This window comes from Solanum lycopersicum, chromosome 10, assembly GCF_036512215.1.
Source record: "Solanum lycopersicum chromosome 10, SLM_r2.1".
Taxonomy (NCBI): Eukaryota; Viridiplantae; Streptophyta; class Magnoliopsida; order Solanales; family Solanaceae; genus Solanum; species Solanum lycopersicum.
In genome coordinates this window covers 46647390-46701836 of record NC_090809.1, presented here as the reverse complement: position 1 = coordinate 46701836, position 54447 = coordinate 46647390, and the positions used below count along the sequence as shown (strand labels likewise).

The following is a 54447-nucleotide window of genomic DNA, read 5'->3' as shown; positions in this document are numbered from 1 at the left end:
AATACAACAAATGGATGTATTCAATGCTTTTCTTCAAGGTGACTTATATGAAGAAGTGTACATGACTTTGCCTCTAGGATTTGTCCATAAAGCTGAGCACGGGATGCGTAAACTCATCAAGTCCCTTTATGGACTCAAACAAGCTAATAGGCAGTGGAACATCAAATTGACTACAGCTCTAATTAATTCTGATTTTCAACAGAGTCATTATGACTACTTCCTATTCACAAAGCACCAGGGAAAGAGCTTAGTGATAGTACTGATCTATGTTGATGATCTATTAATTACAGGGAATGATCACACCTTAATATTGCAGACAAAGGGAATTCTTAAGGACAATTTTAAGATCAAAGAGTTAGGTGATTTAAGGTACTTCCTAGGGATTGAATTTGCAAGGAATGACACTGGAATCCTTATGCATCAAAGGAAGTATTGTTTTGAACTGATCTCAGACATGGGGTTATCTAGCTCAAGGCCTGTTGGAGCTTCTTTTGAGATAAATCACAAACTCACAACTGCAGAGTTTGATCTACAATTTCCCTCTAAAAAAAATGGAAATGACAAGCTGCTAGATGATCCCGGAGTGTATCAAAAACTAGTAGGAAGATTGTTTTACTTAACAATGACACGACCAGACATTGCTTTTGCAGTCCTGTTGCTAAGTCAATTTATGCACAGTCCAAAAACATCTCACATGGAAGCAGCAATGAGAGTTGTTAGATATGTAAAACATTCACTAGGTCTAGGTATACTCATGTCATCAAATGCTACTAATCAGTTGACTTCATATTGTGATGCAAACTGGGCTGCATGCCCAAACAATCGCAGATCTATCACATGATACACGGTTACTTATGGGGATTCTTTGATCTCATGGAAGTCGAAAAAATATAACACCATTTCACGAAGTTCAGCTGAGTCTAAATATAGAAGTATGGCCTCAACAGTTGTAGAAATTGTATGGCTGGTTGAACTTTTTGAGGAATTGGGCATATCACTGAAGCAGCTTGTGTCAATTTATTGTGACAGCGAATCTGTTGTACAGATTGCTGCAAATCTAGTCTTTCACGAGTGTACTAAGCATATAGAATTTGATTGCCACTTCATTAGAGAAAAAATTCAACTAGGCATGGTTCAACCTGTATACTTGCAAACAAGTGAACAACCTGCAGAGTTGTTCACCAAAGGACTTACTCATGTGCAGCATGGATACCTGCTTACCAAGCTAGGAATGAAGAATGTATCTTACACTCCTAGCTTGAGGGAGGATGTTAAACAGATAGTTGAATGTATTGCTGTTAGTTAACAGAAGATAGTTAGTTAAAGTTAACATATTATGAGTTAGTTAGAGGCGTCGGTAATTCAGTTAGATAATTCATTATATAGAGAGGATAAAGTAGCAATTGTAAACACACTTTTAACACCTGTAAATTTCTTCAAGCAATCAATATACAATTCTTTCATATGCACTGATCTTAACACTATTATTATGAACATGTGAACTAATTACACTTCTATTAACAATAGTATATGTACGAGAAACATTTTTCCTACTTCATACTACCATTATTATGAACATGTGAACTAATAACACTACCATCACATTAATTGTGCATATGCACGATAAATTTTCAAATATCAATGATATGATCATTAAATGATAAAAAATATCAATAAACCACTCAAAAACAATTAAAGTTGGATAAAAAAGTAATTAATATTCTTAACAAAATTTCAGAACTTTGCCAGAAAACAAAAAAAAAATTGAAATAATAATACATCGATGTTAATTTTGATAAACAAAATTGAGGTAATACAATATATCAACTGAGGTTGGTGTAGAATACCAACATTTTAGCTAATTCATACCACTATTATTGTGAGCATGTGAACCTGTTACACTAGTATTACACCAATTATGTATATGTGTTTATCACACCACTATCAAGTAATTACGATTTCTATTTTCAAATGAATGAAGATTACATCACAATATTGTATTTCATCGTTTGTCAAATTTTTCTTTTTAAGTTCTTTTACGTAATCATATATATTAGTCTTTATAGTTCAATTTTATCTACATATATATGTGAATATAAAGGTTAGCATGTATGACAAACATTCAAATACCAGTAATATGACAGTTGATTGATCAATAATATCAAAGAATCAATCAACAATAATCAAAGTTGTATAAGTGCAACTAACATTCTTAAAAAGATTTTTAAAAGTCTGTCATAAAACAACATAAAAATAATTGAAAATAATACATCATTATTAATTCTGATAAGCAAGATTGAGGCAAGTCTTTTTATTGTATCATGAGGTACCACAATTACTACAAGTGACTCCACTTGTCTTGAATTTTTCTTCGTTGAATTCCTTCTAACGGTCGTTACTTGGTAGTCTGCCTGGTTTTTTTCTTGAAATTGGTGGTATTATTATCACTTTCAAAATATGTGTTGGAATATTCCCAATGTATTCACAAGGCAATGATTCTATTGAAATTGCATAAGTATCTTGGAAATTCTTATTACTAACAATAATCTTCGCGGTCTTGTTTCTGTATCTAAAAGCTGCAACTGTATGACTACACAACATCTCATCATGTTGAAATCTTTCACAAGTACGCATGATAGTATTTAGACATAATGTAAATCTGTTGGCATCATCTGTAATTGTATGAAGATATTTTGTCGATACACGTACCTTTATTGAAAACAAATCAAATTAACAATAAAAATTGATATATTATAAAATGAATTTCTGATACTTACAAACATACGATGCGACAAATTTTGTTGTCCTTGTTATTTGCAGTTTTGATGATTTGACAAACTTAGGGACCTTGTAAAGGTACCAGGTTTCTTACTTGAGTGTTGAAGATGAAGCAAACTCAGGGACCTTGTAAAGGTACCAGGCTCTCAATGTGACGAGCCGGTTGACTGCCAGCTGGAGAAGGTACAGAAAGTAGGTGCACTCTTCCCAACGGCGTCAGAAAGTCAGACTTCTCCAACCAATGGCAAAGAGTTTAAGGAAAGAGACTTGTCCATATAAAAGTCAATTTCCTAAACATCATTAGCAGTTTTTGCAACTTGACAAAGAATATTCAAGAACACTTGCAAAGGCTATCAGAAAATAAACGGTACTGTTCAAGCAACAACAAAAATCTTTGGAGCATCTAGTGTAGTTGTTTAAGAATATATTCTCTTGGTCTTACATTGTAAACTATTCCTGAAACTATAAAGGAATCAGTGGGTAGTATTGAAATTCTAAGTTGTCTAAGTGGGATAGCTTAGTGGGTAGATTTATTTCTACTTAGGCTTGTTGAGCAATAGAGATTATTGCTTAGACGTGAGATTAAAAACTTCTTCTCACATTTGTTGTAATCGTGTTTCACTTTTGCTTGTGAAGATTAGTGAAAACGATTAAAAATCCTGTGAGACAAGTCGTGGTTTTACTCCCTTAAGCAAGGAGGTTTCCACATAAGATTGTTGTATTGTTTAAACTGCATTTACTTTCTGTTTATACTTATTAGTGTGAAAAGGGACCTGGTCCATTGACTGATAAGTGAAGGCACATATTCTATCAAGTGGTATCAGAGCAGACACTCTCTTTTTGGTTAACCCCAAGGAAGTGATATCTGTTCTAGAATGGTTGCTCCACTTAATCTAGAAGAAGGTCAGTCTTCAACAAGACCTCTTCGTTTCAATGGACATTTCTACAGTTGGTGGAAAGTTAGAATGCATGATTTCCTCATGGCTGAAGATAGTGAGCTATGAGATATCGTACTAGATGGACCATTTATTCTGATGATAGAAGAAAAGGATGGAGAGAAAATCAGGCTTGTTCCAAAGCCTAGACAAAAATATGATGAAGCTGATAGAAAGAAGATAGAAAAAGGATATAAGGAAAAAACTCTTCTTGTCTGTGGGATAGGACCTGATGAGTTCAATCGCGTCTCAGCTTGTGAGTCTGCTAAAGAAATCTGGGATTGTTTAAAAACAGCTCATGAAGGAACTGAACAAGTCAAAGAATCAAAGATTGATATGCTCACCTCTTTGTATGAAAACTTCAAGATGAAGGAAGGAGAAACCATTCACGAGATGTTCACAAAATTGTCCTCTATTACCAATGAGCTGTGAAGTCTTGGGGAACCTATCAGTATGAGCAAGCAAGTCAGGAAAGTGCTTCGAATTCTTCCAAAGTCTTGGGAAAGCAAGGTTGATGTCATTTCTGAAGCTAAAGATCTAAAGGTGCTGACAATGAATGCTCTCATTGGAAATCTGAAAACTCATGAGATGAATCGAAATCATGATTTGTCAAAGAAGGAAGTCAAAAAGGATAAGTCCTTGATGCTGAAATACAAATCTAATGAAGACTCCACTGATGATGATATGACTTATCTCATCAATAGATTTCAAAAAATTATGAAAAAGAACAAAGGTTTTAGAAGAGGAACGAATGGTCCTCGAAATGCTACTCAAAATGATACCTGCTACAAGTGTGGAAAAGCTGGGCACTTTATTAGAGAGTGTCCTCTACTCAAAACTGAAAAATAAGGAATATCAAAAACTAAGAAGTGACAAAGAGAAGAGAAGGGACCTGGTACTCGGTAAAAATGATCGCAAAGTTGCTGCTGACTATGTGGTCAAAAAGGCTCTTTCTGCATGGGGAGACTCTTCAAGTGACTCAGAAGATCCTGATGAACCAAATGATGTGTCTATGGTGGCGGTTCATGAAGAGGAAACCATATTCAATGAAATGTTTGCTTTCATGGCTCATACAGTAAATGAAGAAGAGGATGACAAGGTAACTCTTCTCGATATGAATCATGATCTGAATAATTATTCTCTTAAAAAATTGAGAACATTAGCAAACGTTATGATTGATTCAGTAATTGAGTTAACCTGTGAAAGAGACATTATGAATGTTGAACTTGACAGTTTGACTGAAAACAAGGTTAAACTGGAGGAGAAAATGTCAAAAATGGGGTCTCTAGAGTCTGATAATACTGAACTTAAAAACAGTTGAATCATATAACTGAAGAAGCTGAAAAGCTAAATGGAAGGTCAAATGGTTTACAAGTTGAAACTGAAGAAAAACTGAAAACCACTGAGAAAAATCAGGGATTGTCTTTGGAGAAGAGCAACAAATTAGAAAAGAATATTGTCAAACTTAAGGAAGAACTTGAAAAATCTCTTAAGTGGACAAAATCCTCTAAGTTGTTGTCAAATGCAACAAATCAGAGTAATTTCAATAAGAAAGACCTAGGAAGTTTGAATATCACTCCTCCTTTTAACCCTCACAGCAAATATGTATTTGTGTCTGACAATCTGCTTTGTCTTCATTGTGGCAAAAATGGGCATTTAAAGGGAGAGTGTGCTGGCTGGAGATATTCTCATAAAAGACTCTCTAATTATGCTGAAAGACAAAAAATATCAAAAGAGAGACCTGGTCCTCCAAAACCTGTTTCAACTAATAGATTTTCAAAAAAAAATCTGTCACTGCTCCAATATCCTTTATTAGAAAGTTTCAAAAACTGCCCTATTGGACTAGATACAATCTGATCACTCCTATGTCTGCCTTCTGGGAACTCAAATTGAAATGGGTCCCCAAGCTAAAGAAGTGATTCTTGGTGCAGGTGAGTGAGAGGAGCAACAGTCAATGTTGGTATATGGACAGTGGATGCTCTAAACATATGACTGGTGACATCAAAAATTTCCTCTCACTCAAGACACTTCAGGGATGAGGTGTCTCTTTTGGTGATGGAAAGAAGGGTTACATTTTGGGAGTTGGTAAAGTGGGAAAGTCTCTTCAAGATTCAATTGACAATGTGTATCATGTTGATGGGTTGAAGTAAAGTCTTTTGAGTGTGTCTCAAATTTGTGACAAGGGAAATAAAGTTAAGTTTACTTCTGAGAAGTGCATTGTGGTTAGTCTAACTACAAAGAAAGTGATTCTCACTGCTTTCAGAAGTAAAAACATGTATGTGCCCAACTTAGAAACGTCTCATGGAGATGATATGACATGTCTTAGTGCTCAAAATGAAAATGCTGATCTTTGGTATTGTAGGCTAGGGCATGTGAGCTAATCTTTATTGTAAACTGATTTCTAAGGACCTGGTCCGAGGTCTGCCAAAGTTGAAGTTTGCTAAAAATAAAATATGTGAAGCTTGTGTCAAAGGAAAACAAATCAGATCATCATTTAAGCCAAAGAAGTAAGTAACCTCATCAAGAACACTGGAGCTGTTACACATGGACTTATGTGGACCTTTGAAGGTTCAAAGCAGAAATGACAAGAAATACATTCTGGTGATAGTTGATGATTACTCAAAATATACATGGACAAGATTCCTAAAATCAAAAGCAGAAACACCTGAAGAATTGGTGGTGTTCTTCAACATGATTCAAACTAAATTGAATCAAGTGATTTGTGGCATTCGATTTGATCATGGAATTGAGTTTGAGAACTCAAAACTGGATCGATTTTGCATGGAGAATGGTACGAGTCATAACTTTTCTGCTCCAAGAACTCCTCAACAAAATGGAGTGGTGGAAAGAAAAAACAGTACCTTGGTGAACATTGCCAGAACCATGATTATTGAGTCAAATCTTCCTCAAAAGTTTCTGGGCAGAAGCTGTCAACACAACTTGTCATGTTACCACAGGTGTCTGATAAGAGTTGTTTTGAATAAGACCCCCTATGAGCTGCTCAACAACAGAAAGCCTATGCTGAGATATTTTAGGGCATTTGGGTGTAAATGTTTTGTGCTGAACAATGGAAAGGATGATCTGGGAAAGTTTGATCCTAGGAGTGATGAAGGAGTGTTTGTTGGATATTCCTCATCGAGTAAAGCATACAAAATATTCAACAAAAGAACTCATTGCAATGAAGAAATCATTCATGTTGTATTTGATGAAGATGGAAACCTGAAGAGCAATGGATCAAATGATGAAGATGAAGTGTTCAAGCTGTTCAATTCACAAAAAATTGAAGGCAGTGAAGCTGATGCAGAACAACAGTTGAAAAATGACTATGATAATCATAATCATAGTCTACCTGAAGAGGCTGATGAAGTGGAAAAGTGTGATGATGTACCTGGTACTATTCTGAATTCCAGTCAGAGTACATCAAATTCCCCAGAAAATGATGACACCCTTGATGAAAAAGAACATGCTGATCAGCTCAACCATTCTGCTTTAAGACCAGGATGGAAATATAGTTCATCACATCCTCTTGATAATCTTATCTCTCATTTGAACTCTGGAATTCACACTAGATCAAAAACAAGAAATCTAGTTGCATTTTCAGCATTCATATCATCTATTAATCCCAAGAATGTGAAAGAGGCATTAAGTGATGCAGATTGGATCAACTCAATGCAAAAAGAACTTCATCAGTTTGAAAGAAGAAAGGTATGGTACCTGGTTCCTCGACCTGCAGGCAGAACAATAATAGGAACCAGATGGGTTTTCAGAAAAAAGCTCGATGAAAATGAAGTGATTGCTAGAAACAAATCCAGGTTGGTGGTTCAAGGATACAATCAATAAGAAAGAAAAGACTATTATGAGACTTTTGCACATGTTGCCAGGATGGAGGCCATTAGAATTTTAATAGCTTTTGCTGCATTCATGGGGTTCAAGCTGTATCAAATGGATGTCAAAAGTGAATTTCTGAATGGAGATCTAAAAGAGGAGGTATTTGTCAAACAACCTCCTGGGTTTCAAGATGCTGAGCTACCAGATCATGTGTTCAGATTGAATAAGACTCTGTATGGTCTGAAGCAAGCTCCTAGAGCATGTTATGAAAGGATGTCAAAGTTTCTGCTGAAGAAAAGTTTCAAAAGAGGAAAGATAGACAATACTATGTTCTTATTAAAAAGAGAACAAGAATTGCTTATTATTCAAGTTTATGTGGATGATATAATTTTTGGAACTACTTCAGAACATCTGTGTGAAGAATTCTCATCATTAATGGGAAAGGAATTTGATGTGAGCATGATGGGTGAACTGACATTCTTTCTTGGCCTACAATTCAATCAATCATCAAATGGGATTTCAATCTGTCAGGAGAAGTACATTAAGGAGCTGCAGAAGAAATTCAATATGTTTGACTCCAAACCTATTGATACTCCTATAGGAACAAATTCCAAGCTTAAAGTAGAGGAATCTGATCCTCTTGTGAATCAAACCATGTATAGGGGAATCATTGGATCCTTGCTATATCTGACTGCTAGCAGACCTCATATTGTCTATAGTGTTGGCATGTGTGCCAGATTTCAAGCATGTCCTCGTGACTCACACTTGAAGGCTGCAAAACGTATTTTAAGATACTTGAAGAAAACAGGGGACCTGGTTCTCTTCTATCCAACAGGTGACACTTTTGATCTAGTTGGCTTTGCAGATGCTGATTTTGCTGGTTATCAAGTTGATAGGAAGAGTACTTCTGGAGTGGCTCATTTCCTTGGATATTCACTCATTTCTTGGGGAACCAAGAAACAGAATTCAGTGGCTCTTTCAACTGCTGAAGTTGAGTATGTAGCAGCAGCCTGCTGTTCACAGTTGTTATGGATCAAGCAACACTTGGAAGATTTTGGTATAAACATCAAAGTTATTCCTCTTATGTGCGACAATACTAGTGCTGTTAGTATGGGAAAAAATTCAGTTCACCATAAGAGAACAAAGCATATTGATGTTAGACATCACTTTCTGAGAGACAATGTTGAAAAGGGGAATATTGTGCTTACATATTGTCCAACGGAGGAGCACATTGCATACATCTTTACCAAGGCTCTCAGTAAAGATCAATTTGAGAGAAATAGGTTGAAGTTGGGTATGATGATCTCTAAGTGATGTCCGTAGCTTCCAACAGTTGAATTCCCTTGATGGCTAAATTTGCAGTACAGGTATCCTTTGTGTGAATAATTTAATATCTGGATTAGATCATTTTTGTACCATTGTAGGTATAATTTCAGGAAGGACTAGCTTAGCAAAGACATGGCTAGAACAACTTGGGAATGAGGATAAAACTGTGTTATGGTACCTAGTGTCTGTCTAGGTTACATTTGTACATTAATTTTAAACTGAAAATTATGACCCCTGATAATGCCACTTGTCAGTCATCGGACATTCTGACCGTTAGTCCCGTCGCTTATCCCCCAAGCGACACATCAAATCACGGACCTGCCACCTTTTCAAGTCTTTTTAAACCCTCTTTATTTATTTTTTTGAATTTCTCATCCGTCCCTTAACATTCCTTCCTTTTTAAAAAAAGGGAATCAAGGAAAAGTTAAAAGACAAAATCTGTTCTTCCTTCTTCCTTTTTCTCTTTGAAAAGCCAATTTTTGTTCTTATTCAAGTCAAATATGTCTGATCCTTCTTCCACCTCCAAACAAATGCTCACTGCTCTCAGTGAAATAGAACCCATCACTTTCTACTCTCTTTCGGCAGTGGAGTCCAGATTCAGTGCCCCTTCAAGTTCTCAGAAAGATACACTTGACAATCCCTTCTATTCCATAGATATGAACAACACTAGCATACTTACAGGACCTGGTCCTTGCCATGAAATGTTGCCTGATAATCTTTTTGAAGGAGACCTTCCAAGAAATAAATCGTCTAAGTCTAACATCTTGGCAGCAAGTGAAGAACTAGTTATTGGAAGTCTTGCAATGATGAGGGAAGAGGCTAGGGCTGAGCAAACTGAGGATTTACAGAGGGAAGAGTAAGAGACACTCAACCCATTTTTTATAAAACTCCAGATTTTGGAAGGTATCCTTCTTCCAACTCCTAAGGCTCTGAAAGTGAGGAGGAACCCATAAAGTGGAAGGTTGAGAGAAGAGAGGGTGAAGTGTCTAGGAAGGGAAAAGAGAAGGTTGTGGAAGAGGCCCCTAGAAGAAGACCTACTACTAGGTCTGATGCTCGAAAATTGATGGCCGATGCCTTAAAGGCCAGTGCATGATCTACGACTACAATTCGGAGTGCCAGAACATTTAAGGTATCAAACTTTAAAATGCCTGAGTCTGATGTTGTTGAGTTGTCTTCTGAGGAAGTTGAAAAGAAAAGCAAGAAGAAAAGGTCAGGAAACACAAAGTCAAAGAATTTGAAAAAGGTTGAGAAAACAAAATCCAAAAAGAAAAGTTCTGCATGAAAAAGGAAAAGATCACAGGGACCTGGTGCCTAAAACAGGAGTGACGAGAATGTCAACATGCAGGAAGTTGTTGACAACTTGAGAAAGCAAGCCGTATTGGCTAGGTGAGTCTTTGATATGGGAATAATCAATTTTCCCGTCATGGACTCTCTTCATGATATGGTAGAAATTCAATCATGGTTGCATCTGTTCAATAGGAAATCTCCTATTCTCTATGACGAAGAAGTGCGCGAATTCTATTATAACATTCAATTCAAAGAAGATGGGAGTATCCTTACAAGGGTAAATGACATTGTTGTGCATCTGGATGAGTGTCTGCTGGGTAAAATTCTCAGGGTACCTAGAGAGCGACCGGGTCTGTGACTGGAAAAACATGCTCGATTGAGTTTGTGTCCTTGGTTTCTAATATTCCCACAACAAAGGTTGCTGGGATTTTTAAGAAGGTCATGAAGAGCGAGTACCAGTTGGTGTTCGAATTTGTTAACAAAGTTCTCCTTCCTCGGACTGAAAAGAGGACTTCAGCAACTTTTGCTGACTTGTTTGTGATGGAGATGTTGTGCAGATTCGAAGCTCTGAATCTCCCAGCTCTTATGTTTGAGCACATCTACAAAACTTTCATCGAGAGGAAAGGGATTCATGGAATGGGATATGGATACTTTCTCACAGAAGTATTCAAGCATTTTAAAATTTCTCTCAATGTTGGCAGGGTTGGGATGGTGAAGCAAACTGTTTCAGAGAGTACCCTGGTCGAATGTGAGTGTATTGAAGGGAGAGACAATCCCAAGATCAAGATGGCTCAACTCATAGAAGATCGGAATCAACTCAAGCATGAAGTTGAGGAGCTCATTGTGCGTTTGAGTGGTAAAGATGCATAAATTGCTATACTCAAAACTGAACTACTTACTGCACAGACTGATGGACCTGATACTTCCGTGGTTCAAGCCCTGGAGAGAGAAAATGCAGAGTTGAAGGCCAAGATTGCTGCCTTACAAGAGAAGGCAATTAAAGATAATGATGCTGCCAATGCACGACTCACGCTCATTATTCAGTCCGTGTTTCATCAACCTCCTCCTTCCTAGCCTGTTAAAAACCTTCCCTGTGTCTTTTTTGTGTGGCTTATCTTTGTGTTATTGGATTATCAGTTTGATTTTAATGTACTAAATGTTATTGTGGAATGCTACTTTACTTATTCCTCTGGTGTTCTAGTTATAATCTACTGTGAATGCTTTTCCTTTTCTGTTTGATTGTTATTTAGCTTTGATCTTATCTGGTATTACTGTTGACATTATTAGTTTACTGTATATCTTTTTTATGATGCCAAAAGGGGGAAGTAAAACAACTAGTAAGTAGCTAAATGGCTGAGTTATATGTGTGAGGGGGAATACAGTGAGGGGGAACAAAGTGAGGGGGAATACAGTGAGGGGGAATAAAAGTTGGAGTGGTGCCTGAGAGTATTGTTTGTCATCATCAAAAAGGGGGAACATGTTATTTGCAGTTTTGATGATTTGACAAACTTAGGGACCTTGTAAAGGAACCAGGTTTCTTACTTGAGTGTTGAAGATGAAACAAACTCAGGGACCTTGTAAAGGTACCAGACTCTCAATGTGACGAGCCGGTTGACTGCCAGCTGGAGAAGGTACAGAAAGTAGGTGCACTCTTCCCAACGGTGTCAGAAAGTCAGACTTCTCCAACCAATGGCAAAGAGTTTAAGGAAAGTGACTTGTCCATATAAAAGTCAATTTCCTAAACATCATTAGCAGTTTTTGCAACTTGACAAAGAATTATTCAAGAACACTTGCAAAGGCTATCAGAAAACAAACGGTAGAATTATTCAAACAACAGCAGAAATCTTTGGAGCATCTAGTGTAGTTGTTTAAGAATATATTCTCTTGGTCTTACATTGTAAACTATTCCAGAAACTATAAAGGAATCAGTGGATAGTATTGAAATTCTAAGTTGTCTAGGTGGGATAGCTTAGTGGGTAGATTTATTTCTACTTAGGCTTGTTGAGCAATAGAGATTATTGCTTGAACGTGAGATTAAAAACTTCTTCTCACATTTGTTGTAATCGTGTTTCACTTTTGCTTGTGAAGATTAGTGAAAACGATTGAAAATCCTGTGAGACAGGTCGTGATTTTACTCCCTTAAGCAAGGAGGTTTCCACGTAAAATCGTTGTGTTGTTTAAACTGCATTTACTTTCTGTTTATACTTATTAGTGTGTCAAGGGACATGGTCCATTGACTGATAAGTGAAGGCACATATTTTATCAGTCCTCCAACATTTCATTATACTTATTGGTTAAGGTTGTTGTACTTTTTTCAACCTTCATTGTGTTTCTCGTTCGAAGCTTCAATTGTTGTTCACACAAATTCCAATAAAAACACCACTTGCAACCTTCCTTCAACTAGAGTAACATTATTTATTGACTATGCAGTATTCCTTATTAAATTTCAACTCCTCTTTATTGTTGAATGTGAATAGGACTACTTTCATAATTTGCTTTCTCTAGATATGCACTATATCTTGAATTAATTTCATTCATTCTTCCCATCAATTCGTCAAATTCTTGCACCGTGTATGCTTTTGCTAAACTGAAAAATAATTTCTCACTTCTTCAGCATCTCAGTGTGTTTTCTTTAGTAAATTTGTCAACAGACGATAAATACACGTATAATGTCGAAATTCAGAATAAATTATGGCGGTATCATTCAATGTACTCTCATTTCTATCAGATCACATCTCAATTCTATAACCAAATGCATTTTTGAAACTTTCAAAGAACTATAATTATGTATTGTCATTTTCTGAATCAGCAATGCCATCTGCAAGTTGCAAAATATGTCCTATAAACAAAAAATATTATACACCATAAGATATAGTGTCATTGTGTTTTTTTTTGAAAAAAAATATAATACCTCCTGGATCCAACATGCTAGCTATCAACATTGTTCCTTCATAAGTTGATTCCAAATGTATATTGTCTACTACTATTATTGATCGACAATACTCCCATCCTCCAATTCTGACATCAAGCGTTGTAAATGAACATAAAAATATTTCTCATCGATTTTCTTATAATTCAAAATATCTCTCGATATGTTGTTTCTAATATATATAAATACATTGATATTTTTTCATACGATTTCGCAGCATCACCGCTCAATGTCTTGAAAGCTTTTTCCTTTCCTCTCCATACTTGCATTTATGTTAATGAAATTTCTTGTATTCTTAGCATGTCTACTCCTATATGAGTTAGAGTGTAAATTGTTTTTGTATGAACAAATTTTTTAATAAACATTGAACAAAGCACACCACTAGTAGACTGACGCTTTGTGTGAATCATGTCCTTCAATGGACACATATGTGCATCGCAGAATTTTTTCAGTTTGAACAAATCAAACTTATTTAAACTCGATTTTTTAAAATATTCATGAACAATTAGCGGTAGAAAATTTCAGATAATAAGTACTCTGAAAACATAATCACAATAGGAATGGTAAGATGTTGAAATACAACGTTGAATAATTAATAAACAATTTTTTTTACCAAGTAGTACTCGACATTTTAGCAATGAAACAAGACTCCCTTAAAATGCATATCTTTTCACAACTTCTAATATATTTTGTTTGTTGAAAATAAACTTGATCTTCTACCACAAATCGCATTTAGGATTTGAAATTATTTAGTTTTCTTCATTCCCTTCAATAGATTAATCCAAATTTGGATCTACGCCAGTCAAACATAGTATATTTGATCTCATAATTTCTTTGGACATCAATTTGATATATAATTATTGGCTTCCATAGCTTTATCCACACATGTTAGAAGTTTCCTTTCTAACAATGTGGAAAAACTAGGACGAATACCTAAAGATAAGGGAAAAATATAAATGAAGTATGAAAAACACTGAAATTGAAAAAAAAAAGAATAAAGAGTGAAAATACTTGAATTTTTTTATCAAACTAAACCATTATATAAAGCAACTTACCAAAATAGTACATTTTTATACAATTTTACAAAACTAGTATAAAATGTATTTGACAGTAACGTTTTAGAGTATATTTTATTTTTAAAAAATTAACAGCGTTAGGTTAATATACGTTACTGTAAGTAACATTTTACTCCTAAAACGTTATTTTGAGTAATATTTTACTCTTAAAACGTTACTGTGACTAACGTTTTAGGAGTAAAACATTATTGTGAGTAACTTATATCAATCTAACGCCGTCAACTTTTAAAAAATAAAATATACCCTAAAACGTTACTGTGAAATACGTTTATACTAGTTTCGTATTATTATTTTGGTGAATTGCTTTATATAATGACTTTGTTTGATCAAAATAGGAAGAGAAGTCACCATTTTACCAAATATTTTCTGTCCATCCCTTAGCCGTTATTACGACACATAAAGTCCTTTTGCGGTCGTATATTTCTTATGTTTTTGTTAATGGAGTATACTAAGGGAAAGCTTGTGATATCTTGTATGCATGTAAAGGATATTTTGTGAGAGTTCATGATCCAAAAACAGACGCGATGACACTTGTCTATTGTCATCAAGACAAGTCAACATCAATCCAAAGAAAAAAAAGAATGTGTAAAATAGTAAAGCAAGAACAAGACGAAGGCAAAAAACTTGTTTGTTCTAACAACACCCCAAAACTTGATTGTCATGTCTACAAGACACTACTGAAAATACAAAATTCAAAGATGATACAAGTCTTAGTTTTTGTTTCGCAAGTAGAGCAAAGCTTAAAGAAATTAAAAAAAAGAGTGTTTGTCAGGATGAAAAACAACTACCTTTCAAATATTTCACGAGCCTCGACTGTTAGGAGAAACAGAAGAAGAAGATCACATGGGTCTGGAATCGAAACCTACACAAGTGCATAAGTAAAGGATGAGTACTAACAATAAGGTACCCAATAGGCAACCTACTAAACGAAATTACTAGCTAGAAAATGAATACTCCTTACAATCCAACCAAACCTCCTTAAACTACAACCTACACAGAAATCAACCCAACCTAGCAATTCAACAATACACAACTCATGGGCTCAATATCCACAGTTTAATCTTCACAATTCAACAATCAAACAAATCTAATAAGTCATCATAAATGACAAGTAGTTTAGTCACACATAACAAGTACATAAATCACAATCCACAAATTATTCGCGCATAAGCATCAAGTAACAATGACAATGTCTTGCAGGAACCATTTCCCATCAGTACAACATCACTAGTCGGAATCATTTCCCATCGACTTTATATCACATCACTAGCTGGGACCATTTCTTATCGGTTTTTTAACACTCGCTGGAAAAGAGCTAGATATGACAACACTCACCGATAATGACCTCGACATAATAACACTCGCTGGTAAAGACTTCGGCATAATAACACTCGCCAGTCACCGGCAAAGACCTCAGCATAATAACATCACATGTCTCATCACAACATTCACAATCAATGGATATAAGCAATATCACACCACATGGAAGAGACACCAAGTCATACAATTCAAGTCCAGAATCATACTTTCAAACATTTCATCAATCAATCATCAAGGGTCACAATAAGACAATTCACATTATCATATTCATCATATAGCCTTTTTCATTTCAACCCTTTTTTATTTAGTTAGATTTAACAAGTGAATAATTTAAATCTTTGGCCTTATTCTTATTACACATAATCAACAAGGAAAGCATACGAATTCAACAAGAATACTAGGTTTAGAAAGTCACTTGCCTTAAATCAAGTAATAATCACTCCAATAGTTGAGTATTTCCCTTCCGAATGACTTTCAAAGAGACACAATCTATAAACAAGCAAGTATTCACAATCAATTTCCGGAAACAATAACACCCACAATAATTTCCTTGAAAGGTGGGTCAATCAACACAACACCCAATTCCAAAAATATGGTTTGAATCCGAAATTTAATAGTTGACAACATTACTCAAGGCTTTAGGAACTTATTAGGAAAAAATCATTTTGAAAAAAGACTTAAAATTAGTTCATAAGCTCAGTATTACTTCAAACTCAAGTTCATGAAGAGCCCCCAATTTATCAACCTAAAATCTTGATTTAAACTCATGAATTCAATAATAATAATAATAATGAGTTATCAAACATTTAAAGTTAAGAAATGTTATCCACAATTTATCTTGAAAACCCCACTCAAAATCTCCTCTACCGAGTTCTCCAAGCTCCAAAAATGAAAATGGGGATGAAACCACAAAATTGGGTTTAAACACTGCCAAGGATCCTTCGCGAACACTCCCTGCCCGCCAGTGCACGTTTTAATAAGCTAGACCTCCGCGAATGCAGCAGATCTTCCACGAGCGCGGAGGTCAACGAATTGACCTCCATGAACATGGGGTTATCAGCCCTCCTCTCCACGAACATAGGCTGCACCAAAACACAGAAAATCAGCCAACAAAAAATCATCGAAGGTACCCTCAGGATTCCTTCAGAACCCCGTGCACACAAACCACATATGAAAATTAATTATACTCGATGTTATACTCAATGGAATTGTCGAAACATGAATATGAGGTCTCCTCGATCTGAAATCAGTGAAAATCACAAGAAACTAACTCAGGCCTAAAAAGGCTAAAACAAGCTTGGGATCTCTCAAAATTCAACCAAGACCTCACCTAGATCTAAATCATCCTCAAATGTTGACCAAAGTAAACTCAAAGACTAAAATTTCACAATTTCATAATTTAGGACCTCAAATTCTCAAAAAGACTCAGAAACTGAAATCGAAAATTCTCACAACTCAAATTTCACTTTGCGAGACTGATGGAATCGTACAATTCCATCTAACACTCGAAACTCCAAAAGTCACTTTGTTAACAATTTAGCTTTAATCACAAACTTACCAAATTCTCAACTTTTAACTCATAGTCCAAAATCAACTTTTCAAACTCAATCATAAACCACTCGGGGTCGAAAACGGGAGGGAAATACAATAAATTCACGAAACTTTTCAAAAATGATAGACGGGATCATTACAGTGAGTGAGATTGTTTCGTTCACATGGTCCGAAAACTGAGATAAATATTAATGTGTTCGAAGCATCTCTCTTGAAAAGCGAGAGCACATAAGTGATGTAAACTTGGTGATCTATTAGGTTTTATTGCTTGATAATATAATTGGATTTTTCATGAATGTGATGTTATTGAGTCCTTTAAATTGCTAATATGCGTAGAAGATTAGAGGCTCGAATGACCATAATCATATTATCAACTTTGTGACTCAACAATCCGTTACATATTTTAATCTGGCTTAGCAATAGTAAATAGATATGATAGAATTACGCAAGCACCATATCCGTAGACTCTAATAACTATGTGAACAACTCTTCTATTATATGTATTCACCTACTTTACTCACTTTAATTATAATTAGTAGTATATTAAACAACCAAATTGAGTTGACAACACTAGTTCTCATAATTATGATACTAATAAAATTACTTGATTGTCAATCACTTTATTATTTGCAACCACATAAAAAAAAGGATTATTTACGCCTTTGCATAAATGTGTTTATATTTCCCTTCTGGTAGATTATTTTTTGTGATGTACACAGAGTCATCTACACTAATTGCACGGGATAAGGCATAATTATCCCCTAAACTATGACCGAAACTAACTCACACCTAAAAACACAAACAAGCTCGAGATCTCTCAAAAATAAACCAAGACCTCACCTGACCTAAGTATTCAAGCCAAGCATTTGAACCCAAATCCCGATCCAAGCATTCGAACCCAAAGGCTAAAATTTCAGAATTTCACAACTTAGGACTTCAAATCCTAAAAAGACTCAGAAACTGAAACCAACAACTCTCACTACCCGAATTTCACATTTCGAGACTAATGGAATGGACAGAATTCTATTCCGTAACTCGAAACTCTAAAAGACCACAAAAACCACTTTCTTAATAACTTAGCCTTCAAAACTCACAAACTTACCAAATTCTCAACTTTTAACTTATAGTTCATAATCAACTTTTCAAATTCAATTATAAGCGACTCGAGGTCAATAATGGGAGGGGAAAACGGTAAATTTATGAAAATATCTAACTATTGCTTTGGCCCGAGATGGGTTGTTGTTTTCAGAGATGCAGGTCTACAAAGGGAAAAGGAAAAAGCAAGCATTGGAATGGCGAGTATAGATAGTTGTGGTAATTTTCTTCATGCCTTTGGTACCCCTATCCAATTTGTAGGGAAGGCCATAACTGCTGAAGCACTAGCAATTCAGGAAGCTATGGAAAGAGCACTACAAAAGGGTTGGTCGAAGATTCACATATTATCAGATGCAATGTCATACAAATGATGCACAAGAATTCAATACCATCTTCGAAAATAGAGACCATTTACAAGGATGTCTGGCGATTGATGAAGTCTTTTGAAGAAATCGAGATTATATATTATCCTCAAATATGGAATGTATTAGCTCATAATCTTGTTAAAATTTCTATTTCGTGTATAAATAGGATTTCTTGGGTCTACCTTCCCAAATTGTGTTGTAAATGATGCAATGGTGTCTTATGGATACCTGAAACATATCTTAAAGTAATACAATGAAGTATTTTTCTAGAAAAAAAATAAATGAGTTTATGTATTCCTTCTGGTAGAATATTTTTTTTGCGTGTTGTACACAATCATCTACACTAATTGTGCGGGATAAGGACAAGTACCCCCTAGACTATACCGAAATTTCAGAGACACATTTTTACTAAACTAAGGTCCTATTACCACCCCCGAACTCTTTTTTTTTTTTGTAATTTTGTACACCTTTTGACTTATGTAGCATCCGAACATCTCCCACACGTCTCAACTATGTAGAGTGACAGAGTGTGCTACACAAGCCAAAAATGTATAAAGTTACAAAAAAAATGAGTTCAAGGGAGTAATAATGACCTTAATGAAGGTGTATCTCTAAGATTTCGCTCATAGTCTAAGAGGTACTTGTGTCTTATCCCTTATTATGCTATAGTATAAGTAACTTTGTATAACAACATAAAACAAACAAAATTTTTTTTCACAAAGTTCATATCATAACATCTTTCTCTAAATATGTCATTTACAAAGTTAATGCAATTGAGAAAAACTCTATGCAGATGTGGTTTAGCTTCTTTTCCTAGTCGCTACAGTATTAGCTAAAAACTGGCCCATTTTTCTACAGAGAAACAAAACTCATCTTTTGTAATTAGCACCTTCTAACTTGTCATATATCGTTTCATTAAATTCGCACCAGCTTGTGTTTGTAAAGCATTGTTTCTCCGGCATTATACTACACCTTATCTGCCATTCAAAAAGACTTCACATCACCTTGGGACAAGGTTATGGTTGATTTACTTATTCCTTTCTGCGGAACATGGCGTTAGCAACTCTTGGACTCTAAACTTTCCTGTTGGAACAATCTAAATGGTACATGTACATTGATCAGACATGGGACCTTAAAAACAATATTTAAGATTTAAACATGATTAGAGGGTCAATGATGCACATTACTTGCTTATTGTCTGCAGTATCTGTCATGGCTGTTTTCAGCTTTTTGCTCCTCGAGTTTTCTTCAAAATCTTCATCCACAAAATTCTGACCTGAACCTTCTGCGAGTATATTTAAATTTCCGTATCAAAGAAACTTACAGAAGTATAATTCACATGACCCATAAACATATCATTACCCTGGTTTAGCTGAAACCAGGAATCAACCATGAAGCAAATTCTTACGTGTATTTATTTATATAAGAGCAATGCCCCACACGGAAAACAAAAACCTAAGAGAAGTATTTAAAGAAGATTACATCAGAAAAAGAGGAGGAAACCATACAATCAACACTGGCTCCCAGACTACTGATACTTTCCAACTCAAGTTCTATCCGAACGGAGAAGGCAATATAACTGGGTATCTGCAGAACATCTACTGCAGAATTCGGACAGTAACTGCACAACTTGAACAAATGTTGCAACACATATATCCCATGCGGCTATGAGGACTCAGCTATACATTAGTAGCTGTTTTCTTTTCAAAATTTATACAACAATTCTCTTATCCTTCATTAAGCCATGTCTCCAAATGAATTTCCTCATCAGTTACTCATCAAACACAATGATTCATATCTTTAAGCCCAAAAATTCCACAAGAATGAGAGGAATGTAGGGTCACTATTACAAGGTTCGTTTTAAATCAACAACATGCACATATTCACATGCAAATAGGTTCTGTTTTACTCCTTGGCATATGGATTCTAAGACCTGGCCAAGTTTAAGCAAATAATGCTCCATACATGCAAGAAAAACAACATTAACATCAACATCCACTAAAACATGGAGAAACTGTACTAACGAAGCCAAAGCATCTGTGATGTATTCATCTTTCCACTCTGGCACCGTTCCTCCAACTCCCTTAAGTAAGACATAGCAATTGAAAAGTTTACACATTAAAATGGAACTAGTTTAGTTTGTTATCCTAGAGGAAAATATCCCCTGCCATAGAACTAGACTAGTTTGTTTTCCTAAAAAAAAATGTCCCCTGCCATAGTCATCCCAACAAACTGCTTACCACACTGATAAATAACTCATAAAACCAACAACTGTTGAATCTGATTCAAGTACTCTACAATTTAAGTAGCAGGTCAATGAATGTTTGAACACATTCAGACAATTTATACACTTATCAGAGGAACTGTGGCACATGACTAATGCAATTACCTTATATGAGCATATAAGGAACCAGGCTTATATGTTACTGATGACTAAATGAATGCAAAACAACCCTAAACTATGCCTGTTGAATGCTCATTTATGCTTCAATTCCAGAAAAATCCCTGTGATACAGAGCAAACAAACTGAGAGAGAGGTACTACAAGAGAAATCCATTACCTCATTTGGCAATTGGCATAAATGATAATACTAAAATAACTAAATACTTTAACTCCTGAAGTAAGAAGAATATGCATATTATGATGAAGTAGCTTACCAGCAATTCTGCCAACTGTTTTAAGAAGTTCTGCAGGGATGAGAAGGGGCAGATTCGATCTCTCTTCGAGTCCATGAGATGAAGTCCTCTTATCTCTTCTTTGCTTTTCCTTGGTAAAGAGTCTAGAACACAATTGGAGATCCGCAACGTGATGGTACTCATCACCCTGCCCGATCAATAGCTCAGGTTGGTCGCTCTCAATATTGATCTTCCAACTTTTATCTCGCCAAGCAGTGAACTGAAATAGAGAAAAGAAACTCTCAAACAAGATTTTCTTTTGGGAGAGTTGTGGAGTGGGTGGGAGGTAGCTCCAAAAAACAGAGAAGTCAAGTATCAGTGGTCTTCTGACCTGCTTTTTAGCTATATCATTGTTGAACAGCTTTTTAGACAAATTTCTGGAACTCCTGTTCAGTTCCACACAGCCAGCACGCAAGATCATTGATCTGTGCAACTGCTTAACAAATGATGTTTCAAGACAATCCAGAAATGCATTGTGCTTCTCATTTGTCCATCCCATGCACTCATCCTGAAGTCAAAATATGAAACATGCAAATCTATGAATTTTCTTACTTTTAACAGGTTAGTGAAGAGAATCACAAGGAGATTAGAATGCATCCTTGAACTTCCTGAAGATCAAAGTGTCAAGTATCTCCAGTTATCTACTAAATTAATCCAATAACGATAGCACTAGTTATTGACTTACCATAAGCTCTCTTTAACTTTTTAAGGCTGAACACATAGCATTTAAATCCTGGATTCACCTGCTTACCACAAGCTCTCTTTGACTTTTTAGTAAAAACTGCAACTTTTTCTTTATTGTTTCCTTTTCTTTCTTGGATAGTGTGTCTAGCTCATTACTTTGACTTTTCAATTTTCAATTTCTAGAGACCCTAGCATTCTATCTCATTTTTCATTTCTTTCTTTGATATTCTTTTGACTTAAGTTTCAAAATACCCAGCAGTATGAGTACTTCCTCTTTTTTTGGAAGTCTCTTCAAAATTATAAATAAGTGCTTCTTGACTAACCTATCTTATCTCTCTACAATAAACATGCACTCCATTTGTGCTCTTTATTCTATGTAATCAATATTTACTTTCAAGAACAACTAATATTAAGGGCAAATCAGGAAAAAATATTTAATTCTATCTTCTCTTTCTAAATTGATAAGTATTTTAAACCTATTTTTAGTAACCATGATAACTAACGGGAAGAAGTACCATCTTCTTCATACACTCACTTGAGAATCATCACGGATGAAGTTTATAGAAATATGTATTCAAGCTTTTGTTCAATGAAAGAGAGACTCAAATTGAAAGGTTAATCTCTCGAGATTTTTTTTTTTTTTGCTTTTTGTCAAGAAATGAAGTACCAGAACAGATTTTTTTTGCATTTTGAATGGTTGCTTAATTTGCTTTATAGAATGTAAGGTATTTAAAATAATGCTATTATCGGTAGTTTTCAAAGTAAGGAAGCCTGTCAAGGGCTATTGTAGAATGGATGATGTTTTCTTGTGATAATTGTATTAATTATAATTTGCTCATCAATTTTTTGTCATTGTAAATGTTTATACATCAAATCGAACATTCGTCTTTTTTTTTTTTGATAACCAAATCGTTGTAGCCAAGATTCAAACTCAGGTAACACATATGTGGACAAGGGTCAAAGGGGCACACTGGCCAACCAACAAAGTTTGACAGAATGTTGCCAAAGTCGCGCATATGCCCTCAAGCGAGACTCAAAACGTGTTGCACGCTTCGCGTTGCTTAATGTGGACTTCGGTGTTGTCAAGGTTCTAAGACATACTTTTCCTTGCTAATGAGCCTCTTCTAAAGATCCGAAACTAAACAATTGATTTTACTTTATCGTAGAAAAACTTCAATTTATTTGTTCATATAGTTGTCATTCATTCTTATATTTACCAAGTCTTGGATTAAAATATATATTTGTATGTCTTCTCCCTTAACGCCTTTTGTTATTAATTAAAGCACACACTTCATTTGTAAGCCCCAAGTGACCTTAGAGCTTTTTGCTTTTGATAACAGTGGTCCAACAAACATTTATCTTAAAGGTAGTGATTCACCCATCCTCTTAAAGTCCTAGATACCCTCTGCCAAGAGCTATCTTTTAAGATTGACTTAGGCCCAAAGTTTATTTCCTTTCCATGATATCAAAGCCAAACACTTCACTAAACTTGGTTTCACCTATGTTTGGCTCTTATGTTATGTTCTCATGCACCAGATAGCCAGGTCTGAGGTCTGAGTGTGATAGGGGGTAAGGTGGAGGATCTGTGCATCCCACATTGATTGAGGGAATGAGTTCTATCCTTATATGTTCTCAACATTCTTGCACAATACCCATCTCATGAGCTACCTTTTAATGTTGATTTAGGTCCATAACATAGTATTTAATCCAAATCTATTCCTATTTTAGGTTTACCTAATGTTCCGGTCCAAATGTTATTTAGTCATTCTACAGATGTCCAGCCATGGCATGCCAGGGAGAGGGAGGTATTAAGTGTCCTGCATTGCTTAAACAAATGGGATGTTGTCTCCTTAAATGGTCATGGATAATCCTCACCTTATGAACTAACTTTTGAGGTTACAACAACTGGATTGAACTCCAAGCTCTGGGATCATTATACTTTAATTCAATAACGAGAGCACCCTAGCTCTACATCGTAAGGGAATCCACGGTGTAGCACATGAGTAGACAAAGTGAATGAAAGAAAAAATTCAACAGGCTGTCATTTGCATTGTGTTTTCATCACTTGAACAGACGCATCAAAATTTAATCATAACAAAACAGGAAGCTGAAGGCATCACCCACTATGGGAGCACAGATGCATGAAATTTGTCTGAACAAGTGACCTAAGCATACTGAGCACTTATTTTTCTCACATTCATGATGCACTAAAGTGGTAGCACGGAAATACTTTCTATAAGTCCACTTTAACAGGCAAGAAAAATGCACAGAACCAGGAGCTGTAAGCACTTTTAACAAGACTTTTTACTTTATGGGGGTAGGGATCTGTGAAATGCTTGATGAACTGTTTGAAATTTTGAGATCCTCTAAAGCTAGAATGGTTCTATAGACAGGAATCTTTAACACTGGCATAACACTTGAAAGAACTCTAGCCCACTGAATTTTCTATCTACCCACCAACCCCTTTGTTGTACCTTTCAAGTTTCAACTACCAATTCAGACAGACATTCTGATGCTGCTGCAGGTTATTTGCATTTGTACTCTTTCATTTCCTGACAATCAAGGTAGTATGGAGAAAAACACATGAATATGGATTTTCAATACACAGCAATCTTGTAACACTGGTATAACACTTAAAGGAACTCTAGCTCATTGCATTTTCTATCTACCACCAACCCCTTCGTTGTACCTTTCAAGTTTCAACTACCAATTCCAACAGTCATTCTGATAGTGGTTTAGGTTGTTGCCTTTGTACTCTTTATTCTTTTCCTGATAATCTTGGTAGTATGGAGAAAAGAACACGAATGTGCAATTTTAAAAAGAGATGCACAATTTATTACATCCTGAACTTATAAAAACAGAAGGTTTAGTCCTATGAAGGGTGAAAGAGATGAATACAGAGAATTCAATTAATTTTTGATTAAATTTAAAGTAGCATAGGAAGACTAAAGTGGAATACAAAGAAAAATTGGAAGATATTACGGTCATGTCAATGTAGAAACCTCTGGAGAAAAAACTAGTGCTTGCCAGATATATAAATAAAAACACTAGTGCTTGGAGCAACAGGAGAATTTAATGAACAATGAATTGGGGAAATTCAGAAGAAATGAAGTGACAGGAAATCTTAGGTTTACTAGAAAATATAATTCTATCGCAAATTCAACACTTGAACAGTTCCCAAACTACTCTCTCTAGAGATCCACAAAATATCTTCCTTCTCCCAGAAACATCATTCACTATTTACACTGCGTCCCATTCCCAAAAAATACTTCTATTTTGACCATCACAATAACATTAGGACCAACAAGTTTTCCCATCTCCTTCAGCAGACAACGTTTTTGCCTCAGTCTCTCATCACTAATATTGTTAGTAGTATTCCTTCTATTTATTGATATATGATGGAAAAATGAGTGAGGGCTCTTCCCTAATGTACTCCCCAGAAGGAGGACCTAACTCTCTCTTGAAGTCAGAAAGAAGTTTTTTGAAAAGAATCCAATGGGACGCTAGTTGCCTCTGCAGCCTCGGTGCTTGATAATAGTTCTACTTTCTCTTTCTTATGGGTGGAATAGTGGTTCTCCTTTCTTTTCTCTATGATTCACAGTTAAAAGACATTTTCACTTTCTTATGCTTCTCTCCTTGTCTTTCTTTCCAATAATGGGAAGTGAAACAAAGCTAACTAGAGATAGTAATCTCCCAATCAACTAAGAAACTTTATTAGGTCAAATTTTGCCCTGTTCTTGGAGTGATTCTGTTGCATGATTGATTAGGTGGCGAAAATATAATGTCAACTTCTAATGTAGCAAATGGAACCAAACAGTCATATGTTGAAAACATAGGTACACTAGGTATTATAGAATTACTGAAAGCAAAAAGTAGCACAACACCGATAGTTAGGGTACTGTTCAATTTTAACAAGCTGAGTAGGTGTTCATATTTATCAGTCCTCGAACAGAAAGCTGCATATATATCTGCAAGAAACTTCAAGAATAGAGTACGTGGGTCTTTGCCAGATATGTCAAAAATAGGACACAATTATGTCACCTTCTTAATAACCTGTACACAAAATCTTTGTATAAAAAATTAAATTAACCAAAGGAGATAATACAACTAGATTTCCTAAGGTATTTGAGAACAAGAGCATTTTGTAGGAGTACTTTTTAAATGTGTAAGTCTAAGCATCTGATTTTAAGACTAGGAAGACTTTGAAGTACTTCAGACTAGAGTAATCATATCAATACATTAAGCTTTCAGACGAAATATCTGTGTGACTGCAGCAAGTGGTTGACTGCATCTCCAGGAGTACGCATGAATATCCAGGAAGTGCATACAAATTTCTTGACAGATTTGTTTTGGACAGCCAATAAGGAGGTATCATTGTGGAATCAAGCTATAATATGCTGGTAGGCAAGAGAAGTGAAGGGCAATGGCCATGGAAGATGATATGGAAGGTAGAGGTTCCTCCTATAATAGCCAGGTTTGGTTGGATAGCCACGCAGAAGCTTGTATAACACAGGGAAACCTTCAAAAGAGGGGTGACACACTCTTTTTTTTAAAACTGGTAACTTAGGGTGACACACTCATGCAGCAGGCATTTCTTCTGTAAAGATATCTCAGAATCTGTCAGAGATATACTACTACTCTGCAGATTCATTCGGCAAATATGGTGTATGTTCTTGAACATGTTTGCAGCTGTGTGGATAATACCTAGGAACATAGTCTCTCTGCAAGCAAATCCTGGTAGGGACAAAGAATGGGAAGCAGGAAAAGAACCTGTGGAGAGTCATCTCCTAGTCAGGTCAGAAGGAAATCGTAGGTGTTTTGAGGTTAAAGACACATCCATACCTTTTGAAAAGTTTAAATGTCTATAGAATCTTCATATCTAGTGAAAATATCAGGTCGTACATGAAAATGGTCAACTGCTAGATCTCCCAGATTCCCAGCAATTTTTTAAGGATTGCGGTCCAGCTCTTCTGTAATTTTTTGAGACACCTTCTGGGTGCTATGATAGCAATAAACTTTTACTTTACTAATCAGAAAACTACTAGGCCATATTTAGTTAATATCGAGCAATGGCTGTCATAGCATTTAAGAACTCTGGGTTCTAAAAGAGACAACATAATAATGACATTCATTGACTAGGAATCATTGATAAACTAAAACTACTTAAAACAAATGAATCAGCATAAATAAGTGCCGACAAGAAAAGACCATTCTGCCAGGCATGCCAAGTCTACTCTAAAGATACATAAGCTATTTAAAGCTGCTTATGGAGTAATCAACAGCCAGCCTTCAATAAGTTTGGTCGAATATCTGAAAACCTAATAAAAAGGCGAAAGTGACTTATGTACAAGTAATGCACAATGGAAAATCTTTCATCTTTTTGTGAGAAGTAGCGGAAACGGCTAACCATGAAGGAAGAAGTTAAATTTCATCATTAATCCCCTACATGGCCATATGATTAAACCCCCTCTTGTTTCGTCTCTATACCAAGGAAGAGAGGGATAAAAAAGGAGAAGAATAACACACACAACTGTGCTGTTACACAGGATGGTTGATGTTTGTTACAACTCCACTGCAGCTTCATACAGACAGAAGTTGTGGAGCAAATATTGCAGTCTGTAGTATTTGTAAGCTGACAAATATTTAGACCATCCCCTACCACAAAGAACTATATTTTTACCTTACCAAACTCAATAATGAAGTGAGTCTTTTCCAATCATAGAACACTCGGCACCTTTTTTTTGGATAAGTAAATGCCATTTCATCATAAAAATAAACCACACTCGTCCCATGCAAGACATTTTCTTAAAGAGATCAAAAACAGAACTTAATTAAGCATAACACATCAACATATAAAATAGTCAATTTGATCTACAGATTGTACACCACTTATCCTACCTTAGGAGGTAGAGAGATTATTTTTGATAGACCCACAACTCAAAAACATAGAGAGAGAGCATATCAAAGCATTCCGATAAAAAACATAACTACAACAAAATAATACAATAATCAAAGTGCAATAAAACAATAGACATTGAACGGCAAGAACTTCCTAAGTAATACTACGACTACTAGGTGTGGAAAGATAAGTGACACAACGCTCTACTACCTACTAACCTCCCACCCTAATTTGTGTCCTCCACAACCTCCTATCTTAAGTCATGTCCTCGCTTAGCTGACACTGTGCCATGTCCTCGCTTAGCTGAAACTGTGTCATGTTACCTGTCTAATACTCTAATTACCTCCCAATGCTTCTTCGGGCCCAACTCTACCTCTCCAGAACCATCCATAATCAACCTATCACATCTCCGCAAGGAGCATTTGTGCATCTCTGCTTACTTGCCCCAACCATCTCGGTCTTGCTTCCCGCATCTTCTCCTCCGCCAGGGCAGCTCCACCTTGTCCCGATACCTTCATTTCTAATCTTATCGCTCCTAGTATAGCCACACATCCAACACAACATTTTCATCTTGGCAACTTTCATCACCTTCTAAACATGAGATATTTTAACTTGCCAAAGCTCCACCTCATACAGCATAGAAGGTGCAACCACCACTACCTATAACTTTCCTTTAAGTTTAGGTTGTACCTTCTCATCACACGCAAGCAAGCCTCCATCTCATCCACCGAATACCAACATGAAGTGTGACATCACGGTCAATATTCCCATCTCCTTGAATAATAAACTCAAGATACTTGAAAATAATTCATCATTGAAATTCTCAAATATAAGCAAATCACCTTTTCTCAAATATCATCTAGGTGATTCCTTAGCAAATTGTGTTACTGCCGTTCTAACGTAAAAAAAACTCCTATCTAAATATACAAAAGATAAAAGGAAAAAAAAAGTGGAAAGAATATAAAATTACCGTGGTTACATTTCCAGTCTGAACAAAATCATGTTTGAAATTCTCAATTATCAGAGAAGAAGACTCGCCAGCGCCAGATTCCGATCGACTCAACACAGCGATGCAACTGTCCGATGACATCGGCGAGTCACTCCGGCAGGTTTCCTCCATTTCCGATGTCCGTGAATGTAAGATCTCAAAGAAGAAGAGAAAAAGAACCCTCTGGTCTCTCTTGGGTCACACAAGTTGGGGGACTTCTACGTTGGCTGCGCTGGTGGGCCCCACTAAATTCCTACGTGGTGACGCTTTTCCACGTGGCAGTAATAGTGAACGTCGCCACGTCAGCAGGATTCATAATATCTTGGGCTAATGATAGCCAGATATTTTTTCATGGGTTATTGAAGAACTTTCTAGAAACTTTGAAGGGTGGGTCCCTTTTTGTACCTTTTTTAAAATTTTATTTATTAAAGTATTATATTTTGAAATGTCTCAATACGAAGGGAAAAAAAGTTTAAATTGAATTAGGAACGTAAAACAATAGAGGCAAGAAATGGCTATTTAAAATGAATATAAGAGATCAACATATCTAAATTTTTTAATTATTTTACTATATTTTGTCAAAGTTTTAATATATCACATTAAATAAAATACGATCTTTAAAATATGAAATTAAATTAAATTAAATTAAAATATCAATTTTTTAAAATTAATTTTATTTTATTTGCGATTTAGTTTGATTATTTCTTTATAGTTTGGTTTTATGTTCTCCCTTCGAGTGAATTTTGTAAACTATGAAAGTCAAGATTGGAAAATAATCAATTTGGCCAAGATTTTAGGTGGTTTAAGAGCTTTAATAAAAAGAATTATATAATATTTCTTTTTTAAAAATAAGGTGTTTGGTTTAAATTTTTGAAGAAAATAAGTGCTTTCAAAGATTAGCAAAAAAAAATTTAGAAGTTATAATGAGTATTTTTTTTTTTTCAAAATTATTTACCCTTTTAAGAAAAATATATAAAGGAACACTTTTAAATGTTTGACGAAATACTTGTATATAAAATAATACAAGTTAATTTTAAAAATTTGGCTAAATTGGGTAGAAATTGAGAAATATTATTATTTAAAACATCCAAGTGAAGCCCAACAAACAATGAAACTCAAACAAATAGAGATTTAATAAGATAAAATAAATATCTATACGAGATATTTTAATTGTTTGTTGTCAATTGTCACGTCTGGTTGTCAAATAACAAATAATATAATGGGTAGGTAGGTAGCAAGCCATTTTCTCATCTGGTTAGTCAAAGTGAATCTTGAAGGCATGAAGATGAGGACCACGTTCTTATTTAGAGTCCCTTTGATATTGCGACGGTTAAAAATGACTTATTTTTAAAGTATATTTTTTTAAAATAGCTTTTAGAAAAATATTTTTTTAAAAAAAATTGTGTTTGACAAATTTATTTTAAAAGTGCTTTTGCTAAAAAAAAAATATGTTTGACTAATTTTCTTTAAAAATATATTTTTACGAGTTAAATTAAGAAATTTGAGTTTGACTAATTTTAATCTTAAGAAATAATTTTCTATAAGCAGAAGCCAAAAAACTAGTTCCTTTCCAACAATGGAAAATATGTTTCTACTTCCATTTAAAGACCGTTTTAAAAATTTGTCAAATACTTAATTTTTCTAAATAAGTGTTCTTGCCTCTCAACAACAATAATGTCCAACAAGCTATTAGTTAAATAAAACTTTGTCAATGCGGTTAGCATCGAAATATCGATCAAAGTTAAACCTTGGCTTAAGCTTCAAAGGAAAAATGTCTAACGGCACAATTTCACATCAAGATGTCACAATACCCAAACAAATCATGCCGAAGCCTAAAATGACCCTTTCAAAGCTAGAGAAACCGTCGAAATTGTGTTCTGGGGGTCTTATTGAGCTTTTGATTGAAGCCAACCGTTTAAGTTTTAAAGGCTCCAAAACATGGGAACTTGCACAAAACCCAAACGAATGACTTGGCGACCGAAATATCAGCCCTAGCAAGTCATAAATGACTTGAGGTCGCTGCAAGAAACAAAAAGTCAGAAAATGAAGAAAATGACTTGAAGAGTCATTACAACATTTGGTGAATTGGTCTGTTGGCCCTTTGAACTTATATGAGTTTGTGTAAATCGTTCTACTTACCTCTGTGGGTGGCAGTGGAACGGGTAGGTCTCAGAATTCGGTCCGGTCCATTACCGGTCTAGTTTCGTTCCAGTTAGTCCCGATAGGGACCGGTAAGAACGGGGTCCGGGACAGATAACGGGATGAAAATTGAGTTTTACCAGTTAGTTTCGATTTGATAAATCCCGAGTCCGGTCTGGTCCAATTAAAAAAAAGAAATTTTATTATATTTTTAAAATTTTGTTGTCGTTGGGTAACGACTAGTGGGGGCCCAACGGCTCTCTGCCCTTTTTTGCAGCCAATTACACCCCCTAACTCCCCCCCCCCTCAATAACTTTTTTAAAAATTATATTTTACCCTTTTCTTTTACTTATAAATACCCCTAAACTTTCATTCTTTTCAATCATAGATTCACAAAATCATCTTCTGTTCTCTCAACTCTCTACTCTCTACTTCTGTTAAAATTGTTGAAATTCCGATTTTGATCTTGAAAATTGGATTTGGAGCTTCAAAATTCAACTTTCAATTTTTCACTTTCAGCTTTCGGTGGTCATAAACGTCTACATTCGGTACATTCGTTTCAACTAATAATTTACGTTTTATTTATATTGCAATAATTATTTATTTATTTTGTGATTGATTATTTATTTGCATTACATTTTCATATTATATATAATTTACTCACCTTTAATATTTGAATATGGATTCCGATAAAAATGTTGTTCAAAAAGGAAAAGGTAAAAAAAGTGCAATTAAGCATGTTCAAAATATGTTAACTTTACATCCTCCGATAATCGAAAAATCGATAGTTCTTCTAGATCTAAAGCTAAAAAATCTACTATAGTAAGAATGAATACGGAGGATTATACACATGTTAATGATACCATTTTTAATATTGATAGTAATTCTGGATTAGATCCTTATCATAAACATTTACAAATACAGTTTGATAATTTTAATGAAGATTTGCCTCAAGATGATGATAATGATAATAATAATGATGTCACATTGATATGCCTAATTTCGATGATGATAATGATGAAACTGAGCCACCTACAGCTACTAGTACTCCCAGTCCCGCTCCCTTTCGTTGTCCTACCCCCATTCCCTTGTACATCCTAGACCTAAGGTAGAACATGCTAAAAAATCGGTTGTGTCGCAATTTATGACACAAAATGAAGATAAAACACAAACTATTTGTAATAAATGTAAACATAGATTAAATCATAAAACTGTTGAAAAACAAGGTGGGACGGGACATTTGAGTAATCATTTAATGTCATGTTGTAAAAATGAATTTTTGCATGCTAAAGCGGTAGCCGAAAGTAAAAAGCATGGTACCCCCTTCCCGTGAATGTAGGAGTAGGAAACTCTAACATGGTACAAACCCAATTAAATCCTTCTAATGTTTCTGGCTCTAGTTTACCACGGCCATATAGTAGAGAAAAAACTCTTGAATAACTAGCTAAAATGATTGTTATTGTGGGTTTGCCATTTAGTTTTGCTGAAAATCCCGGATTTATACATTATATTCCAATTGTATATAATCCACATTTTAAAGGTTTTGCTAGAAATACAATTAAAAAGGCTATATTTTATTATTAAGCACAACATTTTCAATATCTTCGTTGTTTATTTTATTTATAATGATTGCAAAATAGTTATTACTTCTGATATAGGTCGTAGTATAAACGGTAATGATTATTTGATTGTTACTGCACATTGGATTGATGAAAAATGGATTATGCAAAAAAGAATTTTAAGTTATAAATGTTGTTAGATGCAATAAACCGGTTGTTGTATAGCTCAAATAATTTTAGATATTTTAGAAAGCTATGGAATATGTGATAAAATAAGTAGTATCACCTTAGATAATGCTGCAAATAATATAGCTGCTGTTGAATTGTTTAAAAGTCTTCTCTTTGCCCTATTTATGGTGATGATTATCATATTAAGTGTGTTGCACACATATAATTTGATTGTTAGAGATGGTATACAAATGTATGATAACGATTGCACAAAAGTTGAAAATGCATGCCATTTTAGATTTTCAAAATCGTTGTTTTGAATATAATCTTCCATCTAGAAAAATTTCTAAAATAGTGTCTACTAGATGAAATTCTTTATATGAAATGCTTGTAGTCGCTTACAATATAGAAAACTCTTACAAATAGTTTCATAATTCATATATGTCACTCGATGATAGTGATTGGCATGACTTACATGAACTCATAGATTTCCTAAAAGTTTTTTACTTAACTATCAAAAGAATATATGTACTTTATAGTCCATCAATTTGCATGGTTTTACCTGATATTTGTATGATTTCTTCTAAATTTTATAAATTTAAAAATAAATCAAGATTTCAAGAAACTATTAACAAAATGATTGAAAAATTTAAAAAATATTATATTACTATTCCTCAAATTTATTTAACCGATTGTTTGTTAAACTCTCATTACAAAGATGTAGGTGCATCTAAGATGGTTGATAAAATATATTTTAACTTGAATATTGATAGTGAAAAAGATGAAATTCCTAGTTGTCAAGAAGTTAAAGATAGCATAAAATTTGAAGCTAGAAAATTGTATGACTTATATAATTCTAATATAAATTTATCAAGTGATCAAGAACCTGAAAGTTTTAGGAGTAGACTTAATGAAGATAATACTGATGATTATTTAGATTCTTATCTTGAACTTTCTCACAATAATAGAAATGGTTTTGCTGCATATGTTAATCAAAATACAGAACCTACTGACGATGTTCTGGAATGGTGGAGAAATCGCGGCAAAGAATTTCCAAAACTTCAACCGATGGCTCGAGATGTATTAATAATTCAAGCATCTTTAGTAGCTTCGGAAGGCGTTTTTAGTGCAGCAAGGTTTCAAATTGGAGAGCATAGGCATTCACTAGCAGCACATAGCTTGGAAATATCGGTATTATTTAGAGATTGGATTAATGCCGAGAGAAGAAATTTTGGTCGTGAACCACTACTGACCAAATTTCAAAGTAACGTTGATGAAATAATGCAAGATTATAGTGACGATGGGATTGAAGCAATGGAGAATTTAGTTATTCAACTAATTCCCGATCATGTTACTATAGAAATGTTAAATGATTTTAAGAAAGGATCTTTATCGTAGCACCGACTATTAAATTTAAATGTTTGATTGTCTATTAGTATGAGTATGATAATTCGAGATCTAATTCAAATAGAACTTTTCCTAGAAGGTGGTTGTGTAGATTAGATCTTTTAATACTCTACTAATATTTTTGTAGATCAAATTGTACTATCAAATTAATATTAATAAAAGTCTAGGCTATTCACCTTAATTTTCTTAATTATTGTATTAAATTTATTTTTTATTATTATGAAATTTAAAATTTTGTAATTTTTAAAGTTTGAATTTAAACTTTTATAACCTCAAGGTTTGAAATTTAAATTTCCAAACTTCTAAAGTTAAAATTTTAAACAAAAAATATAAAATTTTAAATTTATATAATATAAATTATATTCAAAGTTTCAGACTAATATTTAAATTGGCATAATACATAAATATGCCCTTTAACTTGGTGTCGTTTCACCTCTATGCCCTTAACTTTGAGTGTGCACATTTAGACACTTAAACTTGTATAAAATTAAACAAATAGACACAAACGTCCTACATGACATGCTACATGGAAATTTGTATCCTATGTGGTGTCCTACGCGTATTGTGACACATAAGACTCCCGTGTCTATTTTTTCAACTTTATACAAGTTTTAATACTTATTTGTGCACACTCAAAGTTGGAGGACATTAATGTAAAATGAGGTTAAGTCAAAGGATATATTTATGAGCAACTTTCACATATAGCAAACAAAAAATTCATATTTGTATGCTATAACAAACTTTGCATAATTGCGCTCCATAGCAAACATAAAACTGTATAATTTGCTATACATATACAATTGTATAATTCGCTGGCCTAAATTGTATAATTCGTTGGCCTATTTCGCTGCAATTGTATAATTTGTTTTGCATACAGTTGAATCGAATTAAAATGTATGTATATTGCATAATTATAAGTGTATAGAACGAAGATATATGTTTTTCTCGCTTTATACAAAAACAGAAACACAATATATACACTTCTGTTGTATAAAACTAGAGAAAATTGTATTTCACTGCAATTGTATAATTCGCAATTGTATAATTCGTTAGTCTTTTTCTCTGCAATATTTGAAGTAAAATGGTTGTAAATTGTATAATTAAGTGTATTACACGAAGATATACATTTTTGCATGTGTATATACAATTTTCTCTCGCTTTATACAAAACAGAAACAGAAGTGGTATAAAGCGAGAGAGACGAGCAGAATGGAGAGTGGCGAGCGAGATTTTTTAGGAGAGAGACGCTGGCAAATTTTAGCTAATGTTTGCTATGGAGCACAATTAAATCAAACCCTAACTATTCCATTTCATTTAGGTTATTAGTTTGCTATTATATACAATTTTTCCTATATTTATTAGAGCCGTCAATATGGGCTAGGCCCGTTGGCCGGCCTGACCTAACCCGGGATTTAATAGGGATGGGCCAAGATTTTTGGAGTCCATTTAAGAAAAGGGCTTTTTAACCCGGCCTGAATAAGTCTGCTCATTTGGGGGCTTGAGAAATATTTGTAGGGCCGGCCCGTGGGCCAATAAAAATAAATTAAATAATATAATATAATATTAAAATTTAAAAAATAAAGAGAGTCCAAAATCAAAACAATTAGGTTAATATTTCTATTTAGATATTTATACTTTTAGTTGAAAAAAATTTAATAAATATCAAGAAAAATGCACAAGTACTCCCAGACTATGACCAAAATCCCAGAGACACACCTTAACTCAACTAAGGTCCTATTACCCCTGATTTTTTTTTTTTGTAATTTTATACACCTTTTGTCTTATGTGACACTCTATGTGACTCCACGCAGTATAGGCACGTCGGAGATATTTGGATGTCACGTAAGCCAAAAAGGTACACAAAATTATAAAAAAAAAGATTAGGGGGGTAATACGACCTTAGTAAGGTGTGTCTTTGGGATTTCGGTCATAGTCTAGGGGGTACTTGTGCATTTTTTCTAAATATTATAAATATTATTTTATTTGTGAATTTGATTAACAACTAGTGACATTAAGGTCTCATTGTTTCTATTAAGATTAAGATATCTGAATTTGAATACGCATTTAAATATTAAGATGTGCATTAAGATCTAAATGTGTAAATTTGAATAAACATCTGAATATTAAAATATTGTCTCTGAATCTGAACACTAAATTATTAGGACAGTTTGTTTTCAATATATGAATGCACATATGAAAGTAAACATTATATCAATAAAATATTATCAAAACCTTATTAGTAAAATAGTTTTTTTTTCATATAAAATAATATTTTGATCTTTTTTTACCGTAACAAGGTAATATGATTTATCTTTTAAGAACTCAACATCAAGTTACATCATTAATATGATTATTTTTTGCACTCAAATTCTTTGAGAATCTAATATAATGCAATTTAAAATAGTTTATATAGAGTAGTAAATATATAGTTTAGGAAGATATTTTATTTTATTTTAGAAATTTGTTATTGTTATCGATCAATAACTAATACTTTCTTATTTTTTTTAAAACCTTGCTAAATATTATATCATGGGAGTGCTTATCAATTCAAATATTTTGATTAATTTATGAAAGTAAAAGATGTATATTAAGTTAATATGAATAAAGGAAATTATTATGGCAAGCATGTAATTAAATATTAATTAAATAAGAAAACAATTTTTATGAGTTGTTGTGATTTAGTTGAATTAAGATACGAGTCTTATTTTTTAGTATGAATAGTGTTAAGGGTGTGTTACAGATCTGATTCATTCAGATATATCCACACACATAAAGAGGCTTATAAGAAAATAAAACAAACTTAATGAACTAATTCTTAAAAATAAACAAACTTAATGAGACAAATCTGATTGATTAAGATTCAAACCCCATTAAATGCAAACAAATGAGGCCTAACATAATATAATATTGTTTTGTCGATATTTATGATAATATTTTTAAATCATAATTTATAATTTAATTTAATAATTATAAAAAATTTAATTTTTTAAAAAGTGGGCTGGCTCGGCAAGCCTGTAGCCCACGTTCTTGAGGGCAGGGCCGATCATTTTTTGGCCCACACAAAAAATAGACTAGCCCGACCTGGTCTGTAAAATATCAAAGCATGTATGGGTTAGCCCGGATGGGGTGAGCTAGTCCATATTGACAGCTCTAATATTTATGTATTATGACATTTAAATTATATATTTATAATTTGAAAGATTGAATTTTACAAATTATTAAACTTTCAAACTTTAAAGTTTAAACTTTAAAGTTAATGTTTTACAAACTTTCAAACTTTAAAGTTTATAAAGTATAAATAATTAACTTTAAAAGTTTGAAAAGTATAATTTTTTAACTTTAAAACAATAATTTCTAATTTTTTATTTTTAATTAATTTTAATAATTTTTTTTAATAATATACTCGGCCATTCCCAGAATTCGATCCCGTTTCGGTCAAATTTTGTACCAATTCCCTGGTAGATCGGGAATCGAGCAGAAAAAAATCCCGGCACTATCGATACCAATTCGTTTCGGTTACGATACGATTTCGGTTGGTGAATCTCGGTTTCATGTCAGTTCCGATTACTACTGGTCCGACAGTCTCGGTTACGGACCCGCTGCCACCCATACTTACCTCTTTGTCATTTAAATCCCCGAACTCATCAAAATTCAACATTTTAACATAATTTTTGATTTGTTATCCATGTGGCAAGAGTTCGTAGAAAGCATGAGACCTTCTAAAAAGGTTATAACAGTCCTTTTTGGAGATTTAAAGACCATTTTCTTCCTTCTTTACACTCAACACCATTGTTGGACAATATTGAGCGTGTTTCCTAACCTCTTTCTTGATCTTCTCTTTCCAAATTTCTTTTTCTTTATTTGTTTTTGCTTCAATCTACTCATCTCTTTTTTTCATGCAACTCCAATTTGTTGGCCTTCATCATGACAGTTTGATGTTGCTATTGAGGACTCTATGTTAAACTTTAGATGTCAAGGACACCAACTAATGCTGAAAATTTTTTTTGGGGTTGTCAAAAATATACATCTGGTAATGGTTGTGAATTCTTTCGATGGGCTTCTGCAAATGATTCAACATGCAATTACAATACAATATGAAGAACCCATCAATGAATTCATAGCAAGGAAGACAAGAAAAACATAGAAGGAAAGGAAGGCAAGAAATTCATGGAAGACAAGTGAAATCAGGCACTAGTATTGATATCATTATTATTTCAATAATTGTGATATGACTTCTACTTGTTATTTTAAGATGTATTGATTTGTATTATGAATCTGCAATGATAATGAAATGACATAAAAAAGACATTATCTTCATGGTAGCCCCTTAAAACAAATCTAACTAACAACTTCACAAAGACATTACCTTCATACAAACACAAATTCATTAAAAAGAGTCTTCAGAACAGCCGTTTAACATATTAAATACAAATTCATAAACAAAAATAAAGTCTTCAAGATATCAACTTAACAATAGTCGAAAATGAAGGCAGAACCAAAACAATTGGGATCAAGTCATTAAGCATTAAGCCAAACAAAGAGACATTTATTGTATGCCTTAAGTGTTTGGTGATACATGAGTTCTTGTTTATGGATTGAGCAAGGTAATTCTCCCGCGCTACGCGCAGTCATAAGTAATAATTGCATTGATTTTGCAAATAATTTTTTACTAATATCCATACATTAAATAATAGAAAAACAGGTTCTTAAAAAAGTATTAGCAATATTCCAACATGAATTTGATTATTTGCCATTATCACATAAGTCAAGAACCTTTAATGAATGAATTATTCACGATATAATAGATCATTGGTTTTTTAATCAACATTGAAAGGATAACAAAGAAAAAAATATGAATATATATACAAAGGTGTTTCATAATAAAAAGAAACATTTAAGTTGCTTAGATTATACAATTGTGATATATGTCTAAGGAGAAAATTTAAAAATTTATTAACATATTTAAAAGAAATTATGCCTGCACAAGAAAACAATGATAACTTTTGAACTTGCATAATAAATTTCTTCAATTGATAAGTGAGAAATTTAATATTTATGTAAGAAAAGATAATATGTAAGCTTATGTATAGTACTTTTACATTAATTATTTTCTGTACAATAAATATACGTACTATATGTGTATATTTTAAATATAATCGGAGAAAATAACTTTGCAGAAACATAAAAAAACAAAGTTTAAAACATATACTCAAAAACAACAATTAATATCATAAACATAAATTAATGAGTGTAAAAAAAATATTAGGAAATAGAATGAAATATAAAGGAAAAATCGAGTCGGCTGAATACATAATATCATCTTAAGAAAACGATTCTCCTCCAATACAAGAGGTTTAAAGAATTACATCCCCTCAGGATGAAACGATTTTATTCACCAACTTATTGATAAAAAACAGTGGTATTAGTAAGTCATTCAAAAGGAGCAAAGTACAAAAATATTTAATTTTGCGGAAGTAGAAGAAGATCAAAATTTTTGTTGTTTTAAAATGAGAGGAAATCCTTTTATTTATAGACAATAAAGAGCAGTGTGAACAAATGTTTATTGTGCCTTATCAGAAAGGTTACAACTATTTGGAAAGGGTGCAACCCTTTGGAAAGTTCACAACCTTTCATAAAAGTCACAAACTTTTCATAAAGTCGCAACTTTTCATAAAAGACACAACTTTTGATAAAAGTCGCAACTCTTCATTAAAGTCACAACTTTTGATAAAAATCGCAACTCTTCATTAAAGTCACAACTTTTCATAAAAGTCATAACTTTTGATAAAAGTCGCAATTGTTCATTAAAGTCACATCTTTTCATGAAGGATAAAGGCTAGTTTTGAAATAAATAAATTTAAAAGGAAATTATTGCTTGTGGCGGCGCCACGTAGGCTGATCTAGGATTCTCTTTTATATAAATATATGATGCTTCTGTAGTTCTCATCTCGTAGTTATCTTTACGTAACTGCAATTCTTCTCTTTCACTTTAGTCCACTTGATTCGTAACCAAAATCAATATTAATAGAAACTAAACTTGTCAATGCAAGACTATTTGACACTACTTTACCGACAATTTCAAACTAAGAAAACAATAAAAGTTTTCACTTACAAATGAACTAATATCATTAAATGTCTATAAATAATAGAATACATATCATCGCAATTACATTGTCACTTGATCTTAATAATACACCATAACAACTATTTTTGCATTTATTTTTTGTCTTGATCTCTTATATCCAATAATTGTACCACCTCTCAAAGTTGTGTTACTCTTTCTTTTTTGATCAGCAACACTAGAAGTTTATTGTTGAGTACCTAATAGAATTGTTGTAAGTCTCGCACCAATTGATGTAGCCCTAGTAGGTCTAACCTAGATGCTTAGGTAGTTGTAGTCCTCACACCAGTTGATGTAGCACTTGTAGGCCTTTCTACAGATGTTGAGGTAGTTGCAGGCCTTACACCAATTGATCCAACAATGGTATACCTTTTCACAGATGTTGAGGCAATTGTAAACCTCACACATGTTTGTGGTAGGTGTCATTTGATCTGCAACTACACTTGGTTGACTTTCATTGCAGTATTCGTAAAATTGGATGCACTAAATTCTCCGTCACTACAAGTTTCAACTATAAAAGTTCCAGTATTTACTACAAACATATTTTAAAGTCAAAAGTACAATTAAAATGTATCAAATTCAGTGAAAGATACCAAAGCACAACTTACTAGAATCGAACATCTTTTCTTGTTATGTCCATGAGTTAAGCAAACAAAAATATTTCATTTTTATTCCCTCTCTTGTAGCCTTTTCAAACTTCTTCTTAACAAGCTCATCACTGTTTTCTCCTAAAATTATTGGTCTTGTGTTCTTTGGCCACATTTTCATATTTTTCATAGGTTGAATAAACTTATTTTATGTTTTCTTGATAATCTATGAAATTGAGAGAAGATTGCATTTTAAAGTCAGGAACAAACAACACAATCTTAATAATGTGATCACCAATAACTCTTGTATTACCAACATATTGTTGGGTATGTAGCAAGAATTGATGGGAAATAGAGGAAGGAGAGGAATTTGAAAAGTGTAGAACTTGAAAGGTTGGGAACTTGAAAAGTCCTCTAATGCTTTAATGGAAAAAAAGCAATATTCCCTCACCGGTAATGGAAATGAAAATAGGAGAGTTTAAATAAATAAACACTCCTATTAATTGTTAAAAGGGTTGGAAAGAGGGACCCCCTCGCGCCGTCGTCGTCGCTCGCTCGCTTCGGCTTTGGCTTCGGCTTTCGATCGAGAGATAATTTTTTGGACAAATTTATTTTAATTATTTATTTAATTAATTTAATGGCCAAAAATTATTTTCAATTAATTAGTTGATAACAAAAGTTTTCAACTTTTTAGTTAACCAGACCCGACTCGGATCCGCGCGCGTGACCCGTTTTAAATTCCGTTATATTTAATAAAATTCCCGCCATGACTGTTCTGAAAGGTTGCAACTTTCAGGAACAGTCAATACCATTTGAAAGTTTGCAACCTTTCATTAATGGTCCTGTCAATTCTGAAAGGGTTGCAACCTTTCAGAATATATTCTTCTTACCTATAAATACCATTCAGTCTTTAGAATATTTTTCTACGAATTTTCTGATCTTCCTTCTTCTTAAAAACACATATTTCTTCGTGTACTTTCCTGCTGTGGATTGATTCGCTAACAATAGAGTTTTTGGTATCTATACTCTACGGATTAAAATCATTTTACCCTCGGAGGTTATATTCCAAATCAAACCTCGGATACCAGAGGGAAATAATTTTCTTAAGGGGACACTGTGAATTCAGTGGACTTGATTTTCTTCCTAAATTATCAAAAAGAGTATTCCAGATTCTGGTAAGTTTTACAGATTCAATTATTTTTTACAAATAAAATTTTGTTCATCTTATTTACTGGTTCTAAAAATCTCAGTTACTTCGTGTTTCTGAATGATTTATTATAACCAGTAATTTCTGATTTTTATAACACAGATTGGCAACACATATGAAACTGAAATCACAACTCCAATAGGTAAATTAACTATTTCCTCCCAAATTTTGGTACTATTTTGATTCTATCTAAGAGTTCAAATTGAGAAGTCATGTGATTAGATGCTCTAGTATTAATTGTCCAGTCCTTATGGACATATTTTGACACTAAGACAACCAATAAACTACATGCAATTGTGTACTGTTTTATTTCTTGTGAATTTGCTTTTACTTGTGATATGTCCATTTAATCCTTCCTTTTAGTTTTTTCATACTTAGTTTGGATTGCGAAAATGATTGTTGTGATCCCCGAAGTGATTGAGTGTGTTTTTGATGATTTTGTCCCTTTTGAGTTGAGAATCTTCAATATGGTTCTCTTTGGTCAATATTATGAGTTTAAGCGTCTTATGACAATTCTAATAGTTTATTGAGTCCAGAACATTGAGTTTTTTCTAATAAGGTGATCATCTAGAATCCTAAGACCTAAGGATGTGATATGAATATTTAGGTAAAAAGTTAAATTTCTAACCTAAATGGTTTTCGAGGGGTATTTTGGTCATAATTTTATTTTTTTGAAATATGACAAGTCCATTGGTTTCAAAACATGTTTAATGGTGAATTTGCACTATTAGTTCATGTTTATAGGATTGTGAATGAGTTTTGAGGGTCAAAAAATATTTTCAAGGTTGCTGGTGCACACTTTTAGTGGCAAAAAATAGATGTTAGCGACGAAAAATAGGTATTTGTGACGAATTCATTGAGTTAATTATCTATTCAAACTCATTTTGTATTTTTGACATTTTGAGAGATAGAAAAATCGGTTTGAGATCATTTTTGATGTATTTTTCTTTCATAATCATTGGGTACGTATTTCTAACCCTATCCCTTTTATATTTAATAATTTATATCCATTAAGTTGAGATTTTAAACCTCAAAGTAGACAAAACAAAAATTGTTAATTTGAAGGTCGATTTGGAATGAGTTTTTATTGATTTTCAAGATTTAAGGTCAATATAAACTAATTTTGAAAAGTTTTTTTTCAAAATCTCTCATTTTTACCGCATTTTAGATGTAGGTTTTGAGATTTTACTTCTAATTTTGATTAATTTTTTTTTGAAATTTCTCACTTTATATTGCATTTCAAATGTGGCTTTTGGAGGGTTTTCTTCTATAGCTGAAGTAAATTCTTAATTTAGAGCTCAAAATTGTTGCTTGTTTTTGATGAGTTTTTCAACCACAGACTCATCTTGACTTGTAGAACTTGATTTTCAACTAAAACAATTATTTTTAACCTTTTGATTTCTGAAATAATTTTTGAACTGTTTTAACCCCAATTTCAAATCCCATTAGTATGGATATCATTTTACTCCTTTAGATGAACTTTTTCCATTCTTGATAGTTAAAGATCGTTTCAGTTAGCGTGTGATTGAGGATAATTGATCATTCTTATTGCTATGGGATGAAATCGTAGCATGATTTTGAGATGTGAGTTGTATTGTGTTTCTCGTACAACGCTTAATTTTATTGTGTTAACCGTGTGGGGACTTATATGTTGTTTAGTGTATGTTATGACTCTAACTGTTGTTTTATTTGCTCTGCGAGCATATGATTCATTAGTTTCTTGTGAGAGAGAATTGTAATTCTATTTGACTTATAATGCTCAAGTGAGCGCCTGAGCTTAAAACGTTATAATAGAATTCACTTATTTCAAATGAACCCTTTCCCATTATTTTTCATATGAGGGTGTTTATCATGATCTAGTTGAGTTTTGAGAAATTTAGATTATTGATGCATATTGAGTTGATTATTGTCTCCATATTATATATGAGTTAGTGATGCATCTGTCATCATTCATCATATCATGTTATTAAGAAAATTAAAAAAATAATATAGATTCCTTTTTAGAAACAAAACGAGACACCTTTTTTTTATATTTTTTACCACAGTGAGATAGCAAGTTGTTGAGGATATTGAGATTGTGATTTGGTATATGGACTGAGAGTCTCCCATAAATCCTTGTATTGGAGCCTTAGCTTGATAAAGTGTATACGACAGGTTGTGCAATAGCTTTGATTTTACTGTACCACCACATCATTATATCATCTCATTCCATTGCATTAGTCATTTGAATTGCTTGACTTGTATGTGATATGAAAACTGTTATGACCTTATGTTTTTACTTTACTTGCGTCATTCATGATAAATTGGCGGCACTGAAGAACAGAACTTTTTTGTATACAAGTGGAATCGTTTCTTAGTATATTTCATAAGTTAATTAATTCATTTTGCTTAGTCGGTCAAGCCTACTGAGTACTCATGGATTATATTCATACCTTCTTTCATATTACTTTTGATTTAGTTTTTAGTGCGGGTACTCCCTGCGGGTGGATGATTGTTTCTAGCTTTGGAGATCTTTTTGGAGTGATAGTGAAATCCTGTTTCTGGATCACCATTAGTTCCATCATTTATTTTCAGTCTTTGTTTCTTTTTAGAGAATTGAGATGTGTTTCACACTCTAAAATTGTATTAAAAACTTTTTGTATTTATGCTACCAGATTTTGAGATATTCTTTATCACTTTTTTTTATTGTTTGTGGTCTGATTTCTCTTGGAGTTGTGTGTTATTTTTTACTTACACGCCATTATGAGGATTTTTGAATTGTGGGTCATCATGACGTCGTGACAAGCTACAATTTTAGTGGTATATTCCCTCCATTCTCACTTCACATAGACAACATTTGCAAGATCCAATGATATTGGTCTTGTGTGAAGAAAATAGGATGAGTTAAGGGAATAAGGTTAGGAGCTTTAGTGTTATTTTGAGATGCACTTATAGCTAGATCTCCAGACTGAAAAACATCAGTACAACTCAACAAATCATGTCATGTCTAACAACATTCATAATCTAGGAAAAAATTGTGGCATTATATTTTTTCAAATATTAAACAATTTTCAGGTACATTTAGGAAATCTATCATCAACAAAATCTATCTTACTCTTATCTAGCCAATTCTCAAGGATCTACTCCAGATTACATATTTCTTAGAGGTAATAAGCTATAAAAAGATCGGAAAAGGGCCTAAAATACCCTCAAAGTATTGAAAATGGTACAAAATTACCCTCCATCCACCTATTGGCTCAAAAATACCCTCCCCACCAACCTATTGTCTCCAAAATACCCTTGTCATCCACCTTTGGGTTCAAAATTGACCATTTATTTAACGGTTTTAGATTTAAACTATTTAAATATTTTTTTAAATACGTTACACTCAACTATTTGTTATAATTTAACTTATTACATAATTTATAAATCAATCCACTACCCACCCATTACTAATTAAATCCCACCAAAATAATAAATCCGTCATGTTACTAATACAACAACAAGAAAGCTACTTCCAATGAGAGTTTTTGAAAATTTGAGGCGAAAATATCTATAGAAGTAAATTATTATACATTCAAGTGTCTAAATAACAATTAATGATAAGCTTAAAAGTATGATTATGTTCATCTTAATTATTCGTTCGTCTCAATTATGTGATGTTACTTCATAGATAATTTTTTTTAAAAAATAATATATTAATGTTTTAAAACAAACCATAAATATTAATAAAATTATATTTAAAAAAAGTGCTTGAATTAATTGGGATGTACTGCTTCTTTAACTTTAATCATAGATTTTGATTTTAAGTTTTAAATAGAATCCTATTGAAAGTGTCCTCCTAAATAAGGGCTCAACCAAAATTTAATTGGGGCTTTGACTCAGAGTTGAATAATTTTGTATGTCATTTTTAGGAATCTATAATTTCGTCGAGTTTTAGTAGGTTTTATGACAATTTTGATATTATAATTGATTTATTAATTAGGTGGGGTTTAGTTAATAATGAGTCGGTAGTGGGTTGGTTTAGAAATTATATTAATAAATCAAATTATAACCAATAGTTGAGCGCCAAGTATTTAAAAAAATATTTAAATAGTTTAATTTTAAAATAGTTAAATAAGTGGTCAATTTTGAACATAAAGGTGGATGACAAGGGTATTTTGGAGCCAATAGGTAGATGAAAAGGGCATTTTTGAGCCAATAGGTGGATGGAAGGTAATTTTGTACCATTTTCAATACTTCGAGATTATTTTAGACCCTTTTCCGTAAAAAGATTAAAGAGCCACCTGGAGTATTATTATGTTGTAGATACAAAGGATAATTAAAGTTGCAGATAGCAGGAACTGCATGATTTATATTTGATAGACATTATCAGTTTTCAATATTTCCAATGTGATTGCCCATTTATGAACAACTTTGGATTTGCTTAACTTATGCTTATGATTCTACCGAATGAGAGAACCTAGACATACTTTGAAACTAGACAACAATTTATCTAGCCGTAATGCTAAGGCTTTGATATCATGATAAATTAAGCAGAAGAAGATAAAAAACTTTGATTTAACTATTGAATGAAAAGTTGATTATAATTGGGTGTACATATCTTATACTTTAACGCATGTGTATAATGAGTTACTATAGGAAACTTCTAGATCCTAACTAACTCTTACTAACAATGACGAGTAGGCTAATCATAGTAACTTCATACTCTAGTTAACATAGACGCATAACATGTAGCAAGTCTACACAATTTTCAATTTAAATGATGTATCTTCATTTCTGCTCTAAAAAAATACTTTACACCGCATGCATTCTCTTAAGGTCAACCGACACTACTAATAATAATCTAGAATATACAAATAGAGCCAAGAGATCACTATCATATTTTATATAAGATATAATATATAAATATGTCTTTTAACTTGGTTTTGAATTATATTTATATCCTTTAATTTTAGGTGTGCACAAGTAGACGCTTAAATTTGTATAAAGTTGAACAAATAGACACACATGTTCTACATGTCATTTTTTGTTCTACGTGATGTCCTACATGTATTGTGTCATGTAGGACTCATGTGATTATTTATTTAAAAGTTGGGTAGTTAAAATGCTTGTTTGTGCAATATAAAAATTGGAGATCAAAATTAAAATTTGAAGCCAAGTTTAAAATTCAATATATATATTATGCATTTATATAATCTCATACTCAACAGTAAAAAAAGAGAGAATCATTTCTCAATTGGAGAGAAATTTTCAGCCCACTTTCTAAAGTCCAAAGAAAACTTATTTTTTTAAAAGTAATTTTTTCGAAGAATTTTGATTTGTTCAATAAAGCACAATAAATAAATATCGTATTGTCTATAAATGGTACTACTAAAAAATCGAATCTAATCAAACTCGTCCCACTTCTAACTTACACACTCTCTTAGCCTTTAAAGTTTAAAAAAAAAAGAAAGAGGAAATGAAACACCTTGTCGGGCACCATTAACAAGCAAGAGAGACACTTGTCGATTTCACCAAGCGTTTAAACTTACAAAGAAGTAAGGATCGACACGCTTTGCTTTGCTTTGCTCTTAAAAAAAAGGTACAATTGTGTTACTACTCTATTCATTTCGTCAGAGTCCTCTTTTTTTTTTTGTCAATTTTCCATTTTATTTATTTTTGTTAGAAATGTTAATTGACTATTAGCATTAGTAATTTTCTTCAACTTCTTATTATATTTCCTTTGGATGAAATGAATATTTAATTAAATGAACTTGCTTTTTTAATATTTTAATTTATATTCTTTCAATATTAGAACTCTTTTCTTGTAATTCATGCTTTGAATTTGATTTGTTTTCTGATTTTTATCAGATAATAATGCTTTGAAGTTTTTTTTTTCCTGATTTTAAATGAGCTTGTGGAAGACTAATTGCCTACTTTTTTTCACATCATTTTTATCACGAAGAAAAACAAAAAGAAAAGACAAAAGTATGGAGAATATTTTGAACTTAGATTCAAATTATTAGTCTCGTCCATAAATGATTGACATCCTCTAAAATATCTCTAAATTTTGATACACTCAATCTGTCACATAACAGAATAAATAGTTTCAAACTCTTGTAAAAAATTGAGGAAAATATTCAAAACACTTCTATATTGGACGAGATCTTAAGATATGTTTCACGAGTAAAATCTGTGTGTATTTTAGTTCAGTTAGTGAAGTAAGAAGGGTGTTTTTAAAGTTGTTAATCATTCGAGAATGAAGTTAATGATTCACCTCCAAATATTTCTTGATTGTGATAATATATATGTTCTTATTGATTGTGATTTGTGGAGTATGTTTCACTTATACGAATGAATCATGAATGAACTTAAGATTGAAGTTGATTCTTGAAGCAACTATTTATCTTCAATTATAGGGAACACTTTGACTCTTTGAGGAATTACAAAGGTGACTCAACTATGAGGAATTATGTAACAAAGTTATGTAACTTTGGATACGTCATACCTTTGAATTTGACATTTAAATAAATTTATCTTTGATCGTAAATTTATTTTTTTATATATTTTATATATTTTGATTTGTCAATTATTATAACTTACACTGCTTCCTTTTGTAGGTAGTGTACAAACGTATAAATTTTATTTCAAAAAGTTTTATAATCAAATTTAAAAATTTAATGTATGAATTTTTGATTAAACTTAAATTTTTTGACTCTCCAAGATGAAAAATATCAGTAAATTGAGACATAGGAAAGATTATTTTTACCCCAAAACAAGTGTAAGAATCTTCCCTTTTTGTTCTCTACTTGTAGGCTAAAAGTAGCTTTAAATTTTTTTTATCAACCATGCAGATTTTGATATATTTCTAAGGCAAAAATTATTGATACAAAATAAAATTAAATGACTTTGTCATATACTTTTTCATTGTTGAGTGACTTTTTGAGATATTTACTGTTTGAATTGGGTCCACCCGCATTTAAGAGTGTTCTGAAGTGAGTTAATGTCAAAAGCATGATATGTTCAAATATCAACTACTTTCTTAGCTGTTGATTTTAAGTTCTTTAAAGCTATAGTGAAGTAAGATTGCATCTTACCACTGTTCGAATTGTGGCAAAGACCTTCGATAAACTTTTGAGGCAATTAACATTCATCGTAAGTGTTTTTAAATCCTATAGCGGCATTGTTCAATGACAATTAACTAATGCTGGTAAAGATTTTAGCACTCTTTGTTAATGTGTATATACATATATTATGGCTAAAAGCTGTTTTTGTTGCAGTGTGAGGATATATAGTATCATACTAAGTCTAGTTTTCCCTGATAATGTCTTATTAATCAACCTTTGATCAGATTTCAATTTCCCCTGAGAGTTATAGCACAATGGGATCTTACTTGGAACTTCAAGAACTGTACTGACACGCCACAGATAGAGAGAAACGGTGAGAAGTCGATGGGAAGTGGTAGTTTTAGTTTAACTAGACAATCTTCCATGTACTCCTTGACATTTGAGGAGCTCCAGAGTACCTGTGGTTTCCGAAAGGATGTTGGTTCGATGAATTTGGAGGACCTCTTGAAGAATATTTCGACAGCTGAAGAGTCTCGAGGCTTAGCATCTTCTGCTGGTGTTGGAGAGGGGAGTATGGCTGCGGGGACTTTGCAGAGACAAGGTTCTTTAACACTACCTCGGACACTTAATCAGCGGACTGTGGATGAAGTATGGAGAGATTTCCAGAATGAGACAACAGTTAGTTCCAATCTTGGACAGAAGCAATCCAATTTGGGTGAAATGACGTTGGAGGAGTTTTTGGTTAGAGCAGGAGTGGTGAGAGATGATAATCAACCAAATGTAACCTCAAACAATGTTGGATTCACCGGTGTTTTAGGTGAACCGAGTAGTAACAACAATGCTTTGAACATTGCTTTTCAGCAACCAACTCAAAGCCCCGGACTTTTGAGTAAATTTTCCGAGAGTAACATGTTAAATGTGGTTAATGTCAAATCTTCTCAACAACAGCCTCAGCAGCAGCAACCTCTTATTCCTAAGAAAAGGAATGTTGACTTTGCATCTACGATGCAATTAGGGAACAATTGCCAACTGGCTAGCCCAAGGGCAAGGGCTGTTGTTGTCAGCACGTCCAGTCGTTCTGTACATGCTACTGTTGTTCAAGGCGGTGTTATGCAGAATGGAGTTAAGGGCATGGCAGGATTGCTTAGTGGTGTTACATTTGCACCAGGAGGATCCCCTGGAAATCAATTGTCATCCGAAATGATTTCTAAGGACAAACTGTACAGGTCATTTCTTTCCCCTTCACCTTATGCATTTAATGAAGGTGGAAGAGGGAGGAAATCATGCAGCACTTTGGAAAAAGTTGTGGAAAGAAGGCATAAGAGGATGATTAAGAACAGAGAATCCGCAGCAAGATCAAGGGCTAGGAAGCAGGTGATTTCATATGTCGATATTTTACATATTGAGTTATCTTGTGTTTATGCTGTAATACTCATGCAATTGAGAAAAACATAACTGAATTTACTGACAGCGTTATCATAAACATCTGTACACCTCTCAAAGAGCATCTTCTCTAATCATATCAGATAGATGGAAATGCATTTGTAGTTGTTCAACATCGGCAAATCTGCATTAAACAAAGTTGACAATCACAACATTATCCCGGAAAAGAGATAGATACATAAAGAACGTTGGCATAGGGATTCATTGCATTTTGTATGAATGACTCCATTATGGTATTTCGGTATGACAGGCCTATACTTTCGCGTTGGAAGCTGAAGTGGCGAAGCTTAAAGAAATTAATGAAAAGTTGCAGAAAAAACAGGTATATATGTTGAAATTGAAATTCACAGCATCACTACAAGAAAGTTATTGTAATAACTGTTTGCATTTGAATGTTTCACGCAGGCTGAATTTATCGACTCACAGAAAAATCAGGTAATGGCCTCTTTTACAACTAATAGCAAGTATCTCTCTCTGTGAGTCAATAACTACCTATCTTTCCTGCTTAACTATGGACTAGACACAGAGATGGTATGTTGAAAGAATATGAGTCATAGGGTACTTAGCTAGTGAATTAGAAGATAGATCAAGGTTTCAAGGAAACTAGCTATGCCTGAGTGAACGGTGTAATCATACATTCTTGTGAAAATTGTACACCTACACAGATATCACAATTTTAAAAGTGAATATGTTCTACGTAAGAGACCGAGACAAATGCACGTGATTAGTTAAACTTGATTGCCTGAAGTTTATTTACATATACCAAGTCTTTCCACAACTCTTAACTATTTTCTAATGTTGTATGCTGGAATTCTACCAAGGTCCTGTTGTTTATTAACTTTTCGTTCCATTAAATGCAGTTATTGGAAAAAATGAATACGTCATTTGGGAGTAAGTTAAGATGCTTGAGAAGGACACTGACAGGACCTTGGTAGAATTCCAGCATACAACTTCAGAGAATAGTTAAGAGTCGTGGAAAAACTTGTTATATGTGAATAGTTAAGGGTAAGGCACTAAGACTGCGGATACCCCACCCTCCCCAGACCTCACTTGTGCGATTACATTGGGTATGTTTTTTTGATCTTTTTTGATCATATTATTGATGTACTAGTGTTGGTATATCATTTTATTATTATTATGTAAATGGGTTTCTTGCACAGAGTTTCTGCTTTATCTGCTTTTTGTTTGACTAACAGCAGTTCAGATTATCACATAAATCAGGTAATAACATCTAGATGTATATCTTTAATAAGCTATTTATAAACTGCTGGTTGTGTCATTTTGCTCATCAAAGAGAGAAAATGAAAAGGATTGAGTTCTTTGCTTATAGTCCAGGAGAGGAAGTCATGTATCGAAATCGGTCTATGTCAATTTAAGAACACAACACAAGGGTGCCAAGAATATCATCTATCAAATCATAGCTCAAGAAAGGAAGTCTTAAAACATGACTTCTAACAACCTTTTAGATAAAATTAAAACACTTGGAATAGTTACATTTTCTCTGTTTTCATGTATAATGAAAAGATTAGAACAACATTTACTGCATTATATATCACTTTGCAGCAAGAAGGGATACCCAATTCCTCTTCTTCTAGAAGGGAAAATCACAAAAAGAAGACTAATGACAAATCCAATCACCAGTGGAACAGTATTGATGATCTTTCGTGGTACAACAAAACGATAACATTGCAGCACATCAGTGTGTGATGCTGCAAATGTAAGAAGAGCAATCAAAGAAAGTGATGCATGGAAGATGTCAGACCATCTAAGTCTATAATCTCTTGGAACACAAGGCTTAATCCTCCTTCCATTAAAAGTCCAAATGCCACTGAAAGTCGCCACCCCATAATGCAGTCTCCCGGTAGCTGACTTGAAGCTATCGGTGAAGGAGAAGAACACGCAAGAAGCAGCCGATAGGATCAAGAAAATCCCAGTCATCCATTGTTCAAACTTGTTGCATTGACCATCATTGGTTAGTATGGGTGCAAATATGGTGAAAGCAAGGATTGTAGCTGTAGGTAAGAGGACGTTGAGACGAGCAGTGCCACTTAAGATTGTATTTATGATGTATATGAAGTTGGAATCATCCTCTTCTTGATTATCATAATCTGGGAGGTAGAAGTCACTTTCATCAGGTTCATCACTTTCAGATAAGTGTTGGTACAAGAAGTTGTTGTCCATATTGAATTTGTGGGATTGTTGAATTCTGAAAATAGTTTCAACATTATATCAAAAGCTTTCTTTGCTGAGGTTTAGGGAGGAAGTCATTCCATTTCTTGTCAGGTTACTTCCTTCAGATCAAATTTTAAGAAAGGTATATTGGAGTCCCGGCTAAATTCGGATTGCATACTTCAGCTCCCATTCGGAGGTGGCGCTCCCAAGAGAATTTTTTTTCATATCTAAGGCTGAACCCGAGACTTCTGATTAAGGGTGAATCAGTCTCATCACCGTACCATAACTCATGTCGATAGGAAAGGTATCATTATTTGGCATAGGGGAAGAGGGAATCACTTTTTTGCTCCCTTTCTTTTGGTTTCTTTGTGCTTTTTTCTTTTCCTAAAAGGACCTCTAAAATAGTTGGTAAAAAAATAATCCGCATAGGGTGTATATATCAATTTAATACTATAATTTAGGCATAATGCATAAATATGTTATTTAACTTGACTTTAAATTACATTTATGATCTTCATCTTTGGATGTGCATAAGTAGACACTAAAACTTGTATAAAGTTGAACAAACATGCACACATGTCCTATGTGTCATCCTACATGTCATTTTTGTCCTACGTGGTGTCATACGTGTATTGTGTCATGTAGGGCTCATGTGTTTATTTATTTAAAAGTTGAATCGTTAAATTGTTTTTTTATGCATTAAAAAAGTTGGAGGTCAAAGTTAAAATTTGAAGCTAAATTTAGAATTCAACATATGTATTATGCCCTATAATTTATTATGATCAAGTAACTAAATGAAATAAATACGCATACTACGTAAAATAAGTCCATATTCGAAAGAATAACATATTGACTTAGGACGTAAATATTTGATAATGGATTAGATTCTACCCAAAGAGCTTATGTAAGACGAGGAGCAAGAAATAAAGTATTTTTCGGAGAACCTAACCCGCATAATATGTAGGACACATGATATCCAACAAAAAGTCCAAAACAAACAGTTTTTAGTTTTTAATTTATTCTGCATAACCTACCGATAAAATTAATTGGATGAAAATCCATATAAATGTTTGGATTTTTTTTCTTCTGAAACTTCAATTGAAATGAGAAATTAAATTATTTTAAAAATATCGTGCTAAATCAAATATCAAATCAAAATATTTCAATTTGATTCGATTTATTTTAGTGTTTTAAAATAATTTTTCAATACATATAAAAAAATAAAATAAAAATAAAATTATCAAAACATTTTACTAAACATAAAAAGTTGAAAACTCGAAATAACCAATAAACTGTTATAAATCCATTGAATTGTGTGGATTGTCCTTTAGATATACTCAAGACTTAATTGTATTCATGTATACATGTTTCCAAGGTGATAAGAACAATTTGGATAACTATGTACCTACTAATTGGGCATTTATCATGGAGGCCTTTGGGATGATATCTCAACTCTATAAATAGAGATATCATTCACCTTTTGTACAACATACTTGAATAAGAAAATTATCTCCTCTATCTTATACTTCTTGTCTTTTTCATCTTATATTCTGAGCTTTCTTTACAACACGTTATCAGCACGAGTCTCTAGCCAATTAAGATTGAGTTTTAGTTTTTCTTTAACTCATTTTTTGGTTGATCTCGTTATGAAAATCAAGGTATTATATGCATAAAATCAGGTACGTATTTTCTAGAATATTTTATGATTTAGAATAAAAATAATATTCAGTCACTAACAATTATCAAGAACCGAAGACATATACTACTATTGGTTGAATATAACATGCTATACAAAACTTCTTAAATAGAAGAAGCTATAAAATTTTAATAGCATGAGTTTGAATGTTATTTTGATTGTTTTGAAAAACTCAAAGGGTGAGT

General features: G+C 33.3%; 2 protein-coding genes and 1 pseudogene across 4 annotated transcripts; 1 reads left to right on the top strand and 2 right to left on the bottom strand.

Annotated features, from left to right (window-relative positions):
• Window positions 1-16215: 16215 nt before the first annotated feature.
• On the bottom strand, window positions 16216-29075 carry LOC101251726 (cold-regulated protein 28). 3 transcript variants are annotated; one of them, XM_069290284.1, is made up of 6 exons: window positions 28719-28940; window positions 21497-21673; window positions 21148-21385; window positions 19678-19775; window positions 19495-19586; window positions 16216-16561 (listed from the first exon to the last, which is right to left on the bottom strand). In XM_069290284.1, exons 1-5 carry the CDS (start codon window positions 28866-28868, stop codon window positions 19518-19520), a joined length of 732 nt encoding a protein of 243 aa, XP_069146385.1. In that variant the 5' UTR covers window positions 28869-28940; the 3' UTR covers window positions 16216-16561; window positions 19495-19517. The 3 variants fall into 3 exon arrangements, with proteins under 3 accessions (XP_069146385.1, XP_004248752.1, XP_004248753.1); XM_004248704.5 differs by lacking the exon at window positions 19495-19586 and having other exon boundaries at window positions 28719-29075; XM_004248705.5 differs by lacking the exon at window positions 16216-16561 and having other exon boundaries at window positions 19187-19586.
• Window positions 29076-49115: 20040 nt separating this feature from the next.
• On the top strand, window positions 49116-51551 carry LOC101252234 (ABSCISIC ACID-INSENSITIVE 5-like protein 5; annotated as a pseudogene).
• A 388-nt stretch (window positions 51552-51939) lies between these two features.
• LOC101248727 (protein DMP7-like) lies at window positions 51940-52575 on the bottom strand. The gene has a single exon (XM_004248860.3). It carries the CDS (start codon window positions 52573-52575, stop codon window positions 51940-51942), a length of 636 nt encoding a protein of 211 aa, XP_004248908.1.
• Between the last annotated feature and the right edge of the window lie 1872 nt (window positions 52576-54447).

Coding starts and splice junctions, on each gene's coding strand:
- LOC101248727 (XM_004248860.3), bottom strand. CDS start 52,575: ATGGACAACAACTTCTTGTACCAACACTTATCTGAAAGTGATGAACCT.
- LOC101251726 (XM_004248704.5), bottom strand. CDS start 28,868: ATGGAGGAAACCTGCCGGAGTGACTCGCCGATGTCATCGGACAGTTGC. Junction 21,386..21,496: donor ATGATATAGCTAAAAAGCAG/GTCAGAAGACCA, acceptor TCTCTATTTCAG/TTCACTGCTTGGCGAGATAA. Junction 19,776..21,147: donor AACAGTTGGCAGAATTGCTG/GTAAGCTACTTC, acceptor ATATACTCGCAG/AAGGTTCAGGTCAGAATTTT.